The sequence below is a fragment of the Macaca fascicularis genome, chromosome 4 (genome assembly GCF_037993035.2).
Source record: "Macaca fascicularis isolate 582-1 chromosome 4, T2T-MFA8v1.1".
Taxonomy (NCBI): domain Eukaryota; kingdom Metazoa; phylum Chordata; class Mammalia; order Primates; family Cercopithecidae; genus Macaca; species Macaca fascicularis.
In genome coordinates, this window is record NC_088378.1 from 89,449,463 (window position 1) to 89,521,551 (window position 72,089).

Consider the following 72,089-nt stretch of genomic DNA (forward strand, 5'->3'; position numbering starts at 1 on the left):
AGAAAGGATATCCTACACATGGGTAAATAGGGAGGAAGCTGAGGGGATGAGAGGTAGGAGAGGGAAACTTTTAAAATCCACCTTTTGAAAACTCTTGAATTTTGTCTTATGGCAATGTATAATCTATTTTAAAAATAAATAAAATGAACATTTTTAAATAAACACTTAAATAGTAAAATAGAATAGCTAAGCAACATATTTTAGTCTATACTTGGGAAAGTTGCAAAGTTAACATGAAATTAATACTCAAATGACCAGGTATCAGGGCACTACAAAACTAGCAAAATCCATCCATTCTTTTTACCGTAAAGGTGAACAAGTGACAACTGGATTCCCTGGAAGGAGAACCTGAGAAGAAGAATAAAGGTCCTAGTAAAGTAATAAAACCACCAACTGCCTTACCCATTCTTTAAGAAACCAAGGAAGTTCTTGGTATATGGGTTTCCTTTCAGGAACACAAGGAAACCTTTGCACTGGTCACCAATTTTTGCACATTATATATCATACCATAACCTAGGGCTGGCCCTGGCTACAGAACATGGACTCAAAAAGCAGTTCTAGCACCACCTAGTCCTCTCCATATTGTCAATCCCAAATTTAACATTTTGAATTCCATATTCTTTTGCATCTTAACAATTTTTGCTACTAATTCTACCTATTTGTTTCTTTGCTTATTTATTTTTGCCAGGCAAATATGATTTAAGAAGAAAATAAAGAATAACTTGGCCGGGCGCGGTGGCTCAAGCCTGTAATCCCAGCACTTTGGGAGGCCGAGACGGGCGGATCACGAGGTCAGGAGATCGAGACCATCCTGGCTAACACGGTGAAACCCTGTCTCTACTAAAAAAATACAAAAAACTAGCCGGGCGAGGTGGCGGGCGCCTGTAGTCCCAGCTACACAGGAGGCTGAGGCAGGAGAATGGCATAAACCCGGGAGGCGGAGCTTGCAGTGAGCTGAGATCGGGCCACTGCACTCCAGCCTGGGCGGCAGAGCGAGACTCCGTCTAAAAAAAAAAAAAAAAAAAAAAAGAATAACTTGAGTTCAAATTCAAATATTTGTGTTAATCCTATTCTGGTTAAAATCTTGAATACTATCATGTTCAAATTTATTTACTGACAAAATATTAATACTCAATCCTATCTACCTGGGGATTTTTCTGTCTTTACATGATGCTTTCTTTATCCAGTTACGTAATAACAGCTACTCTGTTGGTTCCCAGTAATTCCCATTTCCTAACATTCACACCTCTGTGTAACCCTCAGCCTTTTAAATATGGGTAGACTTAATGACTCATTCTAACAAAATATGACAGAATAATGGGATGTCACTTTGAATATTAGCCTATAAAGAGACCGTAGCCTTCCTCTTGGATACTCTCTCTTGCTCCTCCTTAGATTATTTGGCCTGAAGGAATCCAATTTCTGTTTTGCCAGGCTGCCCTGTGTAGGGGGCCATGTGAGTAAATTTGGAAGAAAATCCTTCAGCCCCAGTTAAACCTTAAGATGACTGCAGCCCGAGCCAAGAGCTTGACTGCTACCTGTGAGGGACTTTGAGCCAGAGGCACCCTACTAAACTGCTCCCAGATTCCTGACCCTCGGAAATTATAAGATAATGAATGATTATTCCTTTAAACCACTATATTTTGGAGTAATTTGTTAGCCAACAACAGATAACTAATACAAACTACAATTATAAACCACAATTTTAAATGCATGGCAAAATACAGCAAAATCTCTTGTCTAAAGAACAGAAACACCAAAGAGTAAATGTTCAATGATGTTGATTGACTGTGTGATAAATTATTAGAAATCTCATTTCAATAATTCCACAATCAATGAAGTAATTTCATTTTAAAGTAATGAAGACCTTGGGATGACTCATCCAAAAATGAAATGTTGTTTAGCATGGCAAATTTTGCATATTTTTGTATTCTGTCTGTGAAAATTATTTTTTAATATTACATGCATTAAAAATTTCTGTATTTGCATAAACTGAATCACCAATTCCCAGTTACATCAGACAAAAAACAGCTTACTGAAGTTGAAATTCAATGTATATATAGATCTAAATTTTATTTCAGTTTTAATTCCTCCAGAATTGATGCCTGAAATAGAACTTGCTTTAAAAATGGGGCATGAGTGCCCTCTTGTGATGGAATAGGCATTTAAATTAATTCATAAATATTTTTAAGTTGCATATGAAATAATTTGAACCAAATCATTTAGCAAACACAAATTGCACTCTATTGCTAGGCAAATTTATATCTGTACATTTTAGTAAGGGAAAGACAAGTACCTGAAAACTTGGTTGGTATTAATAGACAATATGAATAATTCACAATAAAATGCTGTTCCTTTTATGGTGCTGGTAACTCAAACAAAAACTTTGTAAAATAGAGTCTCTTTCAACTGACCATCAATTAATTATCTAGCAAGTGCTCTTCATTCCTGCTTTGAAACATAGACTCACAAAACAAGAGGAAGTCTTGGGACCAAGCAGGTAGGCTCTGATGTGCTTCCACTCCCTAGCTGCCACTGAATGAAGTGCCCATTTTCTAAGCATCAGTCGTTTGATCCTGAACTATTTATGTCAATTGTACTTGTTTTAAATTTATCTAATTAAATAACATGCAAAGAAATTATTCATTGGAAAAGAAAGAAAATGTAGTTAAAGAAAACCAAGTTGGATTCTTTGGGATGACTTCAGGAAAGGTAATTGGGGAAAAAGACTTTCTTTTGAAACTACACAGACAAGAAAACTATAAAATATAGAAAATAGAAGTAATAAAAACTTCAAAAAATTCTAAACCTAAAAGTCTCACATCAGCAAACTACTTAAAAATACTTTTTAATAAAAGCCTTAACCGGCCGGGCAAGGTGGCTCACTCCTGTAATCTCAGCACTTTGGGAGGCCGAGGCAGGTGCATCACATGGGGTCAGGAGTTTGAGACCACCCTGACCAACATAGTGAAACCCCATCTCTATTAAAAATACAAAATTAGCCGGGCATGGTGTCACATGCCTGTAATCACAGCTACTTGGAAGGCTGAGGCAGGAGAATCGCTTGAACCCTGGAGGTGAAAGTAGCAGTAAGCCAAGATCACGTCATTTCACTCCAGCCTGGGCAACAAGAGCAAAACTCCATCTCAAAAAAAAAAAAAAAAAAAAGCCTTCACTATCTATCAAAAGATTGGTAAAATATTCATTTGTATATTTTATTCTTTTTTTTTTTTTTTTTTGAGACGGAGTCTCACTCTGTCACCCAGGCTGGAGTGCAGTGGCCGAATCTCAGCTCACTGCAAGCTCCGCCTCCCGGGTTCACGCCATTCTCCGGCCTCAGCCTCCTAAGTAGCTGGGACTACAGGCGCCCGCCACCTCGCCCGGCTAGTTTTTTTTGTATTTCTTAATAGAGACGGGGTTTCACCGTGTTAGCCAGGATGGTCTCGATCTCCTGACCTCGTGATCTGCCCGTCTCGGCCTCCCAAAGTGCTGGGATTACAGGCTTGAGCCACCGCGCCCGGCCTCATTTGTATATTTTATTCTAAAGTAAAATATTTTAAGTACTTATTACCTTTTGAATGATTCTCCACTTAATGAATTTTTTGATTCACTAACACTAAAGGGTTTTTTTTCTTTAGATGCTCATTTTTTTATATACATGTGTATTTAGATAAAAACTTCTGTGGAATGTATATATGGCCTGATTCTAAAATGAACTTCGGTCCACATGACCTGAAATACAAAAAGTCTGCCTGTGGTCTCTGGCATTGACACCTGGGAATATTTGTGTAAACTTTTGACCCTTAAAAGTACACTGTTTTTACATTACTGACCTCAATATATGGTATAAAAGTTTTATGCTGACAACTGCCTGGAATTCTCACCAAAGGAGGGCAGAAAATTTGGGTTTATTAATCTTTAAATAAACCCAAATTACTTATCTGCAAGTCTAAGCATAGTTTTTCATGGTGACAAGACCAAATATAGAATCAGATAAGAAGGCTTCTACTTTGCTTTCTACGTTATTTTTAATTATCCAGAAAACTATGAATATAATAAGCCCAAATTGCTGTAAATGGCCAATATTTCTCTAAATTACATTTATTTTAAAATTTTTGAGCACCTACAATGTGCTCCTTCTGTTCTTCCCTTGAATTTACACAGGAGCCTCAGTAACAGTCACATCTATTATCAGATTTTAGTACACAACTGTCCTACTATGGACTTCATAAGAATTGTTAAAAGATAAAATTACAACAAATCTGGTTTTATAGATCTTAGGGTTTTTATTTGTGATTCTAGAATCAGGCAGCAGTCTGGACCAAAATGGTTCAAAATGTTCTGCCCCATCACATGTGCAGTTTATATTTTCAGCCATAGAAAAGTAAGTGATATACAGAAAATGAAAATGAGGTACAGTGACATCTAGATTGGTTAGAATTCAGTGTTCACCTTAATTCAACTTGATTTTTACAGTTGGCTGCCTATAATTGACTGAAACTCAACTGCTGTGATTGGCTGAGACTCAGCTACTTTTTACAAGAGTGGATTACAGTCGGTTGACACAAGTTAGATTGCAGTTTACTCTATATGGAGAAACCTTTAGGACAAACTTAAAATATACACAGGGGCAGTTTTAGGCTGAACTTAATTTAATAATTCTGCCCTTTGGGTCAACTTCTCAATTTTGAGATGTTGACCAAAAGTTTAGGCACTGATGTCACTCACGCTCTGTCACCATTATAATGGATTTATTTGGTCTCAAATCCCATTGGGAAATAGCAAAACAATGAATTTTGTAAAGTGGGGACAAATAAACAGAACAATAAGGGGGAAAACCTGATTCATCAACATCAGGCCTCCTCAGTCTCTTCTGGAAGGGTTAAAGCAGGTAGTACTTCCTTGCTCTGTTGACTCAGGCAGATTAAAATCTCTTGTTTTCAGGGAGATGAAAACACTGATCTGTTTTGGGATTTATCTGCTTCTTTAAAGTTTCCATTTTGTTATGTGGCATTTAGCATGAGTGACTTCATTTTGGTTTGGTCTGATCTGTTGGAGCAAAGTGCAAGACCTCAGCACAAGCAGTCACCTCTCATACTTTTGCTTAATAATTTCCCCCTTTTGGTTAGGTTCTCACCTAGGTAAGAGTGTGAGCAAAAAGCAAAACTTAGGGAACTTAGGTTCAACTTATATTTTTCCAGTGGAAGTGAACCTGAATTCCATCAATATTCAATACCTTTAACCAAGGCAATCTAATTAACTTAGTTGGCTTTGTCTAATGCCATTGTATTTCTAGTATCTTATTTAACTGTTTTACAACTTGTCCAGTAAAGTAAGTACCTTTATCATTGGAGATTTTTCCAGGAATGCCCCATGAGAGAAATACACATTCTAATAACCTTTCAGTTACTATAATGGCATCAGCTTTCCTTCATGGGAAAGCTTCTACACAACCAGAAAACATGCACTGAAAATGGCAATTGAATGAAATCCCTCTATGAAATGTTCGAATGGCTCATCAGGTAGCAGAAATGTACCTGATGTATTGTCTGTTGTATTAGTTCATTCTCACACTGCTATAAAGAACTACGTGAGACTGGGTAATTTATGAAGAAAATAGGTTTAATGGAGTCACAATTCCACAGGCTGTACAGGAGCATAGCTGGGGAGGCCTCAGGAAACTTACAATCATGGTGGAAGGCTGAAGGAGAAGCAAACACATCTTCACATGGTGGCAGGAGAGAGAGAGTGAAGGAGGAAGTGCTACATACTTTTAAACCACCAGATCTTGTGAGAACTCACTCACTAACACAAAAACAGTAAAGTAGAAATCCACCCCCATGATCCAATCACCTCCCACCAGTCCCTCCCCCAACATTGGAAATTACAATTCAACATGAGATTTGGGTGGGGACACACAGCCAATCTGTATCAAGTGTCTTCTCGGAATTATAGGTTTAACAAGCCAAATACTGGTCATAAACCATGTTAACAGTTTTAGAACAGTCACAACACCAGTATTTTTTCACAATTTGGATCATTTTACCTCTTTCATTATAAGTCATGGAGTGCAAAGCTTTTAACAATGGGAGTTTTAGTGACTCAGGAAGGAAAACTATCTGTCCACATTTACCATTGGATTTATATCCTCTTAAATGTCAATTTTGGATGGTTTGTGTGCAGCCAGGCACAGGAGGCTCCGCTGTCAGGAGCAATCAGACCTTCCAGCTCCTTGGACTTGACCTTCCAGCCGCCTCTCATGTACTTGTCTGGTGGGGGTTTGTGTTGATCAGGAGTGAATTTACAGTTGGTCTACCATGAACTGGAAGGTTCTCGAACACGTGCACCTGCTGCTGTACATCTTGGCAGCGAAAACATTAATTATCTGCCTAGCACTTGCTGGAGTGAAAATATAACAAAGAAAAAGGTTGGAAGCAAAACAACAAAAACTGGAAGCTGAAAGGAAGAAGTAATCAGAGAAAAAAGATAACTGAATATTCCGCAATGTAAATGTCAGCTTGAGAAGACTCCGGCTGAGAAGAAAGAGAAGACAAACTTAATTATTGAATAATGTGTCAGAGGATAAACTCCCAATCTAGACCTTTCACTTAAAATACTGTGAATTTATATGTGCTTTTAAAAGAACCAGTATTGGCCGGGCATGGTGGCTCACGCCTGTAATCCCAACACTTTGGGAGGCTGAGGAGGGCAGATCGCTTGAGGTCGGGAGTTTGAGACCAGCCTGGCCAACATGGTGAAACCCCGTCTCTACTAAAAATAGAAAAACTAGCCGGGTGGAGTGGTGCGCATCTGTAATCCCAGCTACTCGAGAGACTGAGGCAGGAGAATCGCTTGAACCCAGGAGTCAGAGGTTGCAGTGAGCCGAGATTGTGCTATAATACTCCAGCCTGGGTGACAAGAGCAAAACTCCATCTCAAAAAAAAAAAAAAAAATAGAATTACAGGTCACTGTGAGATAATAGGCACTCATTTAACCAGAGTGATAATGAAAAGACTTTAAAAGGCAAACACTCTATAACACTCTATAATCGCAGCGCCTTGGCAGGCTGAGGTGGGAGAATCCTTTGAGGCCAGGAGTTCAAGACCAGCCTAAGCAATATGGCAACATGCTGTCTCTAAAAAAAAAAGAAAAAAAAAAAGAAAAATTAGCCATGCATAGTGGCATACCCCTATAGTCCTAAATACTTGGGAGGCAGAAGAATTGCTTGTGCCTAGGAGTTCAAGGCTACACTTAACTATGATCATACCACTGTGTTCTAGCCTGGGCAATAGAGCAAGACCTTACCACTAAAAACAAACCACCACCACAACAACAAAAAAACCCAGGGCAACATGGCAAAACCTCATCTCTACAAAAAAATTAAAAATTTGCCAGGCATGGTGGCACACACCTGTAGTCTTAGCTAGTTGGGAGGCTGAGGTGAGAAGATCACCTGAGACCAGGAGGTTGAGGCTGCTAGTGAGCCATGATCATGCTACTGCAATCCAGCCTGGGTGACAGAGCAAGACTCTGTCTCAAAAAGAAAAGAAAAAGGCAAACACAGAGTTACACATTTCTTTTTAAAAATGCCTACTTGTAGAAAAACGTGAGTTCTTTAATAGAGAGGACTCAATTGTCTTAGTAATCAAAGGCTTAATAAAGGCAACATAAAACACAGGGAACTACAATGATAAAACACATTCTTTTTCCCTAGACCAATTATCTGAAAGGTAAAGAAAAACCTTTCATTATTTGCCATTAACAGCAGCTCAACACTCCAAGAAAAATCTTGTTTTAACAGAGAGAACCAAATTCTAGTTTTCTATCAATGTATACCTTTGAAATTAATGTTCAATTTTAGAAAAACTTAGAAAACTTCTCTTCTAACTTTAGCCAATGTGATCACACAGAAAATATGTTTTATAAGATTAATCTTCCACAAGCCTTCTACAGTCTTCTTTCTTTCTAGTTTTGGAACAGCCAGTCATTCCACTTTGGGACAAAAATTACCTTTTTTTCCCTTTACCAAAAACACATCTTACTTTCATCACCTAAGGAATTATTTTAATTGTCATATGTTAATTAGAAATTTTTCAACCTAGCTAACTTTTTGCAGCTTTTTTTTTTTTTTTTAATCTCACTCTGTTGCCCAGGCGGGAGTACAGTGGCATGATCTTGGCTCACTACAACCTCCACCTCCCAGGTTCAAGTGATTCTCCTGCCTCAGCCACCCGAGTAGCTGGGATGACAGGTGTTGGCCACCATGTCCAGCTAATTTTCATATTTTTAGTAGAGATGGGGTTTCACCATGTTGGTCAGGCTGGTCCTGAACTCCTGACCTCAAGTGATCCACCTACCTCGACCTCCCAAAGTGCCGGGGTTACAGACATGAGCCACTGCATCCAGCCTTGGTTTTCTTTTTCTTATCCATACCACTATCATCCTCTTCGTCTGAAGCCACATCTTCAATCTTGGGATTTTCTTCATCATCTTTTTCTTTTTCTTTCTCACCTTTCTCTTCCTCAGCCTCATCATCAGTGATTTACTTCTCCTACTCCTTTTCCAAATAAAAGGTAATAGAATAGCCTATGAACTTCAAGTGCTTCTTTACTATTTATTTGACCCACCTCTCTTATAAGTACTCTGTCTGGTCTTCTTTAAGGCAGAGGATTACTTTGGTACCACTACCAATGAGCTCAACGTGGTCAGTATATACATTAAAGGAATCCCCGGCAGAAGACTCCCAGGCATACTGTTCATCATCATTATGCTTTATGATCACAACTACTTTATCAGTCACCAGATAGGCAGAATAAAAGTAAACACCAAACTATTTGCCTAATCATGAAGATGTCTGCACTAGCCTGAATAACCTCCATAAATGCTTTAGACAGAACTTGACAATAGTTCCCAAATTATTTGTGAGATAAGCCTTGGTCATGCCAATGCCTCATCATTGGCGATTTCCTTCTCTTGTTCAAAGTCAGGCTGTTTTCATGAGGGTTGGGGGGATGTCCCTGTTCAGCTGTTTACCACTGTCCAACTTGAAGAATTCTGTCATACTCTCAGAAAATATTGTCTAAGGCATCAGAAACATTAGAGATCAACTTTCAAAGGAAAATCTTCTTACAGGAATAGATGGTATTCTGCTCTGGGAAGTTTTTTGTTTTTCTGCATAGGAGTACCATAACTTTACCAATGTACAGCTATTAAGGCCACAGTTCTAAATAAATGAAACACATTATAAATTTCACAAAACTACAGTGAGGTCTTGTCAAGATAGCAGAGACCAGTAGGTTCTTTGAGAAACAATTCCGTAGGTATGGGAAGACTCAGCACCACCACAGATTTTTTGGATAAACTTAAGTAAGTCATTTGCTTTTTCCATGCCTCTTTTCCCATTTTTAATGGGAAAAAAAAACTATGCATTTTTCACTGTACAATATGAATTGTCCCCGTCAGTCTGCTTTTCCCCTTTAAACGCTTAAGCCTTCACAATCATCTTTGGAGAAAGGCACGGAACACAGACCGTCCTGTCATTCCATGTTCTTTTTCCTGGGCATTGTTCTTAATTAATCTCGGCAAAATAAACTTCTAAAATTCACTGAGACTTGGCTTAGATACTTCTTGGTTTACAAACTCGTGACCACAAAGGGACTATGAGTAGAGTTACCCTGACTTTGGACAAATCTCATATCAGTACTTGGTACCAGCCTGAGCTATCTTTACTGTTCAAATCAATAGGACAATTTGCTGAAGTCCAGGAGCATCTCCTCCAGAGAATCCCTGATCTCCCAAAATTTGGTTGAGGCCTAAGGTTCATTTTGCCATACAATTCCTTTTCTGGAGTTTTACTCACTTCCAACAAGGCAAGTGAGTTCTCTTGCTTCCATGAAGAGTGAAAGCAGGCAACTCTTCTTTGGAGTTTCAGCTCACTTCTAACAGGGAAGACAAGTTTTAGTTTTTTCTTGCTTCCAGGATGGTAGAGAGTAGTCTTCAGCCTGAGCCCCATTCCTAGGTAAGTAGCTTAATTGGAGTTTGTCTTGGGAATGCACCGTAATGACTAAAATTTACGATTAACAAACAGCTTGTCTTAATTTCTTCTTACCATTAGAAAGCTCAACAATTGTATAAATTGTGCAATTGTTTTGCTTAACTATTTTATTTTTTTGTTCCTGTTTTTGTTCTTGTTTTTGTTGTTTTGATCTTTTTCCCATTGGGTTGGATTAACTATACCTGACTTGGTCAAATCTGAAGGAAAGTTCCAAATTATGGGGAACAAGGCCTCAATTGTAGAGATATGGTTTCACTATGCTGCCTAGTCTGACTCAAACTCCTAGGCTCAAGCAATCCACACACTTCAGCCTCTCAAAGTGCTGGGATTCTAGACAATTCCCAAAGAAGATATACAAATAGCCAACAAGCATGTGGAAAAATGCTCAACATCACTATCAGGGAAATGCAAATCAAAACCACAATGCAATACCATCTTACTCCTGCAAGAATGCCCATAATCAAAAAAATAATAGATGTTGTCATGGATGTGGTGAAAAGGGAACATTTTCACACTGCTGGTCAGAATGGAAACTAGTACAACCACTATGGAAAACAGTATGGAGATTCCTTAAAGAACTAAAAGTAGATCTATTATTTGTTCCAGCAATTCCACTATTGAGTATCTACCCAGAGGAAAAGAAGTCACTATATAAAAAAGACACTTGCACACGCGTGTTTATAGCAGCACAATTCACAATGGCAAAAATATGAAACCAATTCAAATGCCGATCAAGCAATGAGTCTGTAAAGAATGTGTAAATATATATATATATACACACACACACACACACACGCACACCCCCATACACCATGGAATACTACTCAGCCATAAAAAAAGAATGAAATAATGGCATTCACAGCAACCTGGATGGAGTTGGAGGCCATTATTCTAAATGAAGTCATTCAGGAAAGGAAAATCAAACATCATATGTTCTCACAAGTGGAAGCTAAACTATGAGGATTCAAAGGCGTAAGAATGACACAGTGGACTTTGGAGACTCAGGAGAAAGGGTGCAAGGGGGGTGAGGAATAAAAGACTATACATTAAGTACCGTGTACACTGCTCAGGTGATGGGTGCACCAAAATCTCAAAAATCGCCACTAAAGAACTTATCCATGTAACCAAAAACCACCCATATCCCCAAAACTATTGAAATTTTAAAAAAAGAAAGAGAAAAAGCTTAATGGTTAAAAGCTTAATTAAAAGTTGATATCCAAGATGTATACACATATATATACACATATGTGACACATATATACATGTATACATGTATTTACAAATATATGTATATATACACATATGCATTTATAAATAAATATTTATAATTATATAATTTATATATTTATATTTTATATATATTTTATATATAATTTATATAATTATATAATTTATATATAAATTGTATATGTATATATAAATTGTATATGTATATATACATGTATATATAAAATTATATAAATTATATGTATATAATTATATAAATTATAAATTATATATAATTTAAATTATATATAATTATATTATATAATTATATAAATTATAAATTATATAAATTATATAAAATTATATAAATTATATGTATATAATTATATAAATTATATAAATTATATATTTATAATTATAAATTTATAAATGCATGTGTGTACATATACATATATTTATATCTATATTTGTATACACATATACATTTACATATGTATACATAAATGTATACATATACTTATATGCATATACATATATAAATGTATAAATATATAGTTATATATTTATAAATGCATATATTTATAAATAGAATCTTTTTTTTCCTGAGAAAGTGTTTTTTTCTTCTTAAGTCAATTGAATTGTTTTCTCCATTTACTTATGCCTCTTTCCTTTTGCCATTCTCTGCTACATGAGGGACCTAAAGTTTCTAACAGCCTAGGATTCCTTAAAAAAACAAGAGATGGTAACAGATTCCTTTTTGAAAAGAAACCTCTGTTTTTCCTTATAGAACTCCAAGAGTATAAACAGACAAGTTGCTCTCAGATCTTAAACTTCTTGCTTTTGTATTGTTACCTGATTTCTTTTTTATTTTTATTTTATTATTTTATTTTTGTTATTATTATTATTTTTTTGCAATGGAGCTTCGCTTTATCACCCAGGCTGGAGTGCAATGGACTGATCTCAGCTCACTGCAACTTCTGCCTCCCAGGTTCAAGTGATTCTCCTGCTTCAGACTCCCAAGTAGCTGGAATTACAGGCGTGCACCACCACACCTGGCTAATTTTTGTATTTTTAGTAGAGATGGGGTTTCACCATGTTAGTCAGGTTGATCTCGAGACTCCTGAACTCAGGTGATCCACCTGCCTTGGCCTCCCAAAGTACTGGGATTACAGATGTAAGCCACCACACCAGGCCCTGATTTCTTTTTTGAATGAAATAATTATTACAACAGGAGCTACTGTTGAGTGTTTAAGGGTGGGGTTTAGACAGTTAAAAAAGTCTTTGTAACAAAGTTCACTATAAAATCATTATGTGACCTAATTCCATGTTATCGCTATCCTTTTGGATAATCAGGACTCAGTGTTAGCTCTGCCGAGAGCTCAGAGATGCATCTAAAGGATAGAGGCTAAAGGCAAAATTTAAAACTACCCATCTAAATACACTTGGTCTCCTGACGCAATCCTATAGTAGAGTTCTATAATTTTATGATTGACTTGGCATCCATTTTTAATCTCCACTGGCACAGCAGAATCTTTCTATCTCTTTCTCTCTGTCTCTGTATCTTGAGATGTAAATTTTGCTGTGATGTTCACCAAGGACTTATTCATTTAGTATACAAACTTAGGGCTATCTAGATGACAATTGCCTAGGGTAATGAAAGAGGTTATCAAGAAATTGGAAATCTAAAATAGGAAAAAAGGAAGTCTTATAAGTCTGTAAGATTACTTCTATCTGCATGTCTAAGGTGTATATGGATTTATGTGTCATATATATATATAATGTTTCACTACCAAAAATATATAAAAGAGTTCTGATTAATTGGCATAGAAAAAACTTAAATAAACTCTGTATCAGAAAAATAGAAACTTTGAGCCCAAATCCTTTTTCAAGTTCATGTGACTTAAGTAAATTCTTAATAAATAAGCTGGTTTGGGCCAGGAGTGGTGGCTAATGCCTGCAATACCAGCACTTTGGGAGGCTGAAGTGGGCAGGTCACCTCAGATCAGGAGTTTGAGACCAGCCTGGCCAACATGGTGAAACCTTGTCTCTACTAAAAATACAAAAACTAGCCAGGCCTGGTGGCATGTGCCTGTAGTTCCAGCTACTCAGGAGGCTGAGGCAGGAGAATCACTTGAACCCAGGAGGTAGAAGTTGCAGTGAACCAAGATCGTGCCACTGCACTCCAGACTGGGTGGGAGAGGGAGACTCTGTCTCAATAAATAAATAAATAAGCTGGTTTGAAATTATTGGTAAAATAAAATTAGAAATGGCTTCAGAATAGTCCACATATGTTATTGTTCAGATTTATTGGTCAAGAAGTCTAATATTTATCTCTGCTAGACATTATAGGTGTCAGAATTTAGCATAAGGGTTATAAAGCTTGCAGCTCAAGAGAAAATTATCTTTGTGTATTTTTTATAAATAAGAAATTTAATATTGTTGATTTAATAGAAACAGCTAAATCCTGAGTTACTGACAAAAAAAAAAATTCACTTAATCTTAAAGTTCTTATTTAAGAAAAAACCTGATATTCACCAGCTATTAAAATGGTTAATAGGGAAATAACTTCAAATGATGACTATCACAATTTTCATAAGTAATCTAGGTAAACTATTTTTTAATTAATTAGATAAATGTAATGGAATAAATTCTTGTAAATAAACTTGCCATATAAATTGGAATCTAAAGTCATATTGAATTAAATAACTGACATTCATTAAATATCTGCATTATTTTAAATTTTTTAAATTACATTATAGGAAAACATGTTCTTTCAAAAAAAGTATCCTTATTTAAAGGAAAATTCTTTTTGTCTAATTCAAAAGTTATTTAAAGCTTATTTATGAAAATGGGCAAAAGAAACTAGTAAATAAGAGTGATGTAAAGGAAGTTATAAATATAAAGAGACTTTTTCGTAAGAAAAGATAAAACGAAAATAATTTTATATGAAAAAGAATATTGTAAATTTTTGCCCTAAAATAAAATGACTGGTTATTTAGAAAAGAGGAGTGTTTAGGATAAAACAGGCAAGTCCAAGCACGTTGTAAATGGTTTGTGTAAGTTGTAATAAAGTTTTAAAAAGAGAACTTGTGATTTTAAAAACTGGATCAAGTTGCCTATAATTAAAAGGAAATTATTTATAATGTTTATATAAATTTATATAAATAAATTTATATGAATTATTTGCAATAGTACTAGAGATTGAACTTGGATATTTAAAATACACTAAGAATTGGTTAGAACAATAAAATTTTCTTAAGGTATTAATTTACTCTTAATAAAATTAGAAGAGATTTTAATTTTGTACTTGTTTTTCTTTTTTGAGGCAGGGTTTCACTCAGTCACCCAGGCTGTAGTTCAGTGGCACGATCTCAGCTCACAACAGCCTTGACCCCCCGGGCTTATGTGATTCTCTCACCTCAGCCTCCTGAGTAGCTGGGACTACAGGTATGTGCCACCACACTCAGCTAATTTTTTGTATTTTTAGTAGAGAGGGCATTTGCCATGTTGCCCAGGCTAGTCTTGAACTCCTGGACTCAAGTGATCCAGCCAACTTAGCCTCCCAAAGTGCTGGGATTACAGGCATGAGTAATAAGAACTGTGCCTGGCCTTAATTTTGTTTTTAACCCAAAAGTTCAACTTTTATTGTGTCCCACTGTTTTCAGCTTTCTGTCCCCTTTGAGAAGGCCTGAAGTAATACCTCTTTCTTTCAACTTCATCAGCTGTTGTAACTTTTTTCCTCAGGTTCTAACTGCTGTTGTTGCCTGATGCTAAAAATGTTTTATATTAAAAGTCTAAAGAAAATGTTTTCTTCCAATATAACATTCTGTGCTTTAGTTTTCAACTTTTCTATAAAGCTAAAAAATTTCACTTATGACCCAGAATACATTCTTCCTATGTCTAACTAATTCAAGTACTATTTTCATTAGTTTTGACTTCCAAGTTATCTAAATGGACTCCTCATAGGGAAAATCAATCGTATTTCAGAAGGACTTTTTTGCCTTTTGGTAACCGACCTAACAAACAGATTTTATGTTTTATCAAAATAATTCCTGTGTAATTGTGATTATGTTTTGCTTTGTTTATGAAAATTGAAATTAAAAATTTTTAAAGTAAGGTTAATTACATATATGTAACTTTTAAAGTCCTTGCGGTGATAAGTTACAGGGCTTTGATTCTTGGATCTAAGAAAGACAAGTTCTGCTGAATCTTAAACATTGACAGTAGTTAAAGCCTCATCTTCTGACCCAGGAGAAGTTGACAGTCAAAATAAACTGTGTTCATGAGACACGGGGACAGAAATTAAAACTGTTCAGCCCCTCTAGGCCCAGGGACTATCAGGGAAGAGATGGACACAGGAGATTGTAAGGGCCAAATTTGAGAGATAAATTAGTTCAGAGTCTATCTATAAATTAAGTATTAATTTCAAAGGCACACTGATGCAAGACCAGTATGTGGGCTCCTGTGTCAGGTTAAAAAGGGTTTCTTGGAATATTAACCCATTTTTTAAATTATAAAAGGTTATAAAAAGGTTTATAGCTGGGCACAGTGGCTCACATCTGTAATCCCAGCACTTTGGGAAGGCAGCCAAGGTGGGAGGATCACTTGAGCCCAGGAGTTCAAGACCAGCCTGGGCAATATGACAAAACCCCATCTCTACAAAAAGAATACCAAAAAATTTATCTGGGTGTGGTGGCACATGCCTGTAGTCCCAGCTACTCAGGAGGCTGAGGCAGGAGGATCACTTTAGCCTGGGAGGACAAGGCTACAGTGAGCCATGATCATGCCACTGTACTCCAACCTGGGCAACAGAGACTCTATCTCAAAATAAAATTTAAAAAAAAAAAAAAAAAAACCTAAAATTAAAAATTAAAAAATGAAAGGTTTATTAAAATTAAATTCTGGGGCCGGGCACAGTGGCTCACCCCTGTAATCCCAGCACTTTGGGAGGCCGAGGCAGGTGCATCACCTGAGGTCAGGAGTTCGAGACCAGCCTGGCCAACATGGTGAAACCCCGTCTCTACTAAAAATAAAAAAATTAGCTGGGCGTGGTGGCAGGCACCTGTAATCCCAACTACTCGGGAGGCTGAGGGAGAAGAATTGCTTGAACCCGGGAGGCGGAGGTTGCAGTGAGCCGAGATTACACCACTGCACTACAGCCTGGGGGACAAGAGCAAGACTTCATCTCAAAAAAAAAAATTAAATCCTATGATCAAGATGCTCACAATTTTATAGATTTGTTTATCAGATTTGAGAGGCAGATTTAATTGGCCTCATGCTGTCTTAATTAGGGCTTATTATTGGGGAAATTAAGTTTCCTCTCTGAAGAATAAAGGTTTTTGCCATTGTTAAATCTTTGAGGTTTCATTTTGGCTAACTAAATGATAACTTGAAATATCGTTATAGTGATGTGGATTCTATTTTTTAATATTAAGAGTTTTAAACCTTTGACATTTGACAAACTTTGCAAAATCAAATTCAAAATAAGGTTTTTTTTACCTGATTAACCCTTTTATATATTAGGTCCTCCAACGTCCAAAAGAGACATATTTGACTGTGCAATATATTAAAATCATGTAAGAAGCATTGCCAAATATAAAATAACATTTAGCTTTCTTTGAGTTATATTCATTTAAATACTTTATTAGTATGTGTTACAAAATTATATAAAATTTGTATAATTCTGATATGTCTCAGTATATATTATCAGTAATAATTATAATTGTTATGTTAAATTGTTGTATGCCACAGAGATGACCAGATTTCCTTGTCAATTGTGTCTTTAACTGTGGCTGTCCTAAAACTTTCGTCATTCACAGACAATTGTTGTCTTATTTCAATCCATTTCAAAAAGCAGTTTATAATCAGCCATGGGATTCTGATGGGTACTCTTAAATGCAGATCTCTGGTACTTTGAAAATTGTGCCACTAAAATAGAAAAGGAAAAAACAAAAACAATTTCCAGGACTCTCATAGAAAGTTAATATATTCATAACAAGTGCTGGCCCAATATTGGGGAAAACAAGAACAGCATGGACTAAATTAACAAAAGACCAAGAGACTATTTTTATAATTTTTTTCTTAAAATGTTGCTGATCCTTTCTTTTTTGTTTTCTAAAGTCAAGAAAACTTTTTACTTTTGAGATATTTATAGCTTTTAGCAATTGGGTAAAGTATACTCTTGTGAGAAGAATCTGGATCATATTTCTTTCTCTCTACCTGATTTCTTTAGAATTCAGAAGCCATTTGTGATTATTCTTAACTTATGGCAATATAGTTATTTGCATAAGTGCAATAAGAATCTGTGTTTTCCACAACAGATCACAATTGGAGACTAATTATTTTACCAAGGCTTTGACTGCAATGGCATGTTTTCAAATATAAACAGATGGCTTTAAGGAATCAAAGTTGATTTATAGAGGCAATAAAAGACCCTTGGGAAAACTGGCCTCATACTTTGTCTACACAGTCCCTATATAGGGTTCCTGGCCTGTAGTAAGTAAAGAATGTCACTTTCTGACAGGCTCAAGCACCCCAAGATATCTTGGGACCTTGAGAGAAGAGGAATTTACCCAACTCATACAGGTATTTTCGGGCACAAATAAATCTGTGGCTCGGCTCAAAGCTTTAAAAAATCTAATTTGAGATTTCTGTAAAGTTCCATCAAAGCCAATTTAAAAAGAGCCTATGTGACAAATAATTGTTCTTGCTACGCTTTATGCAAATAATCAGGCCAAGTATAATAAGACTAAAACTTATACTGCAACAAATCGGTTCTACTGTAATTTTGTCTCAAAATAGGGATTGGAGAGAGAAAAATCATGATTCAAACTATAGTATGACTTATTAGATTCTAGCCTTGAGTAATTTTTTTGATTTTTATTATTATCTAGAATTCAGACCAAATTCTAAAGTTTTTCCTGGCTCTGAGGCTCCAAAATAATGTTGTTTTTTTTTTCTATTTTCTTTTATTTTTTTCCTATGTTTTCCCTGATCTCAAATTTCTAAAAATTAAGCTACGCTTTTCTTAAAGCCTTGTGAACTGAAGCTGGACAATTTAAACTTCGGAAGAAAATAACAGCAACCTATTTTTATACATAAACCACTTTTATGCCTGCCTATTGATGTATGAACTTCTGAATAATATGGTCTGTATCAGTTTTCCAAGATTGTTCTTCCTTTTTTTGTTTGTTTGTTTATAGTTGTCTTTCTCTATTCCTGTCCCTATTTTTTCTTCATAAGACATGAGGCTTCCTAACCTGCTAAAAATGAGCTTTCCTAACAATGTGGGACCTATTTGTCTGGGAATAAACTGTCCTAGCCACAAGAGATCAGACAAAACCCAAGACCAGAGACTCATTTTCTTCTAAAATACTGCCTCTGAAAGATTTCTTAAAAAAAGAGGAAGAAAAAATGTAAAAGGAAAATAAAAATTTGGAATTCCAATTTTCTATGCCAAAAGGAAAAAAAATGATCTGAAAGCTGAGTCATTGAAGAAGTTGCCTTTCCTTTCATTCTTAAGCAGATATCTACAGACAAAAGGTTTAAAAATTTTCCACAGGTAGCTATTCTATGTTCACTTTATCTTAGGTAAAGTGCCTGAATATGAGATGAAAACTTGACTATTCCCCTACCTGTTCCTTTTCTCTTGCAACAGGTAGATTCAGTAATGTGATCACACCTTCCATTTTTACCCAAAAACCTGCTTTACCCCTTTAAATACCAAAGCCCTCAAAATCATCTTTGGAGAAAGGCATAGGCCACAGACTGTTTCTCTCATTTCATGTTTTTTCTCCCAGTCATTGTCCTTATCCTTGGCAAAATAAATGTCTGAATTGATTGAGACCTTTCTCAGATACTTTTTGGGTTACATTGTAAAAGTGTTAATCTTTTTAAAAATTTTCCTGAAATACCTGGGTAAAATGAAGTGATATTAAAATCAATTGTTTAGTTGTAACTTCCCTATGTATATTGTGTAAACAGGTAGATTATTACAGTCTTCTCTTTCCTTCCACACATTTATAAACATCAAGCCACAGCCCTTTTCATGGAGCTGGAAGATTTTAGTGAGACATAGTTTACCATTGTACCTCCAGCTCTGTTCACTCTTCTTTCTGGACTTTACCCCATCTGGCTATGCTCTTCCTTTTCTTCCAGATGTTCATTTTAGCTTTCATCTCATCACTTATTTTATACTGCACATGTTATTCCTTGCTTTTCAAAATCAGCTGCCACTGAAAAGAATTGCTCCAAACCTGGCCTGAGACAGAACTTTTTACTTGATGTAATTGACAACTTGTTTCTGGGAAGACATGACAATTCCTGATAAAATAATTAAGCAATATTCAGATAAAGTTTAATGAAATTAAGACTTATTCTAGGAAAGTCAGGTTAGGTAAGAGTGGATATTAATACAAACAGGAAGTTATTGGTGAAGAGCAGTTCTATGATGACATAAAGCAGAAGCCAAAATACAGTGGGTTGAGAAATTCAAAATAGTAAGGAATTGCAGACCATGAAGGCAGGTGTCTGTTTCAAGAATCTTGGTTGGGAAAGGCAGGAGAAAGGGAAGGTGATAGCCATTTTATAAGGATGATGAACATTTGATCATGTTTATATGTAGAAAGAATGGAGAGTTGTAACTATCTGTTAGATAAAAGCTTTTGCCTCTCATTACATGTAAGATGGCATGTTCTGATTTGGTTTCACTTCTTTAGGTAAGAAATATAAATTTAAGAATGGAGAAAAGCTTATTTTCATTACCTAATATTAGAGAATATAGTATAGAGCAAGATCTCCTATATTCATTTATCCAGTAAACTATGGATCTTGATAAAAATTAAGATTTCAGGACTTTGTGCCAGACCCACTAACCCAGAATGTCTAAGAAAGAGGCCTAGAAATCTGCATAACATGTACTTTATGAGCAAACAAAGTTGGAAAAAAATGTTGCAGTGATGAAAAGCACAGGCTCTGTAATCAGAAAAATCTTGGTTGCAAGTCTTCTCCATCACTATATGACCTTGAATAAATTATTCTATCTCCTCAGTGGCTGTTGAATGAACAAGATGATATAATACAAGTAAAGTGTTGTTAAATAAATTTTATAGGAGGCCATTGGTTTGGACTAAGTTCCTACACAACACCCAACAAACCAAACCAAAATGGAGTTACTTATGCTGAAGTTTCATGCCACCAAGCTACTAAGAGTTTTACATGACATTCCAAGACATCAAGAGAGAGATTATAGCCAAATACCCAAGCAGAGCTGTTTTAACCAGCATGATAAGGAACTCCCCTTTGCTTTAACCTTTACAAGAAAAGTAATTTTGAAATGACCAATCACTTTTTGTTTTCTGTTTCTGCTTTCTTCAGTTTATTTCTACCTATAAAACCAGCCTCTTCTCCTCAGCTCGTCGGAACTCTCATCCTATTTTACAGAATAAAATATTGCCCAATTGTAGAATTACAGATAAAAACCAATAAAGATATTTGAGTTTGTTGCAGTTTTGTCTTTTGATAGTCCTGGTAGTCATAAAAAGGGACCTTAAGAAGATAGTTGGCAACTCACAAGACCCCTTGAGAGATGCAGGAAAGACACTGTTGACCCCTTTTGAGGTCCCCTGTCTTCCTCACGGAGTCCTTAAGGCTGTAAGTTCCTGTCAGGTTGGACTCTGCTCGTTTTGGATTCAGCTCCCTGATATTATTGGCTTTTGAATCCAGGGTTAGTTTGTCCTGTAAGAGAGCATTTGACCTTGGGGTAACAAGTATTAGTTTGTGCTCTAAGAGGGAACTTGACTTTTGGGCTTGTGGTGGCCAATGAGATACTGGCAATAGCTACAGTGTTTTTTGGTTTGTTGTTGCTGTTGTTGTTGCTGCTGCTGCTGTTGTTGTTGTTGTTGTTGTTGTTGTTGTTGTTTGAGGAAGGGTCTTACTCTGTCACTCAGGTTGGAGTGCAGAGGTGCAATCTGGGCTCAATGCAACCTCTGCTTCCCAGACTCAAGGGATTCTCCAGCCTCAGCCTCCCGAGTAGCTGGTACTACAAGGGTGAGAAACCACACTCGGCCAATTTTTGTATTTTTTGTAGAAACAAGGTTTCGTTATGTTGCCTAAATTGGTCTCAAACTCCTGGGCTCAAGTCATCTGCCTGCCTCAGCCTCTGAAAGTGCTGTGATTACAGGCTTGAGCCACCTCACCCAGTCAAGAGCTACAGTTTTTAAAATGATAGCAGTGGCAGTATGTGGTTATTACTGCAGGGGATGAACTTTGAGCTTTCAGAATCACAGGTATTTGGGTTCTATCCTCTTCATTTCTACTTCTTGGGCATTTAGGTAAGAAAGTCCTCAGATGTCTGACCGAGTCAGACAGAAACTGTAAAGCCATTGGCTAAGTTGGTCAAGGGGATGTTAGAGCCAAAGCCAAGGCTTGTCTAGTGGGCACTGGTAAGGCAGTAAAGAGCTTCCAGAGTGTTGCCACTGAAAAAAATAATAATAATAATGTTTCTGTGAAAGGATAAGCTGTTCACAGAATGGGCTAGTTGATATTAACCCCTTAATCTCAAGAAAATGTTGTGTAACAAGGTACACTGTAAAAGCATTATACAACCCAACCCTATGGCATGTCCCTCTTAGGCTTTTATTTCAGCTCTGAAAGATCCAAGATTCAATGCAAAAAAATGAATCATTAATTTCTAAACTAAGTACTCTGTCTATGCCTGCCTTTTACATGCACAAATATTAGCTCCCACAAGCCACATATACTTACAAAAATGGCGAAATCTTACTAGATATAATTTAGAATTATTATGGCCATTAAACAACACTACACAGAAAGATGTACATTTAAAAATGGAGGCTCCTGACTGGGCATGGTAGTTCACACCTCTAATTTCAATGATTTTGGAGGCCAAACCAAGAGGATCACTTGAGGCCAGGAGTTTAAGACCAAACTGGGCAACATAGCAAGACCCCTTCTCTACAAAAAATTATCTCTACTTGGGAGGCTGAGGCAGAAGTTCAGTTGAGCCCAGGAGTTCAAGGTTACAGTGAGCTGTGATGCCACTGCCCTCCAGCCTGGGTGACAGAGTAAGACCCTATCTCAAAAAAATACAAGAAAATAAAATAAAATGAGGGCTCCTGGATTAGGCCCACCCAGAGATGCCCATTAATGTGCAGAAGCTTCTAAAATATTTCAAAAATGTTCTTATTGTCTCTTTCAAAAGACTACAAAACACAAATGAAAAGCTTAAGTGACTAATTGATAAGAAAAACTGAGGCCAGTCATAGTGGCTCATGCCTGTAATCCCAGAATATTGAGAGGTTGAGATGGGTGGATTACTTGAGTCCAGGAGTTTTAGACCAGCCTGGGCAACATGGCAAAACCCCATCTCTAACAAAAACAACAACAAAAATACAAAATATAGCCAGGCATGGTGGTGTGCGCCTGTAGTCCCAACTACTCAGGAGACTGGTGGGAGGATTGCTTGAGCCCAGGAGGAGGCTGCAGTGAGCCAAGATCAAGTCACCACACTCCACTCCAGCCTGGGAGATAGAGTGAGACCCTGTCTCAGAAGAAAAAAAAAAAAAAAAAAAATAGGCTGAGAGCATTGGCTCAACCGCCTGTAATCCCAGCGTTTTGAAAGGCCAAGGCGGGTGGATACTTGAGGTCAGATGTTCGAGACCAGCCTGGCAAACATGGTGGAAGCCCATCTCTACCAAAAATACAAAAATAATTAGCCAGGTATGGTGGCACATGCCTGCAATCCCAACTACTCGGGAGGCTGAGGAAGGAGAATCACTTAAACCTGGGAGGCGGAGGTGACAGTGAGCCGAGAGGGTGCCACTGCACTTTTATCCCATTTACATCCACCTAATTTATTCATTTTTTTCTTCTTTAAACTCTCTGTAGAGACTGTCAAAACTTACCAATGCCACTTATATTGCAAGTCTTCATGGAGGGGTATTGGGGAAAGTTTTTTTTATTTTTTATTTTTTATTTTTTTATTACACTTTAAGTTCTAGAGTACATGGGCACAAGGTGGTTTGTTACATAGGTATACATGTGTCATGCTGGTTTACTGCACCCCTCAACTCATCACTTACATTAGGTATTTCTCCAATGCCATCCCTCCCCCAGCCCACCACTCCCTGACAGGCCCCAGTGTGTGATGTTCCCTATCCTGTGTCCAAGTGTTCTCATTGTTCAATTCCAACCTATGAGTGAGAACATGCAGTGTTTGGTTTTCTGTCCTTGTGATAGTCTGCTCAGAATGATGGTTTCCAGCTTCATCCATGTCCCTGCAAAGGACATGAACTCATCCTTTTATATGGCTGCATAGTATTTCATGGTGTATAGGTGCCACATTTTCTGATCCAGTCTATCATTGATGGACATTTGGGTTGGATCCAAGTCTTTGCAATTGTGAATAGTGCTGCAATAAACATATGTGTGCATGTGTCTTTATAGTAGCATGATTTACAATCCTTTGGGTATATACCCAGCAATGGGAACACTGGGTCAAATGGTATTTCTAGTTCTAGATCCTTGAGGAATTGCCACACTGTCTTCCACAATGGTTGAACTAATTTACACTCCCACCAACAGTGTAAAAGTGTTTCTATTTCTTCACATCCTCTCCAGCACCTGTTGTTTCCTGACTTTTTAATGATCATCATTCTAACTGGCGTGAGATGGTATTTCATTGTGGTTTTGATTTGCATTTTTCTAATGATGAGTGATGATGAGCATTTTTTTATGTGTCTGCTGGCTGCATAAATGTCTTCTTTTTAGAAGTGTCTGTTCATATTCTTTGCCCACTTTTTGAGGGGGTTGTTTGTTTTTTCTTGTAAATTTATTTGAGTTCTTTGTAGATTCTGGATATTAGCCCTTTGTCAGATGGATAGATTGGAAAAGTTTTCTCCTATTCTGTAGGTTGCCTGCTCACTCTCATGATAATTTCTTGTGCTGTGCAGAAGCTCTTTAGTTTAATTAGATCCCATTTGTCAATTTTGGCTTTTGTTGCCATTGCTTTTGGTGTTTTAGTCATGAAGTGCTTGCCCATGCCTATGTCCTCAATGGTATTGCCTAGGTTTTCTTCTAGGGTTTTTATGGTTTTAGGTCTAACATTTAAGTCTTTAATCCATCTTGAATTAATTTTTGTATAAGGTGTAAGGAAGGGATCCAGTTTCAGCTTTCTACATCTTGTTAGCCAGTTTTCCCAGCACTACTTATTAAATAGGGAATCCTTTCCCCATTTCTTGTTTTTGTCAGGTTTGTCAAAGACCAGATGGTTGTAGATGTGTGGTGTTATTTCTGAGGCTTCTGTTCTGTTCCATTGGTCTATGTATCTGTTTTGGTACCAGTACCATGCTGTTTTGCTTACTGTAGTCTTGTAGTATAGTTTGAAGTCAGGTAGCATGATGACTCCAGCTTTGTTCTTTTGGCTTAGGATTGTCTTGGCAATGTGGGCTCTTTTTTGGTTCCATATGAACTTTAAAGTAGTTTTTTCCAATTCTGTGAAGAAAGTCATGCATAGCTTCATGGGGATAGCATTGAATCTATAAATTACCTTGGGCAGTATGGCCATTTTCACGATATTGATTCTTCCTGTCCATGAGCATGGAATGTTCTTCCATTTGTTTGTGTTCTCTTTTATTTAGTTGAGCAGTGGTTTGTAGTTCTCCTTGAAGAGATCCTTCACATCCCTTGTAAGTTAGATTCCTAGATATTTTCTTCTATTTGTAGCAATTGTGAATGGGAGTTCATTCATGATTTGGCTCTCTGTTTGTCTGTTATTGGTGTATAGGAATGCTTGTGATTTTTGCACACTGATTTTGTATCCTGAGACTTTGCTGACGTTGCTTATCAGCTTAAGGAGATTTTGGGATGAGATGATGGGGTTTTCTGAACATACAATCATGTCATCTGCAAACAGGGACAATTTGACTTCCTCTTTTCCTGATTGAATATCCTTTATTTCTTTCTTGCCTGATTGCCCTGGCCAGAAGTTCCAACACTATGTTGAATAGTAGTGGTGAGAGAGGCCATCCCTATCTTGTGCCAGTTTTCAAAGGCAATGCTTCCAGTTTTTGCCCATTCAATATGATATTGGCTGTGGGTTTGTCATAAATAGCCCTTATTATTTTGAGTTACGTTCCATCAATACCTAGTTTATTGACAGTTTTTAGCATGAAGGGCTGTTGAATTTTGTCAAAGGCCTTTTCTGCATCTATTGAGATAATCATGTGGTTTTTCTCGTTGGTTCTGTTTACCTGATGGATTACGTTTATTGATTTGTATATGTTGAACCAGCCTTGCATCCCAGGGATGAAGCCGAATTGATTGCAGTGGATAAGCTTTCTGATGTGCTGCTGGATAGGGCTTGCTGGTATTTTATTGAGGATTTTCACATCAATATTCATCAGGGATATTTGTCGAAAATTCCCTTTTTTTGCTGTGTCTCTGCCAGGCCTTGGTATGATGGTGGTCTCACAAAATGAGTTACGGAGGATTCCCCCTTTTTCTATTGATGGGTTAGTTTCACAAGGAATGGTACCATCTCCTCTTTGTACCTCTGGTAGAATTCGGCTGTGAATCCATCTGGCCCTGGACTTTTTTTGGTTGGTAGGCTATTAATTACTGCCTCAATTTCAGAGCATGTTATTTGTCTATTCAGAGATTCAACTTCGTCCTCGTTTAGTCTTGAAAGGGTGTTTATGTGTCCAGGAATGTATCCATTTCTTCTAGATTTTCTAGTTTATTTGAATAGAGGTGTTTATAGTATTCTCTGATGGTAGTTTGTATTTCTGTGGGATCAATAGTGATATCCCCTTTATCATTTTTTATTGCAACTATTTGATTCTTCTCTTCTCTTCTTTATTAGTCTTGCTAGTGGTCTATCAATTTTGTTGATCTTTTCAAAAAACCAGCTCCTGGATTCATTGATTTTTTGAAGGGTTTTTTGTGTCTGTATCTCCTTCAGTTCTACTCTGACCTTAGTTATTTCTTTCCTTCTGCTATCTTTTGAATTTCTTTGCTCTTGCTTCTCTAGTTCTTTTAATTGTGATATTAGAGTGTCAATTTTAGATCTTTCCTGCTTTCTCTTATGGACATTTAGTGCTATAAATTTCCCTCTACACATTGCTTTAAATGTGTCCCAGAGAGTCCGGTAGGTTGTGCCTTTGTTCTCATTGGTTTCAAAGAATATCTTTATTTCTGCCTTAATTTTCTTATTTACCCAGCAGTCATTCAGAAGCAGGTTGTTCAGTTTGCATGTAGCTGTGCGATTTTGAGTGAGTTTCTTAATTCTGAGCTCAATTTGATTGCATTGTGGTATGAGAGACAGTTCTGAATTCTGTTCTTTTACATTTGCTGAGGAGTCCTTTAATTCCACTTATGTGGTCAATTTTAGAATAAGTGCAGTGTGGTGCTGAGAAGAATGTGTATTCTGTTGATTTGGGGTGGAGAGTTCTGTAGATGTCTATTAGGTCTGCTTGGCACAGAGCTAAGTTCAAGTCCTGGATATCCTTGCTAACCTGCTGTCTCGTTGATCTGTCTAATCTTGACATCGGGGTGTTAAAATCTCCCATTATTATTGTGTGGGAGTCTAAGTCTCTTTGTATGTCTCTAACGACTTGCTTTATGAATCTGGGTTCTCCTGTATTGGGTGCACATATTTTTTTTGGATAGTTAGCTCTTCTTGTTGAATTGTTCCCTTTATCATTATGTAATGCCCTCTTTATCTCTTTTGATCTTTGTTGGTGTAAAGTCTGTTTCATCAGAGACTAGGATGGCAACCCTTGCTTTTTTGTGCTTTCCATTTGCTTGGTAGATTTTCCTCATCCCTTTATTTTGAACCCATGTTTGTCTCTGCACATAAGATGGGTCTCCTGAATACAGCATACTGATGGGTCTTGACTCTTTATCCAATTTGCCAGTCTGTGCCTTTTAATTGGGGCATTTACCCCATTTACATTTAAGGTTAATATTGTTATATGTGAATTTGAGCATGTCATTATGATGTTAGCTGTTTATTTTGCCTATTAATTGATGCGGTTTCTTCATAGCATCTATGGTCTTTACCATTTGGCATGTTTTTGCAGTGGCTGGTACCAGTTGTTCCTTTGTATGTTTAGTGCTTCCTTCAGGAGCTCATGTAAGGCCGGCCTGTTGGTGACAAAAATCTCTCAGCATTTGCTTGTCTGTAAATAATTTTATTTCTCCTTCCCTTATGAAGCTTAGTTTGACTGCATATGAAATTCTGGGTTGAAAATTCTTTTCTTTAAATGTTGAATACTGGCCCCCACTCTCTTCTGGCTTGTAGGGTTTCTGCCGAGAGATCTGTTGTTAGTCTGATGGGCTTCTGTTTGTGGGTAACTCGCCCTTTCTCTCTGGCTGCCCTTAACATTTTTTCCTTTGTTTCAACCTTGGTGAATCTGACAATTATGTGTCTTGTAGTTGCTCTTTTCGAGGGGTATCTTTGTGGTCTTCTGCGTATTTCCTGATTTTGAATGTTGGCCTGCCTTGCTAGGTTGGGGAAGTTCTGGATAATATCCTGAAGAGTGTTTTCCAGGCCGGGCGCGGTGGCTCAAGCCTGTAATCCCAGCACTTTGGGAGGCCGAGACGGGCGGATCACTAGGTCAGGAGATCGAGACCATCCTGGCGAACACGGTGAAACCCCGTCTCTACTAAAAAATACAAAAAACTAGCCGGGCGAGGCGGCGGGCGCCTGTAGTCCCAGCTACTCGGGAGGCTGAGGCAGGAGAATGGCGTAAACCCGGGGGGCGGAGCTTGCAGTGAGCTGAGATCCGGCCACTGCACTCCAGCCCGGGCGACAGAGCCAGACTCTGTCTCAAAAAAAAAAAAAAAAAAAAAAAAAAAAAAAAAAAAAAAAGAGTGTTTTCCAACTTGGTTCCATTCTCCCCATCACTTTTAGATACACCAATGAAACATAGATTTGGTTTTTTCACATAGTCCCATATTTCTTGGAGGCTTTGTTCATTTCTTTTTACTCTTTTTTCTCTAAACTTGTCTTCTCACTTTTTTTCATTAATTTGACCTTCAATCACAGATAACCTTTTTTCCACTTGATTGAACTGGCTATTGAAGCTTGTGCATACGTCACAAAGTTCTCGTGCCATGGTTTTCAGCACCATCAGGTAATTTAAGGTCGTCACTACACTGTTTATTCTAGTTAGCCATTCGTCTAACCTTCTTTCAAGGTTTCTAGTTTCCTTGCGATGGTTAGAACATGCTCCTTTAGCTTGGAGAAGTTTGTTATTACCGACCTTCTGAAGCCTCGGTCAACTCATCAAAGTCATTCTCCATCCAGCTTTGTTCCATTGTTGGCGAGAGCTGTGATCCTTTGGAGGAGAAGAGGCACTCTGGTTTTTAGAATGTTCAGCTTTTCTGCTCTGGTTTCTCCCCATCTTTGTGGTTTTATCTACCTTTGGTCTTTGATGTTGGTGACCTACAGATGGGGTTTTGGTGTAGATGTCCTTTTTGTTGATGTCGATGCTATTCCTTTCTGTTTGTTAGTTTTTCTTCTAACAGTCAGGTGCCTCAGCTGCAAGTCTGTTGGAGTTTGCTGGAGGTCCACTCCAGACCCTGTTGTCTGGGTATCACCAGCAGAGGCTGCTGAACAGCAAATATTGAAGAACAGCAAATATTGCTGCCTGATCCTTCCTCTGGAAGCTTCATCTCAGAGGGTCACCACCTGTATGAGGTGTCTGTCGGCCCTTACTGGGAAGTGTTTACCAGTTAGGCTACACTGGGGTCAGGGACTCACTTGAGGAGGCAGTCTGTCTGTTCTCAAAGCTCAAACACCATGCTGGGAGAACCACTGCTCTCTTCAGAGCTGTCAGACAGGGACGTTTAAGTCTGCAGAAGTGTCTGCTACCTTTTGTTCAGTTATGCCCTGCCCACAGAGGTGGAGTCTATAGAGGCAGTAGGCCTTGCTGAGCTGCGGTGGGCTCCATCTAGTTCAAGCTTCCCGGCCGCTTTGTTTACCTACTCAAGCCTCAGCAATGGCAGACACACCTCCCTCTGTCAGGCTGCAGCCTCGCAGGTTGATCTCAGACTGTTGCACTAGCAGTGAGCAAGGCTCCATGGGCATGGGACCCACTGAACCAGGCACAGGAAAGAATCTCCTGGTCTACTAGTTGCTAAGACCATGGGAAAAGTGCAGTATTTGTGCAGGAGTGTCCCATTTTTCCAGGTACAGTCTGTCATGGCTTCCCTTGGCTAGGAAATGGAAATCCCCCAACCCCTTGCACTTCCCAGGTAGGCGATGCCCCAGCCTGCTTTGGCTCACCCTCCGTGGGTTATATCCACTATCCAACCAGTCCCAATGAGATAACCAGGTACCTCAGTTGGAAATGCTGAAATCACCCATCTTCTTCGTCGATCTTGCTGGGAGCTGTAGACCACAGCTATTCCTATTTGGCCATCTTGGAATGGTGACCAAAAGTTTTTAATTAGCAATTAACTGCACCTCAGATAAACCTCACTAGTTACAGTGCAAAGCTAATGACTCATTCATAATAACGATGCTTGATTTGCTCCTTAAAACTAGCCAAGGACAGGATTTATAGCTTTATGATCTCATATATCTAGGAGATAACAAGCTCATTTGATATTAAATCTAGGTTTTCAAATGCATGCTTATAATATAAATGTTGACAATTTTGAAGACATTTATGTTATTATTTTATCAACATTTTTAAAAACTAGCTTTACTTACTGAAGGTTATCTCAGATCACAAGAACTAAAAGCCATTTGAATTAACTTATTTTTGTGAGGGAATATTTTATATTAGCACTTTTTTCACTTTAAGCCAAACAGAACTCTGTAAATTTTGGCAATATCATCTCAGGTAGAAAAATATCACACAAATACAACATACATACACATACAGACATACATAAAAATACAGGCAGAAGCAGATCATATAGCCTTCATTAAAATTTTCATTTTCCCAGTTTCCAAATGGTTTATCTTCTCCTTTCAGACTATAAGTCTTTTAATTATCTGTTCCATTGCCCTAAGCAATTGCTAGCCCAACAACCCAAAATTTTTACTTCCAAAGGGATGACTCTTAGGTGAAACAAGGTAGGAAATTTACATCTTAAAGGCATGGAACTTAAACACCATTATATGCTGGCACAAAGATCTAAGTAGGAAACCTTGTCAAGACAAAATTGTCAAAGGTGAGGCTTGTTATATAAATTTAAGCCAATGCCTTTTCCATTGTAAGAGTGTCTAGAGACATTCTTTCTCTTCCTGGTGCACAGAGGGACACACTCCTACAAAGGCAGATTTCTTTTATAGTTGAAAGTTTCTTACAAAGAATTTCAAAGTAGCTAGCTAAATTCCCATAAAGGTGTATTTTGGAGACTGGTTTAGTTTGATAGGTGGTCTTTAAACTTAGCTTTGTTTCTTAACTAGATAACTGACTCCAGGGCCAAGGATGCATTCCCTATGCCTGGAGTTAGCATGGATAACTCTGAAAAAGAAGCAAATTCACTTGATTTATCCTTTATAAATACTTTATCCAGTTTTCTTTTTGACTTCATGGTGGGAGAGTAACCAGGAGAAAAAGTTGGCAGATTTAATTTTTTTCTTTTCTTTTTTTTTTTGTTTTTTGAGATGGAGTTTCACTCTATCACCCAGCTGGAGTGCAGTGGCATGATCTCGGCTCACTGAAGCCTCCACCTCCTGGGTTCAAGTGATTCTCCTGCCTCAGCCTCCTGAGTAGCTGAGACTATGGGAGTGTGCCACCATGCCTGCCTGATTTTTGTTTTTTTGTTTTTTTTTTTAAGTAGAGATGGAGTTTCACCATGTTGGCCAGGCTGGTCTCAAACTTTTGACCTCAAGTGATCCACCCCCCTCAGCCTTCCAAAGTGCTGGGATTACAGGAGTGAGCCACCACACCCAGCAAAAGAGAGTAATTTTTGTCATAAAGTAGAGTAGTTGTTTCAAGATGAAAAATAAGAAAATATGGGGAAAATGTGAATGGATGAGAAAGTTGTAAAACAACTGTGAAAAATGAATCTTGTGAAAGAAGTTTTATGTGCGATCAACCTGGCTAGGATTAGAAAAAAAGTTCTAAGTTTTTTCTAAAATATGAGAATTAATATCAAAAGTACACTGATGCAAAACTAGAATTTGGTTCTGTATGTTAAAAGAAGGTTTTCTTGGTATATTGATCTTGTCTTAATAGAAAATAGTGAAAGGTTTTTCTTTACCTTTTAGGTAACTGGCTAGGAAAAAAAGATACTGTGTTTTATCAAGATAATTTGTTGTGCTTTGTGCTTTTATCAGTTCTTTGATATTTGTTTAAAAAGTGAGTCTTCTCGATATTAAAAGAATGAAGGTTTTGCTCACAACTCTGTAACTATTACTGGTAGAAGGTACCTGAGTTACTGCTGGTAAATCCATATGAGTCTGCAGCAACCTCAATTCTTGCCTCCTTAGAAGAAAGAATTCGACTGAAGGACATAAGGCAAAAAGAGAGAGCAAGGTGTGGACGTTTCATTTTAAAAAGCTTTAGAACAGGAAAGAAAGGAAAGTACACTTGGAAGAGACCCAAGAGGGCAACCTGAAGGACAAGTGCCCTGTTTAACTGTGATCCTAGGACTTTACAGGCTGTCTCCTTTCCCATGATTCTTCCCTTAGGGTGGGCTGCCCTCATACACAGTGCCCCCTTTAGCCTTGGAAAGTGAGCACATGCAGTGTGCTTATTAAGTTTTACGCATGCCCATCTTAGGCTTTCTTCCCTTTTCTGGTGGCTTACCCCTGAAAGGTCATAATCCACCATTTGTCTTTTAATGTGCATGCCCAGGAAGTTGCTTCTCTGTGGCACCTGCACGCAATTAACACTTCAGTGCCACAGGTGTAAACCATCAGAAAATGGCCTCTCCCTGGCGCCAGCTGCCAATTTATCACTTTTAGACAGACAACGTGATAATTGTCAAACCATTACCCAAAATTCCTAGTGAGTGGGAAAGCCCTCTTCTGCCCCACACATGTCTGCCTAACTACCTGTAACATAAACTTCTATATTTGCCATAAAAATCTGATAGTGTCACTCTGATTAAATACACAACTATAATAAGTGTTTTTAAGCTCTTAACATTTTGGACAAACTTCCCAAAATTATATCCTAAATTAAGTCTTTTTTCACCTGAAATTAACTTTAGGACTTTCCAGTTCAGCCCCTGGAAAACACTGAACATTTACAATTTTAAAAGAGAATGTTAATCAGTCTTGTTTGATATGTTATATGAGAAGTATTGTCAAAAAAAAAAAAAAGTGATGCACCTGTAGTTCTAGATACTCAGAAGTCTGAGGCAGAAGGATCACTTGAGCCCAGAAGTTCAAAGCTGCCGTGAGCTATTCACAATAGCAAAGTCTTGGAACCAACCAAATGTCCATCAATGATAGACTGGATTAAGAAAATGTGGCACATACACACCATGGAATACTGTGCAGCCACAAAGAAGGATGAGTTCATGTCCTTTGCAGGGACATGAATGAAGCTGGAAACCATCATTCTCAGCAAACTATCACAAGGACAGAAAACCAAACACCGCTTGTTCTCATTCATAGGTGGAAACTGAACAATGAGATAACTTGGACACAGGAAGAGGAACATCACACACCAGGACCTGTTGTGTGCTGGGGGGACTTGGGGAGGGATAGCACTAGGAGAAATGCCTAATGTAATGTAAATGATAAGTTGATGGGTGCAGCAAACCAACATGGCACATGTATACCTATATATCAAACCTGTACGTTGTATGCATGTACCCTAAAACTTAAAGTATAATAAAAAATAAAATAAAAAGAATAATTATGAATTTTTCTGAGTTTTTTTTGAAATTTTGCTGGTTCTTTAGTTTTCCAGGAAACATTTTTCCTTTTAAGCTATCTATAGATCACAGCTATATGGTAAAGTATAAGTATACTCTTGTGAATAAAATTGAAATATTTACTTTTTCTCTCGACATGATCCCTCCAGAATTCGGAAACTACTCATGAATGTTCTTATTTTTATGGCAATATAGTTATTTGCATAAGTTCAAAAAGAACTCGTTATCTTTACAACAGGATACAACTGGAAATATGGGTTTGGCTTCCTATCCTTGAGAGGCTTTTGCAAGTTCTATCTGAAATTTCTTATCCAAAGTTCCAGCAAAGCAAACTTTAAAAAAGCCTATGTGGTCAATCACTATTCCTGCTGTACTTAAGTAAATTATCAGGCCAAGTCTGATGAAGCTCAAACAAATTTGTTTTACTTTGATTATCTTTGGTAGAAATGGAGGTAACTGCTAAGACAAAATTTATGTTTCAGAAAAAAAACTAGCCTGACCAAATTGGAGAAACCTCGTTTCTACTAAAAATAAAAAATTAGCCAGGTGTGGTGGTGCATGCCTGTAGTCCCAGCTACTCAGGAGGCTGAGGCAGGAGAATTGCTTGAACCCAGAAGGCAGAGGATGCAGTGAGCCAAGATGTGCTATTTCACTCCAGCCTGGGAAACAAAAGCGAAACTGTGTCTCAAAAAAAAAAAAAAAGGAAAAAGAAAAACAATACTGTACCTTTTATTAGACTGTAGACCTGTTCATTGTTTCTGAGTTTTTATCATCTACCTGTACACTAAACTGGATCCTAAACTTTTCTAGTTTCCTTTAATATTTGGCTACAACTATTAAGTTTTCCTTGCTGGGCCTAGCTTTTTCTCTTGGCAGAATAATGCTATAGTTGAAATTTTACAATCAGTAGCCTCTGTGGGTAACTCGACAAAAATGTTGGATTTGTCATGCCAAATGAACTTAGGGAATATTAGGTAACAGAATTGCAACCTACTAGCTGAACAGAGAGGAATCTGTGCAATTGCTAACATTTCTTGCTGCATATGAATAAATAGAACAAACAGGCTACTTGGCTAAAATAGGTAGATTTTCTATCTGGTTCATTCTTTGATCTATTTGATTTCAGTTAGCTTGATTCATGTGGACCCTGACTAAGGGGCATACTCTAAACTCTTTGTATTATCCTCCTTATAGTCATATAGTACTATCCCTGATGCATTATATCCTCTCTAAAAGTCTTACACATCTACATGCAACCATCTGTTTATTAATACTAAATGGTCTCTTTCCAGCTGGAATAATGAAAACTCCAAAAAAATGCACAATAATAAGGGCACCATAACCTATGAATGATGTGCTAGGACTGAAAACCCAAAATGATTGTGACTAAGAGTATCACTACTACCTTAAGTTTTTGTCACACTCTCACCTCAGTGACTAAAAGGGGGAACTATTAAATAAAAGTTATAGGAGGCCATTGGATTGGACTGAGCTCCTACACTATGCCCAGTAGACCAAACCAAAATGGGGTTACTTATGCTTAAGTTCCATGCCACAAAGCCACTTAGATCTTTATCTGACCTTTGAAGAAATCAGAAGAGTGAGAGATAATAGTCAAATCTCCAAACAGGCGCATTTTAGCCAGCATATTAAGGAAGTCTCCTTTGCTTTAACCTTTACAGGAAAAGTAACTTTGAAATGACCAGTCCACTTTTTGCTTTCTGTTCCTGCTTTTCTCCATTCTTTTCTGTCTATAAGACCAATCTCTTCTGCTAGGCTATCAGAATACTCATGCTAATTTATAAAATAAGGTGTTTTCCAATTCTAGAATCACAAATAAAACAAATAAGATCTTTAAATTTGTTATAATTTTGTCTTTTGGCAGTGTCTATACATACAAATGCTCAAATTATATTTAGTGTGTTTTTTTAAAAAAAGAAGACTTGTTCTAGAAAACTACTATCCACATCCAATTGACTCCCAGTGAAAAGTCTAGTGCCCTCAAATCAGACTTTTTTAATATAGCTAGCCTAATAATTTCATAATCATTCTCTGTTCCTATCAAATGGTCCTAATGGGAGTGAATATTTGAATGGGTCTGTATTAGTCAATTGTCACATTGTTATAAAGTGAGCCTCTAGATTTTTAGAGCATCCATTTGTTTTCTGAACATCACTTCTCAGAAGAAAAATCTGAGAAAACATAGTAAAACACAGACAAAAACTCAATACAGGATCACCATACTGAGAGAGAAACACTGCTCACTCTTGGATGATGTATTAGTTAGGGTTCTCCAGAGGTCCAGAACTAATAGGATACATGTATTTATGAAAGGGAGTTTATTCAGGATAAAAGGCTCACAGTTCCACAAGCTTAAGAAGCATGACTGGGAGTCCTCAGGAAACTTGCAATCATGGCAGAAGGGGAAGGGGAGGCAAGTACATCTTATCATCATAGAGCAGGAAAGAGAGCAAAAGGAGAAGCACCACACACTTTTAAACCAGCAGACCTCATGAGAATTCACTCACTGTTATGAGAACAACAAGGGAGAAATCCACCCCCATGATTCTATCACCCTTCACCAAGCCACTCCTACAATTTGACATGAGATTTGGGCAGGGACCCAAATTCAAACCATATCATTTTACCCCAGACCTTCCTGAATCTCATGTCTTTCTCACATTGCAAAATACAATTATCCTTTCTCAATAGGCCCCTAGTCTTAACTCATGTCAGCATTAACTCACAAGTTCACAGTCCAAAGTCTCATCTGAGACAAAGTAAGTCCCTTCTGCCTATAAAGCTGTAAAATCAAAACAAGTTAATTACTTGGGGGTACAGGAACTGGGTAAATGTTCCTGTTCCAAATGGGAGAAATTGGCCAAAACAAAGGGGTTACAGGCCCCATTAAAGTCCAAAATCCTGCAGGCCAATCATTTAATCTTAAAGTTCCAAAATGATCTCCTCTGACTCCATGTCTCACCTCCAGGGCATGCTGATGCAAGGGGTGGGCTCCCACAGCCTTGGGTAGCTCTGATCCTGTGGCTCTACAGGGTACAGTACTCCCAGCTGCTTTCACAGGCTGGGGTTGAGTGCTTGCAGCTTTTCCAGGCACATGGTGCAAGCTGTCAATGGATCTAACATCCTGGGGTCTGAAGGACAGTGCCCTCTTCTCACAGCTCCACTAGGCAGTGCCCCAGTGGTGACTCTGTGTGGAGGCTCTAACCCCATATTTCCCCTCCACACTGCCCTAGTAGAGGTCCTCCCTGAGGGCCCCACCCCTGCAGCAGACTTCTGCCTCGACATCCAGGTGTTTCCATAAAACCTCTAAAATCTAGGTGGTGGCTTCCAAACCTCAACTGTTGCCTTCTGCACAACCACAGGCCCAACACCATGTAGAAGCCACCAAAGCTTGAGGCTAGCACCTTCTGAAGCAATGGCCTGAGAAGTACATTGACCCCTTTTCACCACAGCTGGAGCAGAAGCAGCTGACATGCAGGATGCCATTTCCTGAGGCTGCATAGAGCTACTGGACCATGGGCCTGGCCCACAAAACCATTTTTTCCTACTAGCCTTAGGGTTTATGATAGGAGAGGCTGCCACTAAAGTTCTCCAGCATGCCCTGGAGACATTTCCCTCATTGTCTTCGTTATTAACATTGGCTTCTTTTAACTTATGCAAATTTCTGCAGCCAGCTTAAATTTCTCCCCAGAAAATGGATTTTTCTTTTCTACCACATGGTCAGGCTGCAAATTTTCTAAATTTTTATGCTCTGCTTCCCTTTAAATATAAAGTTCCAGTTTCAGAAATTCTCTTTGATTATGCATATGGGCATACACTTTTAGAAACAGCCAGGTCTCATCTTGAAAGCTGTGATGTTCAGATATTTCTTCTGCCAGATACCCTGAATCATCTATCTTAAGTATAAAGTTCCACAGTCTCTAGGGCAGGGGCAAAATGCCACCAGCCTCTTTGCTAAAGCATAGCAAGAGTAAACTCCAGTTCTGAGTAAGTTCCTCATCTCCATCTGAGACTACCTCAGTCTGAACTTTGTTGTATGGACACTGTCAGGATTGTACATACAGGAATGTATGAATCACTGTCAGGATTTTGGTCAAAACCATGCAACAAGTCCCTAAGAAGTTCCAAACTTTTCCTCATCTTCCTGCTTTCTTCTGAGTTGTCCATACTGTTCCAACCTCTGCTCGTTACTCAATCCCAAAGTTGCTTTCACATTTTCAGGTATCTCTATAGCAATGTCCCACTTTCCTGGTACCAATTTTCCATATTAGTTAGTTTTCACACTGTTATAAAGAACTGCCTGAAACTGGGTGATTTATGAAGAAAATAGGTTTAACTGACTCACACTTCCAGAGGCTTAACAGGAAGCATGACTGCGAGGCCTTGGGAAATGTACAATCATGGCAGGTGAAGGGGAAGCAAGCATGTCTTACCATGGCAGAGCAGAAGAGTGAAGGGGAAGTGCCAAACACTTTTAAACCATCAAATCTCATAAGAATTTACTCACTATTAAGAGAACAGCAAGAGGGAAATCCTCCCCCATGATCCAATCACCTCCTATCAGGCTGCTCCTCCAATTCAACATGAGATTTGGGCAGGAACACAAATCCAAACCTTATCTGGGCCTCTGAGGAGCCTTTTGCCCTGGCAACAAGATTGATATAAAACTTTAATGTTGCAGCTGGGTGCAATAGCTCATGCCTGTAATCCCAGCACTTCGGGAGGCTGAGGTGAGTAGATCACTTGAGGTCAGGAGTTTAAGACCAGCCTGGCCAACATGGTGAAACGCCATCTCTACTAAAAATACAAAAAGTAGCTGGGCATGGTGGTCCACAACTGTAGTCCAAGCTACCTGAGAGTCTGAGGCATGAGAATCACTTGAACCCAAGAAGTGACTTGGGTCTACAAATTCAACAATCTATAAATTCAACACAATCCCCATCAAAATACCACCATCATTTTTCACAGTTAGAAAAAACAATTCTAAAACTCATATGGAACCAAAAAGGAGCTTGCATAGCCAAAGCAAGACTAAGCAAAAAGAACAAATCTAGAGACATCACACTACCTGATTTCAAACTATACTATAAGGCCATCATCACCAAAATGGCATGGTACTGGGATAAAAATAGGCACATAGGCCAATGGAACAGAATAGAGAACCCAGAAATAAACCCAAATACTTAAAGCCAATTGATCTTTGACAAAGCAAACAAAAACAAAGTGGTAAAAGACACGTATTTCAACAAACAGTGCTGGGATAATTGGCTAGCCACATGTGGGAGAATTAAACTGCATTCTCATCTCTTACTTTATGCAAAAATCACTTCAAGATGGATTAAGGACTTAAACCTAAGATCTGAAACTATAAAAATTATAGAAGCTAACACTGGAAAAACCCTTCTAGACATTGGCTTAGGCAAGGATTTCCTGATCAAAAACCCAAAACCAATCGCAATAAAAACAAAGATAAATAGCTGGGACCTAATTAAACTAAAGAGCTTTTGCATGGCAGAAAAAAACAGCAGAGTAAACAGACAACCCACAGAGTGGGAGAAAAACTTCACAATCTATACATCTGGCAACGGACTAATATCCAGAATCTAAAATGAACTCAAACAAATCAGTAAGAAAAAAAAACAATCAATCAATCCCATCAAAAAGTGAGCTAAGGACATGAAAAGACAATTCTCAAAAGAAGATAAACAAATGGCCAACAAACACATGAAAAAATGCTCAACATCACTAATGATCAAGCAAATGCAAATCAAGACCACAATGCAGTACCACCTTACTCCTTACTCCTGTAAGAATGGCCATAATCAAAGAATTAAAAAACAGTAGCTGTCGGCATGGATGCGATCAGGGAACATTTCTACACTGGTAGTGGAAATGTAAACTAGTACAGTTGGTATGGAAAACAGTGTGGAGATTCCTTAAATAACTAAAAGTAGAACTACCATTTGATCCACTAATCCCACTATTGGGTATCTACCCAGAGGAAAAGAAATCATTATTCGAAAAACATACTTGCACACGCATGTTTATAGCCGCACCATTCACAATAGCAAAATCGTGGAACCAACCTAAATGCCCATCAATCAACAAGTGGATGAAGAAATGTGAAATACACACACACACACACACACACACACAAACAATGGAATACTACTCAGCCATAAAAAGGAATGAACTAACAGCATTTGCAATGACCCGGATCAGATTAGAGACTATTATTCTAAGTGAAGTAACTCAGGAATGGAAAACCAAACATCATATGTTCTCTCTGATAATGAGGGAGCTAAGCTATGAGGATGCAAAGGCATAAGAATGATATAGTAGACTTTGAGGACTTGGGGGAAAGAGAGGGAGTGAGGGAAAGGGATAAAAGACAACAGATGTGGTGTAGTGTATACTGCTCAGGTGATGGGTACACCAGGATCTCACAAATCTCCACTAAAGAACTTACTCATGTAACCAAATACCACCTGTACCCCAATAACTTATGGAAAAATAAAATTTAAAAAAACTTTAATGTTGCTCTTAACAATTTTTTGTAAGTTTCTTTATCATAACCCTTTGACTCTCTAAATTTTTCCAACCCCTGGGCTTTGTTAACTTCCTAGCACTGATATTTTTACATTAGCATATTCTATATATTCTGATACTGCCATAAAATAGTCTCCCAACAGTTAACCCAGTTGGAAAGACAGAATTGCATAGGCTGTCATTAGAAGAGAGCAGAGAATTTGAGGAGCACTGCATTACCCTCTAAGGCGTGAGAATTCAAGACCAGGGCTATGGCTTAGAGAGACCTTAAAGCAAAACAATAGTCTTGTTTGACTATTCCAGTAATCCAGACACTAGAAACCAATATAAACCAGAGAGAGAGAAAAAAAATGTAGGAGGATCTTTCTAAAAGGATACCAAGCACATATCAGGGAATTGAGCCAAGCCGTTATAAAGAACAAAGTGGAGTTCCCAAAAGTGAGAATAGAAGATTAGAGTTGAACGAGTAGAGTTAATTGGATCAATGGAATATCTGTGGCCTGAAGCCACCTTGTTAAATTTAAAGGTGCTTCACCCTAGGGAGCAGTTCTGGGCCTGACAAAATAGTGCAAAGCTTGAGGGTGTTTATAAATACCAGTAATTGGTCTGGATTGGCTTTGATTTTCCTGCTTCTCCTTTCATTTATTTCTGTAGTTGAAATGTCTGCATTCCTTTATTTCACTTAATTAAGAAGGATTAATTTGGTCATTTTACCAGGCCCAGTTTCATTTTGAACAGGCTTTGATCTAATGGGCTCAGTCTTGGATTAAAGTTGTTACAGAAGTGGAGTAAGGCACAGAACAGCAGAAATTAGAGACCAAGATGGCAGCCCGGCTGAGAAACATAACCAGGGAAACAGATGTGAAGCAGCCTAGAAAAAGAGATTGAACCAAAGGCCTAAAAAGCAGGGAAAACAATATCTAGTCCTCTTCATCATAGTCATCCTAGCATCCAGAGGGGGACGCCAGGGAGCTAGGTGAAAATGGAAAGTCAGTGGGACCACGGTAGAGAAAACAGATTCAAGCAACAGATGCCAAAGAGCTCTCCAATAACCCAAGCATTGGAATCACTGAAAAATGTCTGAAACAGTGGTATCTGCCATCTGCCCAGAATGTTTTTACCCCTACAAATCCATAGGACTTACCCTCCCACTTCCTTCAGACCTTGACTAAATGCATCCTTCACAGCAAAGACTTCCCTGGTCATCCTATCTAAAATGTAAACACTTTCACACAAACACACAAACACTCCCTATTCTCTTTCCTAACTTCCTTTTCTTCTTAGTTCTCATCAGTATCTAACATACGTTATATTTCCCCTTATCCTTTAGTTTTGCCCATTAAAATGTAAATTCTATGACAGAGATTTTTGTCTGTTCGTTGCTGTGTTTCCAACACCTAGAACAGTGTTAGACACATATTGTTAGTTGATACTTAATAAATATTTGTTAAATAAATGTTGAAGACTTTTGTAAGCTAATCATGGAAATAACTTCTTGAAAATTATTAGAATTACCAGAACACAATTTATGCATTTTGACAAAAACTCTCCCTTTTGACCAAAACTTTAGTCAGTCTCTTTTGAGTCCTCTGACCACGCCTGATCTTGGGCTACCCTCTCTGTCCTTGTTGAATTCAGTTTGAGCAGGAATCCTATTAAGTCAGTTTTGGTATCTGACCACCCTCAATATCTTATAACACAGGACTGCCTCCAGCCATAATCCCATCAAGTCAGTTTAGCCAAAAACCTCTTATCCTTGATGTTTCCTCTGAGTAATTTTCCAATCACTGACCCCCCAACCCTGCTTCTTAGTTATAAAACTTCACTTGTTCTTGTTGAAGTCAGAGTTGAGTCAAATCTTTTCCTCTCAGTGCAAGACCCCACTGGCATGTTCCCTATACTTATCTCCATGGCCCCCTTGAATAAAGCCCACCTTGCCATCTTTGTTTTTTGTTGTTGTTGTTTGTTTGTTGTTTTTTAACAGAGTCTCACTCTGTCACCCAGGCTGGAGTACAGCGGCATGATCTCAGCTCATTGCAACCTCCGCCTCTCAGGTTCAAGCAATTCTCATGCCTCACCCTACCAAGTATCTGGGACTACAGGCGTGTGTGCCACCATGCCTGGCTAATTTTTGTATTTTTCAGTAGAGACAGGGTTTCACCATGTTGGCCAGGCCAGTCTTGAACTTCTAACCTCAAGTGATCCACCCGTCTCAGCTTCCCAAAGTGTTGAGATTATAGGTGTGAGCCACTGCACCCAGCCCGCCTTAACAATCTTTAACAAGTATCATAAATAATTTTTTAGTACTCCTTTTGGGGGGAAGCGAAAGGAAGGGATAGTTCTGAAAATATTCATTTGATGGAGGGTATTATGAATCTTTGAATTTAAAAGAGACTTTGGAAATCAACCAGTTGGAAATTATGCCAACTATCCTAATTATATCAATAGGAAACTTTAAATAAATTATAGTATATCCTTATAACCAAATACTATGTAGCTACTGAATTTAAAAATGAGGAAGCTATACGCTATTACAAAAAAAAAAAAAAAAAAAAAAAAACTCAGAGATATGCTATGAAGAGAAAACAACAAAGTGCAGAAAAATATATATTATCTTAGTCAGTTTGGGCTGCTATAACAGAATACCAGAGATTCGGTGGCTTCAACAATAAACATTTATTTCTCACAGTTCTGCAGGTGGAGAAATACAAGAGGCAGGCTCCAGCAGATGCAGTGTCTAGTGAGAGCACTCATCTGTTTGCAGATGGCACTCTCTCTCTCTCTGTCTCTCCTCTCTCTCCACCCGCCTCCCTCTCTCTCATCTTTCTCCCCACCATGTGAAGATACAATGAGAAGATACCAAGGATGAGATTTTCCCTAAACTGACTTTGTCCAAACTGGATCCAACAAGGACCAAGAGGGAAGATCAAGGTTGGACCTAGTCAAGCAGAGGACCTGTAAGAAATATATGTTTGTTGTTTAAAACACCCAGTCTACGGTATTCTGTTATAACAACCCAAACTGACCAAGATACCTCCCAATGGCCTCACCTACTAATACTATTATATGGAGGTTAGGATTTCAACAAATGGATTTGGGAGAAGTCAAACATTTAGCTTATAATATATATATAAATATTACTTTTGTGTAAAATGGAGCGAAAACAAGCATGTGTATTTGTATATGCTTGTATAGGCATAAACAAACTTAAAAATCTTTTCACAGGTAGTGAAAACATAGATCTAAATAAAGAAACTTTATTAAATATAAATCTAAATAAAGAAACTTTTGAGGATACATAAGAAACTAAGAAGGAAAGGAGTAAAGTAGGAACTAGACAGATGAGAGACAAACATGGAAAAACACTTTGCACTTTATATTTTACTTTTTGATGTTTGAAACATGTGAACAAATTACCTTTTTCTAAAAAATGTAAAGCCCTAACCTCTCTGTGGAATTCAAGACTACCTGCCCAACATCTCCACTGAGATTTCTAATAGGCTTCCCAAACACGACATGTTCAAAACAGAACATTTGAGATTCCCCCTCAAACCTGCTCCTCTCCTGGTCTTCTCTAACACAGCAAACACCACTACCATCTACTTTGTTGCTTGAGTTCAAAATCTGAGAATTATTCTTAATTCCTCTTTCTCCTACCTCCAAGAATTTTTAAGCAAAGCCTGTTTCTACCATCACGATAGAGCCCTAACATGTCCACTTCTTACCATCTCTATTATCGCTTCAGTCCCAGTCACTGTCATCTCTTAACTAATGCAATGATCTAAGAAGTGTTACTTAAAGTGAGACCCACAGACAAGAACTGTTTGTTTCTAGTCCATGATAACATAAGAAACTTGAAAAACAACTACTTTGCTAAGCACAATATTTAGGTCAACTAAAATTTATTTTCCTTTTCTTTTCTTTTTCTTTTTTTTTTTTTTTTTTTCTTTTTAAGACAGAGTCTCACTCTGTAGCCCAGGCTAGAGTGCAGCGGCATGATCTTGGCTCATTACAGCCTCTGCATCCTGGGTTCCAGCAATTCTCCTGCCTCAGCCTCCTGGGTAGTTGGGATTACAGGCACGCACCACCACACAGGGCTAATTTTTGTATTTTTAGTAGAGACGTGGTTTCACCAGGTTGGCCAGGCTGGTCTTGAGCTTCTGACTTCAGGTGATCCTCCCACATCGGCCTCCCAAAGTGCCAGGATTACAAGAGTGAGCCACCGTGTCCAGCCTTTTCTTTTTTTTTAACAGGATGTCATTCTGTCACCCAGGCTGGAATGCAGTGGCATGATCATAGCTCACTGCAACCTTGAACTCCTAGATTCAAGCAATTATCCTCCTCAGCCTCCCAGGTAACTAGAACTATAGGCAAGTGCCATGACACCAGGCTCTTTTTCTAATTTTTTGTAGAGATGGGCTCTTGCTATGTTGCCCAGGTTAGTTATGAACTCCTGGCCTCAAGCATTCCCATTTTGGTCTCCAAAAGTGCTTGGATTACAAGAATGAGCCACTGCACCTAGCCCAGTTAACATATTTTTTTCATAGCAAGCTTTCTTGATGAAAGAAGGAATGAATCATTTTGTATTCTGAGAAAGCTCTTTATTTCTTTGCAGAATAGCACTTTGAGTAGCACCATTACCGGTCTCACTGTTTCCATTCTCACTGATTTATACATATACCCATTCTTTATAAGATAGCCAAAAAGTATGTTTAAAATTAGTCACATCATGTTGGCCCCAGATGAAAACCCTATAAAGTCTTCCATCACAACTAAGGTAAAATCTTAGCCCCTTATCAAGAGCTACATGAATTTACCTAACCAGATGCATCTCTCCTTCATTACACTCCAACCGCACTGATCATTTCTATTTTTTAATTTCAACTTTTATTTTAGACACAAGGGTACATGTGCAGGTTTGTTACATGGGTATAATGCACCTAGTCAGCATAGTACCAAATAGGCAAGTTTTTTTTTTTTTTAATTATACTTTAAGTTCTTGGGTACATGTGCACAACGTGCAAATTTGTTACATATGTATACATGTGCCATGTTGGTGTGCTGTACCCATTAACTCATCATTTATATTAGGAATATCTCCCAATGTTATTCCCCTCTCCCCCACACCATGACAGGCCCCAGTGTGTGATGTTCCCCACCCTGTGTCCAAGTGTTCTCATTGTTCAATTCCCGCCTATGAGTGAGAACATGTGGTGTTTGGTTTCCTGTCCTTGCGATAGTTTGCTCAGAATTATGGTTTCCAGCTTCATCCATGTCGCTGCAAAGGACACGAACTCATCCCTTTTTATGGTTGCATAGTATTCCATGGTGTATATGTGCCACATTTTCTTTTTTTATTATTATTATTATACTTTAAGTTCTAGGGTACATGTGCACAATGTGCAGGTTTATTACATATGTATACTTGTGCCATGTTGGTGTACTGCACCCATCAACTCGTCAGCACCCATCAACTCATCATTTACATCAGGTATAACTCCCAATGCAATCCCTCCCCACTCCCCCTCCCCATAATAGGCCCCAGTGTGTGATGTTCCCCTTGTAGAGTCCAAGTGATCTCATTGTTCAGTTCCCACCTATGAATGAGAACATGTGGTGTTTGGTTTTCAAGATAGTTTGCTCAGAATGATGGTTTCCAGCTTCATCCATGTCCCTGCAAAGGACACGAACTCGTCCTTTTTTATGGCTGCATAGTATTCCATGGTGTATATGTGCCACATTTTCTTAATCCAGTCTATCATTGATGGACATTTGGGTTGGATCCAAGTCTTTGCGATTGTGAATAGTGTTGCAGTAAACATACGTGTGCATGTGTCCTTATAGCAGCATGTTTTATAATCCTTTGGGTATATCCCCAGTAATGGGATGGCTGGGTCAAATGGTATTTCTAGTTCTAGATCCTTGAGGAATCGTCACACTGTCTTTCACAATGGTTGAACTAGTTTACAATCCCACCAACAGTGTAAAAGTGTTCCTGTTTCTCCACATCCTCTCCAGCACCTGTTGTTTCCTGACTTTTTAATGATCGCCATTCTAACTGTTATGAGATGGTATCTTATTGTGGTTTTGATTGGCATTTCTCTGATGACCAGTGATGATGAGCTTTTTTTCGTCTGTTGGCTGCATCAATGTCTCTTTTTGAGAAATGTCTGTTCAAATCCTTTGCCCACTTTTTGATGGGGTTGATTTTTTTTCTTGTGAATTTGTTTGAGTTCTTTGTAGATTCTGGATATTAGTCTTTTGTCAGATGGATAGATTGCAAAAGTTTTCTCCCATTCTGTAGGTTGCCTGTTCACTCTGATGATAATTTCTTTTGCTGTGCAGAAGCTCTTTAGTTTAATTAGATCCCATTTGTCAATTTTGGCTTTTGTTGCCATTGCTTTTGGTGTTTGAGTCATGAAGTCCTTGCCCATGGCTATGTCCTCAAGGGTACTGCCTAGGTTTTCTTCTAGGGTTTTTTATGGTTTTAGGTCTAACATTTAAGTCTTTAATCCATCTGGAATTAATGTTTGTATAAGATGTAAGGAAGGGATCCAGTTTCAGCTTTCTACATCTGGCTAGCCAGTTTTCCCAGCACCATTTATTAAATAGGAAATCCTTTCACCATTTCTTGCTTTTGTCAGGTTTGTCAAAGATCAGATGGTTGTAGATGTGTGGTATTACTTCTGAGGGCTCTGTTCTGTTCCATTGGTCTCTCTCTCTCTGTTTTGGTACCAGTACCATGCTGTTTTGGTTACCGTAGCCTTGTGGTATAGTTTGAAATCAGGTAGCATGATGCCTCCAGCTTTGTTCTTCTGGCTTAGGATGTCTTGGAAATGTGGGCTCTTTTTTAGTTCCATATGAACTTTAAAGTAGTTTTTTCCAATTCTATGAAGAAAGTCATTGGTAGCTTCATGGGGATGGCATTGAATCTACAAATTATCTTGGGCAGTATGGCCATTTCACGATGTTGATTCTTCCTATTCATGAGCATGGTATGCTCTTCCATTTGTTTGTGTCCTCTTTTATTTCATTGAGCAGTGGTTTGTAGTTTTCCTTGAAGAGGTCCTTCACATCCCTTGTAAGTTGGATTCCTAGGTATTTTATTCTCTTTGAAGCAACTGTCAATGGGAGTTCACTCGTGATTTGGCTCTCTGTTTGTCTGTTACTGGTGTATAAGAATGCTTGTGATTTTTGCACATTGATTTTGTATCCTGAGACTTTGCTGACATTGCTTATCAGCTTGAGGAGATTTTGGGATGATGGGGTTTTCTAAATATACAATCATGTCATCTGCAAACAGTGACAATTTGACTTCCGCTTTTCCTAATTGAATACCCTTTATTTCTTTCTCCTTCCTGATTGCCGTGGCCAGAACTTCCAACACTATGTCGAATAGGAGTGGTGAGAGAGGCCATCCCTATCTTGAGTCAGTTTTCAAAGGGAATGCTTCCAGTTTTTGCCCATTCAGTATGTTATTGGATGTGGGCTTGTCATAAATAGCTCTTATTATTTTGAGATACGTCCCATCAATACCTCGTTTATTGAGTTTTTAGCATGAAGTGCTGTTGAATTTTATTGAAGGCCTTTTCTGCACCTATTGAGATAATCATGTGGCAACCCACGCCCCCCTCCCTCACCACCCTGATGGTCCACAGCACACTGGTCCTTTCTATGTTGCAAACATGCCAAGTTATTTCCTGCTTTTGGGACTTTGGACCCTCTGCCAGGAATTCTCAGCCCCTATATCTTCTTGTGGCTGGTAGAGTGTCAACATTTAGATTTTAGCTCAAATGAATGGTGATACTGTGAATGTTGTAAGTCATTTTATCCTCCCAACTCTTGATTTCTTTTTGCTTTTAGGAAATATAGAACCAAATATGTGGCTTGCTTCTTGCCACTAGACAGAATCTTATGCTACAGATTACTGTGTGTTGTGAGCTAACTGTGTCCCCTCAAAATTTATATGTTGAAGTCCTACCCTAGTATATCAATATGTGAATATATTTGGAGATAAAAATCTCTCAAAAGGTGATTAAGTTCGAATGAGGTCATTAGGGTGGACCCCAATCCAATGACTGGTATCCTTAAAAGAATAGGAGATTAGGAAACAGACAGTACAGGCCGGGCACGGTGGTTCATGCCTGTAATCCCAACACTTTGGGAGGCAGAGGATGGTGGATCACCTGAGGTCAGGAGTTCAAGGCCAGCCTGGCCAACATGGTGAAACCCCATCTCTGCTAAAAATACAAAAATTATCCAGGTGTAGTGGCGGGTGGCTATAATCCCAGCTATTTGGGAGGCAGAGGCAGGAGAATTGCTTGAACCTGGGAGGCAGAGGTTGCAGTGAGTCAAGATTGTGCCACTGCACTCCAGCCTGGGCAACAAGGTGAGACTCCATCAAGAAAGAAAAAAGAAAAGAAAAGAAAAGAAGAGAAGAGAAGAGAAGAGAAGAGAAGAGAAGAGAAGAGAAGAGAAGAGAAGAGAGAAGGAAGGAAGGAAAGAAGGAAGGAAAGGAGGGCGGGAGGGAGGGAGGGAGGGAGGGAGGGATGGGAAGGAAGGAATGAATGAAAGAAAGACAGGAGGGAGGGAGGAAGGAAGGAAGGGAGGGAGAGAGAAAGAAAGAAAGAAAAAGAAAGAAAGAAAGAAAAAGAGAGAGAGAGAAAGAGAGAGAAAAAGAAAGAAAGAAAGAAAGAAAGAAAGAAAGAAAGAAAGAAAGAAAGAAAGAAAGAAAGAAAGAGAGAGAGAGAGAAAGAAAGAAAGAGGAAGGAAGGAAGGAAGGAAGGAAGGAAGGAAGGAAGGAAGGAAGGAAGGAAGGAAGGAAGGAAGAAAGGAAGGAAGGAAAGAGAAAGAAGAGAAGAGAAGAGAAGAGGAGGGAGGCAGGCGGACAGTACAGAAGACACAGCGAGAAGGTAGCTATCTACAAGCCGAGGAGGCAGCTATCTACAAGCCAAGGAGAGAGGCTGCAGAAGAAACCAACCCTGCTGACACCTAGATATCAGATTTCTAGCCTCCAAAACTGTGAGAAAATACATTTCTATTGTTTAAAACACTCAGTCTATGATACTTTATTATGGCAGCCCTAACAAACTATTACACTATGTATTAACTAACGTCTCCCCTGACTTGCTTTGAGTATTCTATCCTTATTTTCCCTTCCCACTAATATTTTATTTTTTAATTTTCCTTTTCTGTGTGTGTTTATGTAGCCACCTTAAATCCTTTTTGGAATCCATGAATTGTCTAAGGTGTGTCTGATAATCCTTTCTAAAACAGGGAGGGATTCATATGAATTTGCCATTACTAGCTTTTAATGAATCCTGCTGCGTTGTGATCAATACTGCTTCCTTTTCTACGTGGTGGTATGCCAAAAGACTAACGAGAAAGTTGCCAGAGATCAACATCAGGTTGGGAAGGTAGAAAACATCTAAGAGGCTGAAGCAACAAATGTGAAGTTGGCATTAGTACTAAGGACTTGAGGAGTGACTTGGAACCTAGACACTGCTTTTAGCAAAACTGACCAAGTTATATGCTTAAATGAGCATTCAGGATATGCCAAGCACACTGCTAAGCACAAGGTTATTTTATTTAATTCTCATCACAATACTATGATGTATGTACTAATATCTCCATCGTAGAGATGAAGGAATTGAGACACTAAAGAAGTTCAGCAGTTTTTCTAAGGTTACACAACTAGTACAAGATAGATGCTGCTTTGAAAACCAGCAATCTGACTTCAGGGCCCATGCTCTTGGCTGCTACATTATACTGCAGACGACAAATACAGTGCATAATCAATTCAGCTAAATAAACATTTATTGAGCAACTACCCTGTGCCAAACATTGCCAAGGAGATACTGATGATACACAGATAAATAGAACATAATCCTGCCTTTAAAGAGCTTTTGGTCCTGCCAGGAGGCCAATAGCCATGCTAATAAACAAACTACAATACAGGGGCAAAAGAATAATGAAAAAAACAAGTTCAAGTTTTAGAAGTACAATAATGGAGGAAATTATTTCTCTGTCATGGGTACAGTTTCCAAGGGAATCCATTATCTGCTGATCTGGGTTCTGAGGCAAGAGCTGAGAAGGGGGTTCCAAGCAGAGAGCATGATATGTACAATCAGTGTGGTTGATCTGAGGATCAATTAAATACTGTAGTCTGATAATGATGGAGACAAAATGAGAGTCAGGAGATGGGGAAAAAGACATACTGGCATTATGCTTCCCTAGGTGTCTTTCACATTTTAGGTTTACCCAATTTTCATCATAACTTCTTTCTCATTCAGACAGATGGCATGCTTTACCTCTCCTGGGGCTACAGCTAATTTCCTTCACTGGTTGATTTGATTTAACCAATCTCATTCCCTGACTGGGTTCTGCATTCTTTTTATATTTTTGTGTGTAGCATCTATTCTATAGCTATTTAATTGGCAGATATGAATAAGTAATTGCTAATCAGTGAGACTGGGCAATCTTATAGGTATGTACCTGGCACTGTGGTAGCAGAAACCAAGATGTATCTTGCTCCATTTGAGTAATAAGTAACTAAACTGAGGATTGAAGGCTGAGCAGGTATTCCAAACAGAGGAAATAGCATGTGTAAAGGTACAGAGGCATGAAGTTTGCATGAGAAACAGGAATTAATTTAACTGGAATGTAAAATGTACCAAGGGAAATAGTGAGAGATGAGTCTGGCCAGACAAGCAAACATTCAAAAAGGAAGGTTATGCATTCCATACCAAGGAGTTTGGATTTTATCTGTTAAGTAATTGGGAGTCACAGATGAGTTTTAAGAAACAGCATAACATGATTTGAGTTTCATTTTAGAAATGGCCTCTGGCAGCATTATGGAGGTGAATTCAAAGCACAGAGATCATTCAAAAGACTACCAAAAAAGATATGTTGAAGGACAATTTGGCAACATCTGTCAGCACTAAAAATCTACATACTCGGCCGGGCGCGGTGGCTCAAGCCTGTAATCCCAGCACTTTGGGAGGCCGAGACGGGTGGATCACGAGGTCAGGAGATCGAGACCATCCTGGCGAACACCGTGAAACCCCGTCTCTACTAAAAAATACAAAAAACTAGCCGGGCGAGGTGGCGGGCGCCTATAGTCCCAGCTACTCGGGAGGCTGAGGCAGGAGAATGGCGTAAACCTGGGAGGCGGAGCTTGCAGTGAGCTGAGATCCGGCCACTGCACTCCAGCCCGGGCTACAGAGCGAGACTCTGTCTCAAAAAAAAAAAAAAAAAAAAAAAAAAAAAAAATCTACATACTCTTTGACTCATCAATTTCACTTGGAAAAAATGATCCTACAGGTACACTTGCACATGTGTAAAAGGTTACATAAAAGGTTATTCATAGCACACAAATGTACATCAATAGGTCCATAAAATGGAATATTTTAAAGCTCTAAGGAACCATTTTATGTATTGATATAAAATGATCTCCAAAAGCTATTGTGAAATTTTCAAAAAGAAATAAATTGCAGAACAAAACATAGTATGTGTTACCATTTAAGTAAAAAGGAGAAACAAAAGCATGTAATGCTTTTAATATAATGCAGTACACGAAAGAACAACATATGCATAATACATCTCTGGAAGAAAATACTAGAAACTGACAACATTAATTGCCTACAGGGAGGTGAGCTAGGTGGATGAGGGGCAGGAGTTGGAACAGACATTTTACTAGAGCTTTTTAATTTGGAACTACATGAGTGTACTACCTATTCCTAAATACATTAATAAAATGTAATTTTAAGTAGGAAAAGTCCTAGTTAAGAGAGAAAGACAGGCTCGATGAAAATCAAAATCAAAATCACTGGAGCAGAAAAAGTGATAGATAAGAAAAATGTTAACGCTGGGCACAGTGGCTTCTGACTGTAATCCCAACATTTTGGGAGCCTAAAGCAGGAAGATCACTTGACCCCAGGAGTTCACGGCTGCAGTGAGCTATGATCTTGACACCGCACTCCAACCTGGACGAGGGTGAGACACTGTCTCTGAAAAAAACAGGCAGGCCGGGGGGAGGCAAGAAAGAAAACAAGAAGAATGTTAAGGAAAGAAACAAAAGAATTTCATGACTCATTAAATGTGGCATGTAAGAGAGAAGAGTTTATAAACCCTCCCAGATTTCTGACTTGGGAAAGTAAGTGACTATATTGGTGCCACTGACCAAGATAATGAATGCAAGGAGAATAATATATTTAAAGAAAAGAAAACTAGTACAATTTTGAATATGTTATATTTGAAGTGTTGTGGGACCACATGTTCCTAGATTGGAAGAATATTGTTAAAATGTTCATACTACCCAAAACATCTATAGATTCAATGCAATCCCTATCAAAATACCAATGACATTCTTCACAGAAATAGAAAAAGAATCCTAAAATTTATATGGAACCACAAAAGATCCAGAATAGCCAAAGCTACCCTAAACAAAAAGAACAAAACTGAAGGAAGCACATTCCCTGACTTAAAAAATATACTATAGAGCTACTGTAAGCAAAACAGCATGGTACTGGCATAAAAACAGACATATGGACCAATGGAACAGAATAGAGAACCCAGGATAATATCCACACACCTACAGTGAACTCATTTGCAACAAACGTGTCAAGAACATACACTGGGGCTGGGCCCGGTGGCTCACACCTGTAATTCCAGCACTTTGGGAGGCCAAGGCGGGTGGATCATGAGGTCAGGAGATCGAGACCATCCTGGCTAACACGGTGAAACCCTGTCTCTACTAAAAAAAAAAAAAAAATTAGCTGGGCATGGTGGGGGCGCCTGTAGTTTCAGCTACTTGGGAGGCTGAGGCAGGAGAATGGCGTGAACCCAGGAGGCGGAGCTTGCAGTGAGCCAAGATGGCACCACTGCACTCCAGCCTGGGAGACAGCAAGACTGTCTCACAAAAAAAAAAAAAAAAAAAAAAGAACATACACTGGGGAAAGGGCAGTCTTCAATAATTGGGGTTGAGAAAACTGAATGTCCATATACAAAAGAATGAAACTAGATTCCTATCTCTTGCCATACACAAAAATCAAATTGATTAAAGACTTAAATCTAAGACTTCAAACTATGAAACTGTTACAAGAAAACATTGGGGAAAATCTCCAGGACATTGGTCTGGGCAAAAATTTCTTCAGCAATACTCCGCAAGCACAGGCAACCAAAACGAAAATATACAAATGGAATCACATTAAGTTAAAAAGCATCTGCCCAGCAAAGGACACAGTCAATAAAGTGAAGGAAAAAAACACAGAATGGGAGAAAATATTTGCAAACTACCCATCTGACAAAGGATTAATAACCAGAATATATAAAGAGCTCAAACAACTTGATAGGCAAAAATAATCAGATTATTAAAATGGGCAAAATATTTAAATAGACACTTCTCCAAAGAAGACACACAAATAGAAAACAGGTATATGAAAAGGTGCTCAACATCCCTGATCATCAGAGAAATGCAAATCAAAACTACAATGAGATGTCATCTTACCCCACTTAAAATGGCTTATATCCAAAAGACAGGCAATAGCAAATGCTGGCAAGGATGAGGAGAAAAGGGTACTCTTGTACACTGTTAGTGAGAATGTAAATTAGTACAACAACTAAGGAGAACAGTTCAGTGGTTCCCCAAAAGACTAAAATTTGAGCTACCATATAATTCAGCAATCCCACTGCTGGGTATATACCCCAAAGAAAGGAAGTCAGTATATTAAAGAGATATCTCTACTCCTATGTTGTTGCAGCACTGTTTACAATACCTAAGATTTGGAAGCAACCTAAGTGTCCATCAACAGATGAATGGATAAAGAAATGTGGTACATATATACAATGGAGTACTATTCAGCCATAAAAAAAGAATGAGATCCTGTCATTTGCAACTGATAGTGACAGGAGACAGAGTCTTAGGCAGACAAGAATGGGTCTGGTGAAACCTGATCTTCAAGCCAAAGACAGCCTGAAGCCTGAAAACCAAGCTGCTAGTTACAGGTGGAGTCCATGACCAGAGTAAGAACTTCCTCAGGCCGGGCGCGGTGGCTCAAGCCTGTAATCCCAGCACTTTGGGAGGCCGAGGCGGGCGGATCACAAGGTCAGGAGATCGAGACCACAGTGAAACCCCGTCTCTACTAAAAATACAAAAAATTAGCCGGGCGCGGTGGCGGGCGCCTGTAGTCCCAGCTACTCAGGAGGCTGAGGCAGGAGAATGGCGGGAACCCGGGAGGCGGAGCTTGCAGTGAGCCGAGATCACGCCACTGCACTCCAGCCTGGGCAACAGCGTGAGACTCCGTCTCAAAAAAAAAAAAAAAAAAAAAAAAAAAAAAAAAAAAGAACTTCCTCAATGCCCTTTCGTCAATTAAATGGTCCTTTTTCCAGGCCCACCCATGGATCAATCAGCATGTACTCCCCCATTCTGAGCCCATAAAAACCCCAGACTCAGCCTCACAGAGGGCTACCAGCTTTCAGGCCCCCTCTTACACACAGGGGTACCAAGTTCAGGTCCCCTCTCATTGACAAGAGCTTTTCTGTCACTCAGTACAATTCTTCTTTTCCTTGTTCACTCTCCAGTGTCTGTGTACCTCATTCCTTTTGGTTGCAGGACAAAAACCCAGAACCCACTGAACAGTGGGTGCAAAAAGAGCTATAACACTATAACCCTCCCTCCTGCTCACTGAGCAATGGGGGAGAAAAAAAACCACTGGAAATCACATGCTATGCCTGCCAAGCTGCCAGTGGTGGAACCAAACAAGCTGTGACATGCCCCCGTTCACCGAAGCTGCGGGTGATGGGAAGCTGTGGGTGGTAGGAACAAACAACAGCTGTACCACTTCCTGGGGGTCTGAACTATAAAGCTCTCTGGGGGCTTAGACCTTGGGACTCCCTGAGCAAAACCTGTGATACCACTTGGAGCTCCACAGTTGCTGGCATCTCTGAGTTTTTGGGTAATGCCATATCCCCCTCGTCCGGACACTGACAAGCAAGGTGGAAGCCAGTCATGGCATAACAAACCAGTGCAAACTGCGGCAGGTGCAAGATCCAGGCTGGTAGTGCAAGCTGAGCGCAGCCTGCCAGGCTGAGTGGGAACAGCGAGCCCAGCAGGCCCCAGTAAAGTTCTGGCAGAGGTGTCACCAGCCACAGAGATTTCCAGCTGGTGAAACAGCACCGAAAGAATCCTGTGTCACAACAACATGGATGGAACTAGAGATCATTATGTTACATTAAATAAGACAAACATTGCATGTTCTCACTTATTTGTGGGATCTAAAAAATCAAAACAATTGAACTCATGGATTTGGAGAATAGAAGGTTGGTTACCAGAGGCTGGGAAGGTTAGTGGGGGGTTGCAGGGGGGTGGGGATGGTTAATGGGTACAAAAAAATAGAAAGAATAAATAAGACCTAGTATTTGAAAGTCAACTACTGTTGACTTTCCTCACAGGATTGGAAAAAACCACTTAAAAAGTTATATGGAACCAAAAAAGAGCCCACATAGCCAAGAGGCATCATGCTACCTGACTTCAAACTATATTACAAGTCTACAGTAACCAAAACAGCATGGTACCAGTACCAAAACAGACAGACAATTGGAACAGAACAGAAGCCTCAGAAATAACACCACACATCTATAACCATCTAATCTTTGACAAACCTGATACAAACAAGCAATGGGGAAAAGATTCCCTATTTAATAAATGGTGTTGGGAAAACTGGCTAGCCATATGCAGAAAACTGAAACTGGACCCCTTCCTCACACCTTATACAAAAATTAACTCAAGATGGATTAGAAACCTAAATGTAAGACTAAAACCATAAAAAAAAATAAAATAAAAAATAAAAAAACTAGAAAAAAAAACCTAGACAATGCCATTTAGGATATAGGCATGGGCAAAGACTTCATGTCTAAAACACCAAAAGCAATGGCAACAAAAGCCAAAATTGACAAATGGGATCTAATTAAACTAAAGAGCTTCTTCACAGCAAAAGAAACTATCATCAGAGTGAACAGACCACCTCCAGAATGGGAGAATATTTTTGCAATCTATCCATCTGACAAAGGACTAATATCCAGAATCTACAAATAAACAATTTTAGAAGAAAAAAACAACCCCATCAAAAAGTGGGCAAAGGTTATGAACAGACACTTCTCAAAAGAAGACACTGAGGCAGCCAACAAACATATGAATAAAAGCTCATCATCACTGGTCATTAGAGAAATGCAAATCAAAACCACAATGAGATACAATCTCATGCCAGTTAGAATGAAGATCATTAAAAAGTCAGGAAATAACAGATGCTGGAGAGGATGTGGAGAAACAGGAACACTCTTACACTGTTGGTGGGAGTGTAAATTACTTCAACCATTGTGGAAGACAGTGCGGTGATTCCTCAAAAATCTAAAACTAAAAATACCATTTGACCCAGCAATCCCATTACTTGTTACATACCCAAAGGATTATAAATCATTATACTATAAAGACACATGTACATGTATGTTTATTGTGGCACTATTCACAATAGCAAAGACTTGGAACCAACCCAAATGTCCATCAATGATAGACTGGATTAAGAAAACGTGGCACATATACACAATGGAATACTATGCAAACTTAAAAAAGGATGAGTTCATGTCCTTTGCAGGCACATGGATGAAGCTGGAAACCATCGTTCTCAGCAAACTAACACAAGAACAGAAAACCAAACACCACCTGTTCTTACTCACAAGTGGGAGTTAAACAGTGAGAACACATGGACACAGGGAGGGGAACATCACACACTGGGGCCAGTTGCGGGGTGGAGGGCTAGGGGAAGGATAGCATTAGGAGAAATACGTAATGTAGATGATGGGTTGATGGGTGCAGCAAACCACCATGGCCCATGCATACCTATGTACCAAAACTGCACATTCTGCACATGTACTCAGAACTTAAAGTAAAATAAAAAACAAAGACAGCCAGACATTATGTATCTCCTGAATCATAATAAGATTACAGATTCAATAATAAGATTATATAATCAATGTACTGAAAGTATAGAAGATTGAAGAATGTGTTACAGTATTATAAGGCTGGGTATGGTGGCTCAGAATTAAATTCATAGGCATTGAGTTTCAAGTCAGCTAGCATCAAAAGACAGCCAGACATTATGTGTCTCCTGAATCACAGTAAGATTATAGATTCAATGTACTGAAAGTACAGAAGACTAAAGAATGTGTTAAAATATTATGAGGCTGGGCATGGTGGCTCACACCTCTAATCCAAGCACTTCAGGAGGCAGAGGTGGGCAGATCATTTGAGTCCAGAAGTTCGAGACCAGCTTGGCTAACATGGCAAAACCCTGTCCCTACTAAAATACAAAAATTAGTCAGGTGTGGTGATGCAAACCTGTAATTGCAGTTACTTGGGAGGCTGAGGCACCAGAATAACTTGAACCCAGGAGGCACAGGTTGCAGTAAACCAAGATTGCACCACTGCACTCCAGTGTGGTTGACAGAGTGATTCTGTCTCCAAAAAAATAAATAAGCTGGGTGTGGTGGTGCACGCCTGTAATCCCAGCAATTTGGGAGGCCAAGGCAGGCGGATCACTTGAGGTCAGGAGGTCGAGACTAGCCTGGCCAACATGGTGAAACTCCATCTCTACTAAAACTACAAAAACTAGCTGGGCATGGTGGCAAACACCTGTAATCCCAGCTACTTGGTAGGCTGAGGCACAAGAATCACTTGAACCTGGGAGGCAGAGGTTGCAGGGAGCCGAGACTGTGCCACTACACTCCAGCCTGGGTGACAAAGCAAGACTCCATCTCAAAAATAAATAAATACATAAATAAATAAATATTATGAACATAAAATCTGTAAACAAAACTGTAAGAAACAATAAATCAAATGACTCAATTTCTTCAACAAATAAAATGTGAGGGGAAACAAAAAAAGATGAAGAAGGCAGAGCCTTCATGGCTTAGTCACTTCCCCCAAGTCTCCATCTCTTAACATATCACATTAGGGATTAAGTTTCAGCACATGAATTTTGGGGAGTGATATTGTTTGGCTGTGTCCCCACCCAAATCTCAACTTGAATTGTATCTCCCAGAATTCCCACGTTTTGGGAGGGACCAAAGGACCCAGGGGGAGGTAACTGAATCATGGGGGCCAGTCTTTCCTGTGCTATTCCCGTGGTAGTGAATAAGCTTCATGAGATCTGATGGGTTTATCAGGGGGTTTTGCTTTTTCTTCTTCCTCATTTTCTCTTGCTGCTGCCATGTAAGAAGTGCCTTTCACCTTCCACCATGATTCTGAGGCTCCCCTGCCATGTGGAACTGTAAGTCCAATTAAACCTCTTTTTTGTCCTAGTCTTGGGTGTGTCTTTATCAGCAGCATGAAAACACACTAATACAGGGGGACACCAACAGTCAGACCACAGCAGGCAGAAAGGAGTTTGTGATTGCACTGAGGTACACAGAGAGCACCTCAGCTGACTGCTAAATTATTTATCTTGGCCTAGGTAGGAGTCACAAGAATGCTCAACTTTTAATAATTCATTAATGTATACATTGTCTGTAGTATGTTAGGCAATAAAAAATTTTTAAAATAAAAATAAAGTTTAAATGTAAATCACATTAGGCTGTTCCTGTGCCTGAAACTTTCCAGTAACTTTCTATCACAATCTGAACAAAATCAAAATTTCTTCCTTCCAGCTGGGTGCAGTGGCTCACGCCTGTAATCCCAGCACTTTGGGAGGCTGAGGCAGGCAGATTGTCTGAGGTCAAGAGTTCGAGACCAGCCTGACCAACATGGAGAATTCCCGTCTCTACTAAAAATACAAGCCTGTAGTCCCAGCTACACGGGAGGCCGAGGCAGGAGAATTGCTTGAACCTGGGAGATGGAGGTTGCAGTGAGCCAAGATCATACCACTGCACTCCAGCCTGGGCAACAGAGCAAGGTTCCATCTCAAAAAAAAAAAAATCCTTCCTTCTAATCTCATATTCTTCCATTCTCCATTTTTTGTTGTTGCTGTTGTTTGTTTTTTGTTTTAAATAGAAACAGGGTCTCACTGTGTTGCCCAGGCTGGTCTTGAACTCTTGGTGGTGGCGGCAGCAACCCATCTGGAGTGGCTGCTGTGAAGACGCCTCTGCAACAGGGGAGGCATGACCAGGGCTACACACTTCACAGAACCGGCAGGTGCCAGGAAGAGACAAAAGCTCTGCCCCCTAACAAGTTGGCAGGATGGGAGCCCCTCGCTCCTGGGTGCAGCTGTGGTTGCCCAGTGATGGCTCCAGACCTGAGCATCCCTGCACTCAAGGGCTCAGGAAACCTCCCTGCCCCCCCCCGACTCGTTAGTACCTGCTCCTGCTCTCTGGTCTTTCCCCACTCCCTGCGCCTGCTCCAGAGCAGAGCAAAGTGTGACTGAGCCCAGGTGCTGTCACAACCTGGCTGGGTGTGCACACACTCAGGGCAGTGCTGACACACCAGCTCCCTGCCACCTAGGTCCCTTCTTGACTTTGGGCGCTGATGTGCACAGGAGGGAGGCTGAGTGGGGGCTGAGGGCAGCTCAGTGGGCCTGCAAGTGCCCCTTGGCATGAACGGCCTGGGCACAGTGGATGGCATGTTGATGGCAGCAGGAGGCAGACAGGCTCCTAAGCAGAAAGGGGCAGATCCCCAGTGAAACCCCACCTTCAAGCCAGGAACAGCCTGATGCCTGGAGGCTAGGCTGCCAGTTCTGGATGGAGTCCGTGGCCCAGAGTGAGAACTCGTGGTGCTTTTTCTGGGCCTGCCCATGGCTGCCCATGGAGCAATCAGCACGCCCTTCCCTTCTGAGCCCATAAAAACCCCAGACTCTTCCAGATTTAAGTAGACATTGGGACTACCAGCAGCAGGAAGGAGGTGCAGGTCTCTTCAACCCGTCGGGACAACCTACCTGCCAAAAGGAGCTACCCACTGTGAGTCTCCTCTCTGCTGAGAGCTGGACACTTGTCAGCACAACTTGCCTGTACAAAAGAGCTACCCACTGTGGGCCTCCTCTCCACTCAGAGCTGGACACTCATCAGGACAACTTGCCTGTGGAAAGGCTACCCATCTTGGGTCTCCTGAGAGCTGTTATGTCACGCAGTGAAGCTTCTCTCCACCTTGCTCACCCTCCAGTTGCCCACATACCTCATTCTTCCTGGAAGTGGGACAAGAACTCAGGACCAGCCAAATGGTGGGACTGAAAGAGCTGTAACACAAACAGGGTTGAAACATGTACCCTCATTTGCCACATTGCAGGTGATAAGAAGGAGAGAAAAGCTGCAGCCCCTCAGGGAGTGCAGACCTAGGGGCTCCCCAAGCTGGGACTGTGACATCCTCTTTGGGGCTCTGCAGTTCCTGGCATCTCCAAGCTTCTGAGCACCACCATGTTCCCCTCATCCAGACATGGTGCCTGCAGTGGAAGCTGCATGCAGTACATCTGGTCCAGCTGCAGCCTCACACGGAGGCGGCACCGTGTTAGTGCCTGGAACTGCCTGCCCCACCACAGCAGCAGCCAGCATGCCTGGCTGCGTGCAGTGGTTGGACCCCATGCTCACTGGCCCACACACCCCTGGCTGCTCCATGCCTGGCTCACCCTTGGCAGGTGTGGGATCTGGGCCAATAGCACAAGCCAAGCACACACTGCCAGGCCAAGTGGGCCAAAAGAGCCCAGCAGGCACAAGCTATACTCAGGCAGAAGGCACTGCCAGCCACAGAGGTTTCCAGTTGGCAAAGTGACACCCCAAGGATTCCATGACACTGGTCTCAAGCAATCCTCCTGCCCCAGCCTCCCAAAGTGCTGGGATTACAGGCATGGGGACTGTACCTGGCCATTCTTTGCCTTTTTAAAGGTACTGCAGTCACATTAGCTTTCTTTCTGTTTCTTGAGTATGCTGACTTTATTTTACATTATATCTTCCCTCTGTCTGGGGACTTCACTTTGTGCCTTTTGTTTAGAGCAATTTTACCCCACATCTTATATGCAGAGGGCTTCTGTGCTCCCTCGAATCCATTATCTATTATATCTTCCTATTTTATATTTATCACATTACTTATCATTATCTGAAATTACCTTCCTTAATTATTTACTTTTTCTGTCTTCCACTAAAACAAAAGTGTTATGAGAGCAAGGACTTGTCTGACCTATTCACTGTTGTAACCTCTGCTCCTAGAACAGTGCCTGACACACAAAAGGTACTCAGTGAATTAAATCACTGAGAGAGAGTGTAGTATAAGAACAGAAGAGAACCAAGAACAGACCATAGGAAACGCCTACATTTAAGGAAGAGATAGATAAAGAGAAGGAAGCTAAGAAACCATCTGAACCAAGAAAAAGAGGTGACCCAGGAGCCAGAGAGTAAAGTGATGATTCCTTATATTATTTACTGTTTATAATGAACTTGTCCCTTGGACCTTGCATTAGTCCATTCTCACACTGCTATTAAAAAATACCTGAGACTGGGTAATTTATTCTTTAAAATAAGTTTTTTTTGTTTGGTTTTGTTTTTCTGAGACAGGGCCTCACTCTGTGGCCCAGGCTGGAGTGCAGTGGTGCAATCTCGGCTCACCCCAACCTCTACCTCACAGGTTCAAGTGATTCTCCTGCCTCAGCCTCTCGAGTAGCTGGGATTACGAGTATCCACTACTATGCCTGGCTAATTTGTGTGTGTGTGTGTATTTTTTAGTAGAGATGGGGTTTCACCATGTTGGCAGGCTGTTTTCAAACTCCTGACCTCAAGGGATCCACCCACCTCAGCCTCCCAAAGTTCTGGCATTATAAGCATGAGCCACCACGCCCAGCCTGAAAAATAAGTTTAATTGGTTATTAGTTCTTCGGTCTGTACAGGAAGCAAAGCAGCTTCTACTCCTGGGGAGGCCTCAGGGTGCAAGGTGAAGGAGAAATGTCATGTCTTACACGGATGGAGCAGGAAGAGAGAAAAGAAGGAGGGGCTACACACTTTTAAATAACCAGATTTCCCAAGAACTCACTATCATGATGACAGGCCCAAGGGAGACAGTGTTAAACCATGAGAAACTGCCTCCGTGATCCAATAACCTCCCACCAGGCCCCATCTCCAACATTGGGGATTACAACTGAACACAAAATTTGGATAGGGACACAGATCCAAACCATATCAGACCTGAAGTTTGATATTTGTCCAACGCTACTGACTTCCGGACTTCCCCTTCCCCAATTACTTCTTGAACTGAGTTTCCAGCTGTCCAGGAAAAGCTGATTCAGCCCATCTTCCCCACCCACCTTTGGGTCAACCTTTAGGATAAAGTTGACAGCAACAGAAAAGTTCTATTCAAGAAAACTTATGGTCATTGTGAAACGCACCTGACTCATCTCAAAGAACACATGACTTAAGGTAGAGGACCAGCTTCAGAAAGGCTGCATCAGGTAGCAGAAGTTTCAGTAATGCCAGCAATCACCTTGGATTAACAACCTAATCTCTTCCCGAGTGTTCTGATAAGACTTTCTTATATAAACAAATAGAACGGGTAAGGAGATCCCAGAGTTGAGTGCCGTGTTACAGGGGGAGGCTTAAAGCAGATTTGATTCTGAAAGAAATGGAGCAATTCAATACTCTTTGTATGCCAACATTTTTTACTAAAATTCCTAACCATCACAGACATTAGACAAAAGAATTTAAAAGAACTAAATAAGAATACAACACTTGATTTCCAGAGTTTTGAAAGAGTTAAGAATAATAGACAAAGGCTAAATTTCCCAGTAAGGGCAAGTAATTGAAGAAAGAATAGTAAATAGCGATAAAATATATCATATGTATTGATTAAGGCTCTTCAGAGAACAGAACCAACAAAAGTGTGTGTGTGTGGGTGTGTGTGTGTAGGAGGGAAGAGAGAACATGGTAAAATACATACATATATGCCAGTGTGCCTACACAGACACACACATGTAGATTGCTGAACCATTTGCCATATATTATACATAGAAATAAAACAAATATATGATATGTATATATATTTGTCTGAACCATTTGAAAGTGAGGTACAGACATCATGAAGTGAGGTTTAGACATCACCTCTAAATATTTCTTTTTCTTTTTTAAGATGGAGTCTTGCTCTGTTGCCAGGCTGGAGTGCAGTGGCACGATCCCGGTTCACTGCAACCTCCACCTCCCTGGTTCAAGTGATTCTCTTGCCTCAGCCTCCTAAGTAGCTGGAACTACAGGCACGCGCCACCACACCCAGTTAATTTTTGTATTTTTAGCAGAGATGGGATTTCACCATGTAGGCCAGGATGGTCCCGATCTCTTGATCTTGTGATCCACCCACCTCGGCCTCCCATAGTGCTGGGATTACAGGCGTGAGCCATGGCGCCTGGCCAACATCACCTCTAAATATTTCAACATGCATGTTCTAACATTCTCCACTAGGCTGGGTGTGGTGGCTCAGGCCTCTAATCCCAGTACTTTGCAGGGCTGAGGCGGGCAGATGACTTGAGCTCAGGCGTTCAAGATCAGCCTGGGCAACATGGCGAAATCTTGTCTCTACAGAAAATACAAAAATTAGCTAAGCATGGTGGTGTGTGCCTGTAGTCCCAGATGCTCAAGAGGCTGAGGTGGTAGGATCACTTGAGCCCAGGAGATCAACGTTGCAGTGGGTGTGATGGCACCACTCAGTACACTCCAGCCTAGGCAACAGAGTGAGACTCTGTTTCAAAAAGAAGGAAGGAAGGAAGGAAGGAAGGAAGGAAGGAAGGAAGGAAGGAAGGAAGGAAGGAAGGAAGGAAGGAAGGAAGGAAGGAAGGAAGGGAGGGAGGGAGGGAGGGAGGGAGGGAGGGAGGGAGGGAGGGAGGGAGGGAGGGGGGGGAGGGAGGGAGGGAGGGAGGGAGGGAAGGGAGGGAAAATACATGGTAAATCAACTTATTTGGAAACAGTTTCAGTGAATCCAAAGATTCATTAACAATACCAACAGACTTTATGTACACAATGTATTCCTGGGAGATACACATCTCCAGGCTGAGGCAGGAGAATTGCTTGAACCTAGGAGGCGGAGGTTGCAGTGAGCGGAGATCGCACCACTGCACTCCAGCCTGGGCGACAGAGCAAGACTCCAAAAAACAGACAAGCAAAAAAAAGGAAATTAACCATTCATGACATTTGGTACATAATAGCTTGTAATTCTTTTTAATTATAAAGTACTTACAAAATATAGTCATCACAATGGCTGCAGGATAAAAATGGCTGGCAAAACTTTTTAGTGTACTGAAAAATTACGTTAATAACATACATAACTGTGACCGTGACTTCCTCTTAAGACATCTTTGAACAATCTATAATAACAGTTTGTTATCTGTTTGTCTTTTAAAGAATTACGAAACTCTCTAAACCAGAGCTCAGCTCAAAATATATAACACATGGTCATATATTGTAAAGCTAAGGGGTGAAAGGGTCAATGTAACATTGCTTGCAAACCTTATTTTAGGGATTTAAAATTCTAGGATGTATGTCACAGAAGTTAGAAACAATATCTAACAGCAATTGTATAAAATTTACCAACAAGTTATAGAATTCAACAAGGTATAAAATTCGGTTACTATAAGCATTCCCAGCCAGTTTCTAAGCAATCATTTGCTTGCAGTGCTTAAGAATGATCAGTGCTTAAGAATGATCTGGGCTGGGCGCGGTGGCTCACGCCTGTAATCCCAGCACTTTGGGAGGCCGAGATGGACGGATCATGAGGTCAGGATATCGAGACCATCCTGGCTAACATGGTGAAACCCCGTCTATACTAAAAATACAAAAAATTAGCCGGGCGTGGTGGCAGACGCCTGTAGTCCTAGCTACTCAGGAGGCTGAGGCAGGAGAATGGCATGAACCCAGGACGCGGAGCTTGCAGTGAGCGGAGATCGTGCCACTGCACTCCAGCCTGGGTGACAGAGCGAGACTCCGTCTCCAAAAAAAAAAGAATGATCTGAACATTTTATTTAATACTGCCTATAATTGACTTGTGAGAAGCTGCAGTAGAATCGGCAGATGTAAGGTGCTACCCAAGAACATATTGAAAGATATCTTTCATTCAGACAATGTTGCATAACGTTGGAGGATGGGGTTAAAAATATATGTATCAACCATGAGGTCAAGCTGGTATACAGAAACCAAAAAGATTAACTCAAATTGGCCAAGCTGACAAGACAAGGATATTCTTTATTATGTATATGAGTGCATGTATGCTTTGAAGGGTACTTAAAACTACTTCATCAGGTAAATATTAGAGTCCCAACAAAAAACATGGATAATTTGAGAAAAGTTCAATAAAGAAGCTATTTACAAGGTGAGTAAGGTACAGGGAAAAAAGAGAACAGTATCTCGGTTAGCCTTTACTTTCTGCTGTAAAGAAATATTTAGTAATAGCATCCTGGGACTAGTTGAGCTTTACTTCTGGGCCTGAAGGTGCAAGGGAAAGGGGGAAAGGTATGAGATGGAGATCTTGACAGAAACTTCCCTTGGATGGATGTCAACAGCAACTCCCTCCTCCCTCTAATCTCCTGCTGTGGCTCCCTATTGGCCCAAACCAATGGGAAGACAGAGGACAAGGGAACTCATTGGTGCTGTTCATCACCTAGGTCAGCTTCCTGTAGCATAAAGCACTGTGGAAAATGCTGAGGAGGTGATCTTGAATGGGAAATGTAAGATAATTAGCATAGCTGATTTTTTTTTCTTGTATGGGGTAAAGTGGGCTTGATTTATCTCTTTGCACCACGGATGAGCTTCAAGGGGTCTAAGAATTAGTAGAAGCAGATTGTCAGACTCTTATAGTAATGGCTCTGATGCATTATACTTTTCAGTATTCACGCCATTCGGTATCCAGATCCTGTGTATCCCTCTTCCATACTGACTGATTTCTGGGGAAACCTGATTTCTACTAAGGAATGGCTAAATGCCAGTGCCACAGGAATCAACCAAGTTCAAATGCTATGCCTACAACCTGGTTCTCTCCACCTCACAGCTCAGCTGTTATCTCTTTCTCTCTGAGTGTTGACTTAATTCTCAAATAGAATAGTTCTTCTCTCATGGTTACAAGAAGGTTGCAGCACTCCCAGATTTCACATCCTCCATGTTTAATGCGCAATAGGAAAAAGAAAGTTTCTTTTTTCCAATAATTAGGCAAAAATGTCCAGTCTAACTCTCAAAGTGAGTTGTGTTCATCACAGCAGACCAATTACTGTAGCCAAGTGGTGGGGTTTGTTGAGTGGTTAAGTCAATCAGGGCCTACCTGAGGGATTAGGGTAAGGTAAGTAGATCCAAATAATATAAGCTGAGAATAAATGAAGGGTAAATTCACACCAAAAAAAATGAGACAATTTGAAAGAAGGGAGAATCACTGTGGATGCCAGGTTACCAAAAATGATGAATTTCTAATACAAATCCCAAATTTGTTCACCCTTCACCTTTCTTCCAAATTCCAGGCTTGTATATTCAACAGCATATTTGGTATTTAATATTGCATATCTCCAGACATTTCAAACTTTAAATGTTCCAAAATGAATCGCCCATGGAACTCAGATCTGGAGGTGGGAAGTGCTTCTTTTGCTTTTTACTGTGGCTCCCAAACCTTATCCTAACTCTCCTCCTATAAAGCCCCATAATCTTTGATGTGGACCAGGATATTTTAGCACTAGCTTCTTCTCCTTGTTGCTGTCACCTGCCAAACCCCTAGGCTGTAACCTTCACAGGTGCTGATGACTCTGGCACCTGTCTTATAGTCTACTTGTACCAATACTCCTATCAACATAAGTAGTGTTGTCAACATTCACAGTGATGACCCACCTAACAACTTACACTCTCAGTTTCTCAACCTCCAATGATCCTTCCTTCCAATGATCAATTTACCACTCTATCTCAACCACCCACTCACTCCCAAGGTAAAGACTGTCTTTAACAACTGTACTGCCTCCAAAATCCCAAATGCCAGAACCTTATTCTCTAGCCCTCCCATGTCCTATCACTTCTAGTCTTTGCACAGAAGCTCTTTTTTGATCTTAATAAAGTTTTCAGTACAGAAACACCATCCCTTTCATGCTATAAAGCATTCCCTTACCCAGTTTATATTTTTGTTCACCGCTAAAATCATTTCCTTGCAAAAGCCCTTAACTCCTCCAGCCCTTTCTTTCTTCCTTAACTGACAAAGCTTTGACCCTAATTAATCCTACATACTCCACACCTGCACCCAAGTGTCTGAATAGCTCTAGAAAAAGAAAGCTTACAACTTTACTCGCATTACATTTATGGCCATAAATTTCATGGGCACTGCAGACTGCCAGGCAATCCTACTTTACTTCCCTAGTCTGCCTGCTTTTCTCTTCTGCATAATGACAATTCCACATTTCTTTTCTCTTTCTTTTCTTTTGCCAACTTTCCTTTCTCAGTTGATGACCCTACCTCATAATCATTTAAGAAAATACAAATGGTTGAGGATCTCATTTTCTCTACTTATACTTCCCGCTATCAAGCGACACCTGTGGCTTACCATCAGGAGCAGCAGCATCAGGATGTCAACCCACTGAGCGATTTGCAGGTATTGGAGTCACTGAGAAAGATATGACTCACACAGGCACTGAAAGGAACAATGCTTTACTCACCTAGAGAAGAGAGCAAGATCAGTTTCAATAGTGTGCATTGGTCCACCATGGCAGCAGGTCTTGCCTGACAGCTGACATAGGGTGATAGTCTTCACACATCCCTCTTGTGCTACAGGCAAAGGACCCTGTTCCTTTCTCACTGGGAACAGATGGAGCAGTAGGGCTGGACAGGTGTCATATGATATACATTCTTTAAGTAGGATCAAGAAGTACAGATGACGCCCAGAATAGGGAAAGATACTCCCAAATAAGGAGATATGCCCAGCATAGATCGTTAGGGCCCCCTATCTCCATATAAAAATATGTTTCAGACCTGAGACATACTTTCATGCAGCCATGCAAGGGTCAACAGGCTGTGCACAACTGTCTTTCCCAACAGTCCAACCTCCAATCCATATTTGGATGCTGACACAGCAGGTAACGCACATCAAATTTGGTAGGACCACTAACCTGACCAGGATTTAGAGGTGAAGTTGGTTCTTGTGGGGCCTCTGAACAACTCATTATGGATGTAGTTTATCTCAGAGACTCCCTGTCATTTTGAGACAGCATTCCATCTGGGTTACTAGAGAAACAGGCACTTGGGCTTAACTAGGCACTTAACCAGGAACCCCAAGTGCCTGGATCAAGCCAACTAAAGGGATTAAAATGAGTCCAAGGAAACTGTGAGTGTATGATGTTAACTGTCTTCCTGAGTGTGGATCTTTTCCAGCTCAGTTTTTATCCTCCCTGAATTATTGATATATACAGAGCAAGAGGTGTTGGCAATAACACAAAAACACCCTATTCTGCCAGCAAATAATCAAGGGCTATTCCGTTGTCTATCACCACCTTGGCTAGTGAATTCAGCGAGTTTTGTTGGTCTTGGATGTCTTGGAGAAGGTTCGAGTCACTGTGTACTGCCCAGGCCACTACAATGGGAGTGTGGGATGAAAAGGATTTCATTGTGGGGTGGCAAATCCTGCATACTTTGAGCTTGCCACTTCTCACCACAACTGTGCTGATTCTCATCAGTGTTGTCATGCCAGGCAAAGCAGGAATGAGAAGAGGAAAGATTAATATTCCCAACCCATCCCCTCTGCATAAATCTAAACAGGCATGAGCCACCGCACCCAGCCTTGTCTATCCCCCATTTTAACAACGAAAGCTATATTATTCTCTGGGTCAGCCCTGTTCTCTCCGTTTTTTCCCTTTGTCATCCATTGGTTTCCTCTTTTGGTCCTCTAGACATTGCTTCCTATTGTTGAGAACTCCATTCAGCTCAAGTTGTTGGAGACCATTGAAACCATTTTGTTTTTATCCCAAAGATGGACACTCAGTGGAGTTTTTCCATTGCTTCCCCATGATCATTTCAGGAAACAACAGTAGGGATAATGGGGTCTTCAGGTTTGGGGAGACATCTGTCACATGAAGGCTTCCACTGCATCATCCATATCCTGGAAGCAGGGTCACACGGTCAGGTATGACTTTTTTCTTAAGAGTGATTTCGGCTTTATGGACAGTTTTCGAGTAGGTTTTATGAAGTCCCCCACAGTTGGGAAGACCATTATCAAGCTCTTTTCAACCTAGATCAAGAGCATCTAGGACTCATCTCTATCCCTGTCCTGTTGGTTGTCCTGTTCAATGTAAGCAAAATAATGTTGCAGCAGGGGGTCAGTGGTTAGCTTACCTAGACTGAACCACTCAGTCTGAGACACTAAGGTGTACAATACCTCCTCATTAAACAAGTAACTATTGAAGCCACCTAGGACTCCCCTGGCCTCTGCCCATGTCTGTTTTTCAGTGTTATTATTTCATTATCAAGGAAGATACTCATTTTAAGTTTCATTTTCAGCAACATCATTGATGATTATGTGATAGTGAAAACAGGTCTTACTTGGGACTTGTAAGTGACCACACCAGGAGGAGTTTCCTGTGTGGGGGCCTTTGATTCCCCTCAGGCATTGTCTGCAACTCCTGGGACACAGTGAGAGTTGGCAGATGGTTTGGGAGTGTAAAGCTGGCCAGCCAGAGCCAAGGTATAGTTATCCTATATTTTTCGTAGGGCCCACCTCTTGCATTTCTACCCTCATCCATTGTACCAGTTTATTCTTGTTAACAGGGAGAGTGTCAACATCCCATGTACCCCCCACGCAACCAGAGGGAAGCCAGCAGCTTAGTCAGCCCATCATTCCCTCAGGGAGCTGGCACCATACTGAGATGGCTGCACTGGCAGACCCTGCTTGCTGTGCCAAACTGTCAAGCAAGCAACACCTGTTGCCTACCGTGAGGAGGAGCAGTCCGAGGATGTCATCCCACCGCGTGGTTTGCAGGCAACAGGATCACCAGGAAAGACACAATTCACAGACGTACTGGATAGAACAACACTTTACTCACATAGAGAAGAGACAGAGCGAGATTAGCTTCAATTTGAGTATGGTCCTGCAGTGGGTCTTGCCAGGCAGCTGACACAGCATAATGGTCTGTATGCATCCTACTTGGGCTGTGGGCAAAGGAACCCCTTCCTTCCCAACTAGGTATAGGTAATAGTACTGGGATTGGCCAGGTGCTGTATGCTGCACATATTTTAAGCAGAACAAAGAACAAAGAAGTACACATCAAGCCCGGAACACGGAAAGATACTACCAAATAAGGTGACATGTCCAACTCAGGATGTAAGGGCTCCTTATCTCAATGAAAAAAGAGTGTTCCAGGCCCATGTTACAAGGCACACTCATGCAGTCATGCAAGGGTGGACAGGTGCACATGATAGCCTTTCCCAATACCTGCCTTCTCTTTGAACAAATGAAACAGATGAAGTGTCCCTATTCCAATCAAAGATCTCCATTTGCATTCTGGAAAGGATCTCCTCTTGTCTTCTCCAGGGTTTGGCTCCTATAACTTTTGCCTCTTTGTCCTGCATCATAAATATTCTCCCCCTATTAAATAACTCCCATGAACATATATACTCTAGTATTTCCTATTTACAAAGGAGTCCCTTGTCCTTACATCCCTGTCTACCTAGTGACCCGTTTCTGCCTTCTCACCTCATTCTCACCTCAATCTCTTCAAGTAGACTTCCATCATCATGATTCCACTGGGACTGTGTTTACAAGATCACCAGTGATCTTCGTGTTGCCAAATCCAGTGATCATTTCTGTTCTTACTTGATCTTTCAGAAACATTGAACCAATTCACCTAACTCTTCCTAAAATTTTTTACTTCATTTCTGAGGTATCATATTCTCCAGTTTTCCCAAGGTGTCTCCTTTGTCGGCTCTTCCTTTTCTACTGGAACTCTAAACTTTGCAGTGTTTCAGGGTCCTGTCCTGGGCTTTTTCCTCTTCTCTATTTATATTTTCTCTGATGATCTCACTCACGTCAGGCTTTAAATTCCTTATTCATGCCAATGACACTCAAGCCCTGACCTCTCCTCTGAACTTCACACTCAAGAACCAAACTGCCTCCTTAATGTTTCCACATACACAAGATATTTTCCCTAATTTAACTCTTTAACTTTACTACTTCTTGGAGTATTCATAAGATTTTCAGTTGGCTGTCCTGCCATGGAACCTAGAATTTACTGGCCAGATCAGATATTGTGGAAAATTTTTTTTAAAAATTAGACTAACAGATAGAATTCCTTTGTTTCTCAGTTGTCATAGAATTCTTTAATTTTTTTAAGGCTATTTTTCTGTTTTGGAATAAGGTAATTATGCCTCCAATACTTAACTTGTTATACGTGTTTCTCCCATGATATAACCAAAACCTTTGTGTACTTTTTTCTTATACATTAATTTTGTAACCAGATCTTTATATTGACTATGTTTTTAAAGTTGTCTACTGTAAGTTATCTGCACACACTATAGTACTAATTCTATTTCTAGGCCACCACTATTGGCTCTTTTTTCCTTTTCTCTCCACACTCATCTGTTCACATAGCTTCAATCTTCCCTTCTACATTAGTGTTTGCCAAATGGTCCTCCTCTAGTGCTGATTTTTCTCTGCCTTCAGGTCCAATTTCTGATGGTCCACTGAACAACTATAACCCACCAATGTTCCACTCAAAAATTAACACAACCAAAATGGAATTATCTTATTTTCCTTGCTCCTAAACCAGTAACTAGCTGCCATTCTCTAAGCCGCCTGGGCTCCACTCCACTTCCTCTCCCGCAGCTCATCATCACATCCTTCATTTCTTACTTCAGCACAGCTACATAATGCCCTGGTGACATGATTATGCATTTAAGGTCGGAAAGACTTGGTAACATTAGTTAACTGAGACCTCCATGCCTCACGTTGCTCATTTCTAATATAAAGTTAAAAATACACACCAGAATTGTCTTGAAGAGTACATGATTTAACGCATACAAGAACCTAACAGCATATAACAAGTGCTCACCATATGTTATACTTTTCCCTACCTTCCATTTCCATGGTCAAAATTATAATGGTGTCCCTCACAATATCTCATTTCTAAACTTTGTAAAAAGTTGAGTGGACACTTTTACTTTTTACTAAACTATAAACTCCTTCAAAGTTGATTTTTGTATATTCATATTAGATTTATCTGAAGCACAGTGTACGTACCAGGGGTTCAGTGAACATTTCTTCAAAAAAATGACTAAAGTGATTATCTTATCAGGAAGTTTGTTATAGAATGTAAGAATTTATTTTCAGGCCGGGCGCAGTGGCTCACGCCTGTAATCCCAGCACTTTGGGAGGCTGAGGCGGGCGGATCACGAGGTCAGGAGATCGAGACCATCCTGGCGAACCCGGTGAAACCCCGTC

At 39.8% G+C, this 72,089-nt stretch overlaps 2 pseudogenes; one reads left to right on the forward strand and one right to left on the reverse strand.

Annotated features, from left to right (window-relative positions):
• The first annotated feature begins 6,317 nt into the window (after positions 1-6,317).
• On the forward strand, positions 6,318-6,494 carry LOC102142846 (small integral membrane protein 11 pseudogene; annotated as a pseudogene).
• LOC102119733 (heat shock protein 83-like) lies at positions 6,409-59,490 on the reverse strand (annotated as a pseudogene).
• Between the last annotated feature and the right edge of the window lie 12,599 nt (positions 59,491-72,089).